Here is a 71,375-nt window from a genome sequence, read left to right on the forward strand (position 1 = left end):
CTAGAAAAATTACTGCATACTTCTTTTTACTTAAAATACAAGAAATGTTAGTAAAACACACTGCTAAAGTTGACCTCTAAAAAAATTACATTTTTAAAAACATTGGCAAAGTCACATAAAACAAGTAAAACTTCCAACCCATAATTTTTCTAAAATTTTAAGAGTCAAGTTCTTCTTTCCAATGCTTTTTAAAGATCAAAAATTGGTTGAAAAATGGATTTTTGGCGATTTTTTAAATCGAAGCCCGTCTAAAGGCGGGGTTGGGTTGTAGAGGGTTAATAGCGGAAAACTGCAAAAGTGATGAGAATTGGTCGAACGGCTTAGAGTGATTAAAATGGGTATATTCCCCTAAGTATCGGAAGTCATGATGGCTGTTAGCACGCATTGCAAACTAACCCGAGATATAAACAATTTACAACAAGTTATTTTTAAATTCAATTTTCCACATTGCAACTGGATTTCAAGCCAAATGTAAAAATAGAATTGAGTTAATATAATTAATCTGGTATTTTAAACAAGGTAAAACGCGCCAAAATGTCATGTTTCAAATATCCACAGGTTTGCCTTTAAAAAAACTTAATCCCATGTTTAATTTTATTTGGTGTATGTTTTGAGTCAAAAGGTAACACAAAATGCCACATTCCCCAAAAAAGCACAAATTTTCACCTGCCTAGTTTGGCAGCTTCGAGGAAACCTATTTTGTGTAGAAACGATACACAACCGAATATCGAAAGATAGTTGGATATTTTGGTATAAAATTTAATCTAAAATTTACTATGATCATGAACGATTCAGGTTCATTCACCTGTTGGTGTGCATGATATCCAAATATCCGAAACACCAATGAATGAAATGAAGTTTCATAAACGTGTGTTGGTTGAATCAGATTGCGTGAATGGTCGTATAATCGCACCTGCGCAGTCTCACGCAAACCATATGATGTCGAAAACAAACCATAGTCACTTGTGCGTATATATAGGATATCACAAACTTAATGTGGTTAAACACAAAGTGACATAAAAACAGAAAAAACAGTCATCTAAACCCATCTCTCTGGGAAGCTTCCTCACTGATAACCGAGCAAACTGATAGTGGCGATTGTGTTGTGTTGGCAGTGTTTACAAATGATAAAACCGTTTATTTACAACAATTGCATCGGGGCAGAGTACCACTCGATGGAAATAAGCCAACAAGCACCAACACTTAGACTGAAGGGTTGACCAGTTCATACAAACCACTATACATATTACTGTGGATCTGCTGGATGGCTCAGGCGATTCGCAAAGTGACTTTCATTCACAGTTTGACTTGCGGAGAGATTGCATCGCGATTGCATACATTAATCGGAATAAGTGCATTTAGTTAACGAAGATTTGAATCGTTTTTAGAGTATTTGCAAAAATGGCCAGTATTGATACCACCATACTGCCCTTTGAGGAGAAACCGCTGTACATGCCACCGTTGGACGAAATTCGAGATGGTAAATTGTAGAATTTACTGAGTGAATGGAACTTTTGAGCAATGAAGACGTGGTTTTTGGAAATCTAACCGGTTTTGTTCATTAGTTGAGGTTGGAGGATGGTTACTTCCAAAACCACTCCATATTGTTCCAAAATTATGTCATCACTTTATAATTAGAGTATATACAGAAATGTTTAAATACGTAAAGATTTCAATGGAAACGCATGGTTTGTTAATGTGAAAATAGATAGTTTACTGAAGAACTTGTATATTTCGAAAACATGCACCCAAAATTCAGAGTCGAGATAATCGTTCTCTCAAAATTTATTGAGGGCTCAGTGCCAAAATCGATAAAATAATGGTACCAACTCACACTATCATAACAAATGAGTTCATTCGTTAGTTGAATCAATAAATCTCCAACAAGTGTCATACATCGACTTCTGACTTCTCCTTGGTCACCAAGCTGTCGTGGCCGAGGCAGCTAAGTCATTGGATTGGTTTGTCAAAGGTCTCTGGTTCGATTCCCGTTGTCGACACTTTTGGTTTTTTGTTTGACGGATGAACTTTTTTTGCAAATGAACCTCGAGAGAATAGTTCTATCGCCCATCTCGAGCTGTGTTCTCTGCGTCCGTGAATGGTACCACTATTCTTTCGACTCGAGACCATCATTCTCTCGGACTAGCGCTGCCAGTTTTGGGTGTGGCATAAAACTATCAATATTAACGTCAATAATACCATGGTAGGTTAGGGATTTTTTATTTCAACTATCTGATTGCTGAAAATTTTACAAACATTACAAAAATGATATAGATAAAAAGCACCTGTTAAAAAAGTGACCAAAAAGAAATCACAGAGTCTTCTTTCTCAATAAAATGACAAAATTTAGTGAAACAATCACATTGAAAATTATGTGACTTAGTCCTTGATTTAACCTTGGTTTAACATGGTTTACCAAATTTTTTAACAAAGAATTGCAAAAAAAAAACAATAAGAACGAGATACAATCATCATGTACGGATTATTCATATCTTACGCCTTTTTAGCATTTTTTTTTTAATTGCAATTCAAGTTTCTTCGTGCACACGGGTTATGTCTTCATAGTCTTCACTCCAAATTTCAACCAAGTCTTGAGATGTCGTGGAACCCGTGAATAAACTTCATTCAAAAAATGATCAATTGATCATGCTTAAAGAAAGCAAATGTTTAGCCAAATTGAAAATTTTGCAGCTTTTATTACCCTATTTACCAGTAATTTACTAAAAAGTTTGATTGATTGATTTTGAAAAAGAGTAGTTCTCTAGTTTTTTATTCGGATGAAACTTTTTAATATATTGTTATGTCTAGGGTTAGTGAATTTTTACGATTTCACGGACAGCGTGAAATCCGTGAAATTCCACACTTACTGCGAAATCCTGTGAAGTTCAAGTTTTTTTTTTTTTTTTTTTTGGAATCAATGCATAAAAATAACAAATTTAACAAAGCTTTAAATGTAAATTTGATTAGTTTTCAGTTGAAAATGTGATAGTAATATTTGAACTCCAATATTTTAAAGGAACTCAAACATTACAATAGAATTGTTACACCATTTATTAAGAAATGAATGCCATTAATACTTAATTTAATTAAAAACAATGGAGCACCCGCAGTCGAGCAGTTTTTGACAGTTCGCTCCATAAGAAATACATTATAGAAAAAAGCAAAAACTGCTCGAATGGAAATGCTCCATTTCAAATAAAAAACATAGTTAGGCATCGCAAAAGTCGGCTGTAAACATTTTATTTTGTTTATTTAAGCGCTTCAAAATCAATTTGGCACTTTTAGAGCTCTTTCCAAACATAGCGCTTTGAAGCATATATTGAAAATACTCGTAGGACTTCAGGATTCAGGACCGAGCCACGTAGCCCAGTGGTAGCGCTTCCGCCTCGTAAGCGGTAGATCGGAGTTCAAATCCCGGCTCGGACCAACACAACTGGTGATCTTTTCCCTTCTGGAATCGATTGCTTAGTAAAGGGAAGGTAGTGTATCGTCACAAACTGGACCTTATCACGACACCTTAGGGAGGCGACCTATGGAATGTTAACATTAACCTTAACATGTTAACATTAAGTTGAGAATGAAACTGCCACTGAATCCGCTTTGTAAATGCCGGCCCCGATACTCTTCAAGGGTGTTCCCCTCAGGAACTGGGAAAGATTTACTTTACTTCAGGATTTTGCTTTGAAGGTTGATATTTTGTATTATTTTTTTTTTTCATAGTAGCAACTTTAAATAAAATATAAAGCATTCATGGATTTTTTTGCTTAAAATTTTGAATTTAATTGCTTGAAATTGGATTTTTATGATTTTTTTAAATTCAGAGACAAAATTCATTTTTTTCTCAAAAAACTTTAAAATTTTATGTGAAAATAGAAGTGCAAGCATGCAAAAATAAATTATTTTTCCTGCATTTTTCATCTTTTTTAGCACGTTTAAAATTATTTTGAATTTTTAAGTTTTTAAGCCTCAGATTTTTTTGAAACTTATGATAGTGCTAGGTAATTTTCGTGCAATAACAAATTGTCTACCATTTTATTTTAAAGGTAGAATTCCGAAATAATATTGAGGATTCATACTCGTTTTTTTCAGGATTAAATGACTTGGGCATTATAATATTATTTTAGTCTTCAAAATCGGCAATTTTCTGGAATATTTTCGTTTTTTCTTAATCCCGTGTTATTAAAAAAAGATGATTTAGTCCGATGGTTCCCTTGCAAACTTGAAATTTTCAGCTTGAGAAATAAAGCTAGTTGAAATTATTTGCAAATTTCCCAGTAAATCTACTCTTCTTCTCATTGAAATGAATCGTTGACAATAATTACAAATTATTCTCTTACAGTCGTGGCAGCTGGACTAACATCCAACTTTGAAACTGTGAAAGTCGAAGTGGTGGACTGTCCCAACCTGACCGAAGATCCATTCCATCTGGCAGGGCAAGGTACATAAACTTTATATAAATTAGTTTATAAAATTTAACTCTTACTCCTCCCAGGTCTCAACGGAAGTCCCACCCTGCTAGAGCTGGGCGGACCCCCGTACCTGCTGCCCCACGTGGACTACACCAAGCTGTACGATTTGGTTTCGATTTCGCAGAAAGCGCTGAACAGCACCAAGAAGGAGTTCCTCGCGATCGGTGCCGGAGCCGGCCCGTATCCGTACGTTGACTCGAACTGCGAGGGAATGTACAACCTGAAGGTGGCCGCCAACGGGCACGTGTTGAGCGAAAGTCACCTTGCCCAGATAACGCCGGACCGCAAGCGGGTGCTGCTGAAGAAGATCCCGAACACGGAAACGCGTTGCGCCCTGCTGGGGAACATCTTCGTCTGTGAAGGTCGCCCGGGGAAGGTGCTGAAGGTCAGCTGCAAGAAGCGAACCGGACCGCAGGACTTTATCGCCGCCATCCGGACCACGCTGGAGCAGCACTACGGCGAGCGGACCGTCGGCATGGGCGGGGTGTTCCTGCTGAAGAACGGCAAGGCCAAACAGCACGTGATGTCACCGTTTTCCGAGACGGCCCTCAACACCGAGGACGAGCTGAACGAGTGGCTCAACTTTTTCGACATGTCGGCCAAGCTGATCGCCGTCGGAACGCTCGTGACGAACGAGTGCGACCTGGACCTGCGGTTGCAGCACTTCCATAGCTTTTCACGGCACGGCGAGGGTGGCCACTACCACATTGACACCACGCCGGATGTGGTCGAGTACGAGGGATACTTCAACGTGGGCGAGCGGATCGTGCGCGTCGACAAGCCGGCCAATACGCACAAGATGGGACGGGATTGAGGGTTGATTTATCGTGTACTTTTTGTTGTTGTTGGAATAAACGGTTCTATTTTCAAAAAAATATCATCGAGTCATGGTAGTTGACCCTGAGCGGGTAATTAAATGGACGAGTGAAGGCGATGCTGCGTACAAAAAAAAATATGGTGATAAGCCAAGTCGGTAGAGCAACAGAAGATTATGCTCTTAGCATTGAAAAGAGGCAAGTAATTGATTTGGGCGTGTGCTAATGACAGTTGTTGTCTTGTTTTGCCTGGTTGATTGATTAATTGACGGAATCTTCGGTTCCTTAAAAAATCGTATTTAACCCCCTACTGCCCACTTTTTTTCGAATTTTTTTATTTTTCCCGTGTTCAGGAGCAACATTTATTTTTAACAACTTTTGTTCAACGAGAAAAATTACTTCTTTTGTTTTATGTTTTTCTTGTTCTATTTTTAGTATTTATATTTGCATTTATCTTGTTTAGTTTATGTTTGTTTCTGATAGTATTTGGCTAATACTACACCCTCCTTTCATTACTTTTTGTTTTTTCATGTTTTTACAGCCACTTTTTCACGATTTTCTTTTTGTAAAACTTAGATACTTTAAAAACTAATGATTGCAAAACGACTGGACTGTTGTTATAATGCATTCTAAAACACTTTGTTTATTCAATATTTGAAACCATGACTTGAAATTTAAATTTTTAGCTCAAATAATAGTAAGGAAGCAACTCTCCTTTGTTGAATTCTCTGAAAATGGTGTAATAGCTGAAAACTGCAAAAATGATAGGAATTGGTGCTTAGTATGCCGATAACGGGTATTTTTCCCCTAACTTTGTTGTTCTGTGTCTGTTCTAACCGGGGGGATGGCAACCCTATTCCGACCAAAGCAAACTGACAACAGTCGACATTAGCACGGTTGTCAAATGAGAGCCCACAACAAAAGCACTAGCTGTCAAATGGTAGCCCATAACCAGGGGGTAGCGAAGAAGCCGCCATCTTGGAAGTTCAGATAACAAACACTCAGAATCAGTATTATTCATATTACACAGAAAAAAAAATCATGGTAATATTACATCTGGGAAGGGGTACATCTTTTATGTCAGAAAAAAGGTGTAATTTTACCTCTAGAAATGTGTAATTTTACCACTTTTCTGTTGTAATGTCACTTTTTCAGTCTAAATTGATGTAAAATTACATCATAAAAGAGGTAATATTCAACCTTCCAAAATTAAAGCTTCCAAATTTACATTATTTTTTTCTGTGTACTTTGGTAACACGAAGTGTGTTATCCTGGTTGAACTCAAAAGTCCCATGCAAATGTGTAAAAGCAAACTGGAAAATGTGTAATTCCGATTCTGAGTGTACGGGCGCACTGTTTTGTCGACCAAAAGAAAAAAAGCAAAAAAAAGGTAAACAGAAAAATCACATTTTTCGATATGAATTTTCAGCCAATATTGATATGGAATCTACAAGAATATGATAGAATTTGCCATCAGCAACACAATTAACGTGTTTTTTTCAGGAATTTATCGTTTAAATTGCGGAAAATTTGAAAATCAAAAACCCAAACAATGATTTGTTAAGGGCTACCATTTGACAGCTAGTGCTTTTGTTGTGGGCTCTCATTTGACAACCGTGCTAATGTCGACTGTTGTCAGTTTGCTTTGGTCGGAATAGGGTTGCCATCCCCCCGCCCATAACAAATCATTGTTTGGGTTTTTGATTTTCAAATTTTCCGCAATTTAAACGATAAATTCCTGAAAAAAACACGTTAATTGTGTTGCTGATGGCAAATTCTATCATATTCTTGTAGATTCCATATCAATATTGGCTGAAAATTCATATCGAAAAATGTGATTTTTCTGTTTACCTTTTTTTGCTTTTTTTCTTTTGGTCGACAAAACAGTGCGCCCGTACACTCAGAATCGGAATTACACATTTTCCAGTTTGCTTTTACACATTTGCATGGGACTTTTGAGTTCAACCAGGATAACACACTTCGTGTTACCAAAGTAATATGAATAATACTGATTCTGAGTGTTTGTTATCTGAACTTCCAAGATGGCGGCTTCTTCGCTACCCCCTGGTTCTAACTGAAACCAATCAAAAATTTCCAAATATTGTGCCAAAACATGGCTAAAATAGCTGTTCCAATTTCTTTTCAACACCAAAAGTTAAATTTTTACATGTTTTTTTTATGTAACCTCTTCTACAGCAGTTCCATATGAAAGTTGAAGAAAAAATTAAAAGTGCTTCGATTTGACTCAAAATTGAACTGGAGGTTCCCTGGCCGAAATAACTAGGCCAGTTTTTTTTTTTGTTTGGCCATAAGGGTGGCCTACGCCGTGTCAGGGTGGTCCAAAAAAATTTTCGTCGATTTTCACAAAAAAACATAACTTCGCTCCATTTTAATCGATTTCAGCTGTCTTGGGCGCGAATTAAAAATGATAAGTTTGACTTCCTAGTAAAAAAAAGTGGAGTTTCAAAAATCTAGCCTAACATTTGATAAAAGTCTTCTGAAAACTTAAAATGCCGTTGACGGTGTCTGGACCAAAGAGCCAGCTATTGATTTACATTTCAAGTTTTGTGAAAAAGTTACCTGTTGGCTCGAAATTTGCAAAATTGCGTATCCATACTTTTCTCGTGTTGCTCCAGAATTAACATACGATAAGCCTCATCTAAAATCAAACTTACGCAAACTCTTGCGAAAATAATCATCAAGTTGATCCAGATGTCGGTCGACGATCGATTGCTGCGATCCCTGTCTGACATCGAATTAACAAAGTAAACAGGGACAAAAGTGACAGACGCAACATTCTGCGATTTGTAATTCTAAGAGTTTGTCCACTAGGGTGAAATCGAACATTGATTTTTTCAGCAACATATTTTTGGGTCCCTTTTAGCGTCCCAAACAACCTCCCAAAATTTGGGAGCGATTCGTTAAGCCTACGATTGGCGCAAAGCGAATGAAATTTGCATGGGAATTACAATGGGGAAACCTGAATTTTCCCATTTTTGAGTTTACAAAACTCATGTTTATTATTTTATGAAAATAACACTGTAGAACTATAGCATTGGATGTTCTGAATAACTCTCTTGAAGACAGCATGGTGCTTAGTTGTTCCTAACAAAAGTTACAGAGCGTTCAAGAGAGACATTTCGAAAAACTCGGTAAAACCATACTTTTTGCCAGCACTGTCAAGTTAAGCGGAAACTTTCTAAAACTATAATATATTTAAGGAATTGGGGTGCAATTTAACTAAATAATGTCTTCTGAACATTTCTTCATAACGATTTTACGTAAGGCGCGTAAGGCTCATCAAAATATAAGAATAATCGTGTTTATTTTGTATTTTATGGTTCCTTGGGCAATGTTGGCAGAAAATGTGGGTTTCACTGATTATTTCAATACACTACTTTTGAAAACTTTGTATCTTTTTTGTGACGCACTTTAGCACCAAACCATCATAAAGGGGAAATGTACCCATTTTAAGCCTAATAAGCGGTCGTTTTTCAATGATGCTGGATAATCTGGAGTGTTCCTTGAATTTTACTAAACCCAAGTACACCAATGAGTAGAGCAACAGTTTGTGAACATTTCTGTTTATTTTCACTTTAACTAAAAGTTATGTTGTTCCTTGTGCAAGCATTAAAAAAAAAAAATCCCAAATGCATTCTAATCTAAGTGCATTGGGCCAGGCCCATTTTTCTATTTTCAGCTTAGTTCTTTTTTTCTTCCAACGCTCGTTTGGGTTTGCTTAGTGCTGCCAAAATTGATGACATTTTAAGCGAACACTCACGAAAAGTAGCATTTATAGAGAAAATTTCCTGGCATCACTGACTCACCCCAACAGCGCGGTGGTGTTGGTAGCCACCAAAACCCTTTGTTCTTTATTTGCCTTCGCTTCTCGCTCGGTTTTCTTCGGCCGTCGATTGGAATGGCTAGTCAAAACTCAAACGTCAAAAGACTTGGCGCGTTTGTTTTTTTGGTGGCGCTTGCTAATTATTTACATGTTTCGGGATTATTTTTCAAGTGAGTGACTAACTAATGTGCAAAAGAACATGTTGCCGGTAGTTGGAAGCAATTTTATATCTTAAGAGCTTTAATCGAGCATCAAACTCTTGATATGACGAAGATAGGTGTTTGATAAGAAAGGGTATATTTCCCCTATACTGTTGTGGGGACCGATTCGGGACTCGTGAATAAAAACGAACCGTCTCGTTCGAGGTTAGAAAACAGTGTGTTTTATTCATGTGGTTTTTCTCTCTTCGCGGGTGTGAGTGTATGCGTGTGCTATTTAACGGGGGGTGCATCAATGCGATTGATTGCACCACCACATAGTCCCCCCCAGTTACACCAGAAATCTTACTCTATGCCCAGATGGTGTAACTACAGTTTTTCCGTCGCTTCTGGGATGTTCGTCAATGGCTGGGTCGCAGGTGTAGGCCGGTTTGACGCGATCGATGGAAATTCGTTGTGTTTTCCCGTTAATTTCGACGTCCATGTGCTTCTTGTCACGAGCAACCACCTTGAACGGTCCCTCGTAAGGCTGCACCAACGGTCTCTTCACTGCATCAATTCTCACGAAGACGTGAGAGCACTTCTCGAGCCGGCGGTTGACGAAAACAGCTGGCTTGGCGTGGTGATCTGGATCAACCGGTTTCAGCTTACCCATCGCATTCCGGAGCTGCTTAGCGAACTCCGTCCGGTCTTCGTTGTTGGTTTGCTGCTCAAGAAACTCGCCAGGCAATCGTAGAGTTTGTCCGTAAACCAACTCCGCCGCAGAGCATCCAAAGTCCTCTCGGAGCGCGGCCCGCAAACCAAGCATGATCAACGGGAGCTTGTCGCACCAGTGCTTGGAGTCCACCGCCATTATGGACGATTTCAGATGCCGGTGGAAGCGCTCGATGATGCCGTTCGACTGTGGGTGGTAAGCTGTCGTCCTGATGTGCTTGCAACCGATGATCCTGGAGAGCTCCCGAAAGAGTTCTGACTCAAACTGCCTGCCTTGGTCCGTAGCGATGGTTTCCGGAACTCCAAACCGACAAATCCACATTTCGCACAGCGCACGTGCCACAGTTTCCGCCGTCATGTCGGGTAACGGCATTACTTCGGGCCAACGGGTATATCGATCAATAGCTGTTAGCAGATACCGATTACCATTGCACGGCGGCAACGGTCCAACAAGATCGATGTGGATGTGGCGGAACCGGCTGTTAGGGGGAGCAAACTTTTCCAGCGGGGCCTTGGTATGCCGATGGATCTTGGATCGCTGACACTGCACACAGGATTGGACGTAGTGTTTGACGTCCTTGTTGATGTGGGTCCACACGAAGCGGTCCGTAACCATCCGCCGAGTCGATCGTATACCCGGATGCGCCAGGCCATGGATGTGCTGGAGCACCAGTTGGCGGTGTTGTGGTGGTATGTGTGGAATCCCACTATCCAACGAGAGAATCGCCCAGAACGGCGACTCCCTAGATTTGAGCCTCTAGCTCGGAACACTGACGACGACTGAATGCGCGCTCGTTCAAGCTGTCAAAACTGCAAAGGGGGACGTCGATATAAACCTTTACGCCGACAAGCAGCCGTAGCGTGTAGTCTACACGCTCAATGTGTTGCATTCAAGTTCCATCCTAATATGCACACCACACATCCTCCCTCTACTCAAGAAAAATGAAAAAAAAAAGATTTTTAGGACTCATTGCGGTTTGAGTTGCCGTTTATTTACTGTGCTGTCATCTTACGAATGTTAGAACCAAAAAAAAACAAAATGTAACCGGGGTCGAATGGGATCGAACCTAAGCCAACTGGGATGAGAGGCAACCACGCTTACCATGGGACCCGGACTATAAAAGCATCTAGCTCTGATTTTTTTTTTAACCACATAAAGTGTTGGGAGAATCGATGTGATATCGTCTCGTCTGCCACTTGGCCTAACTCTGGCGGAAAGTCAATCATTGCCAACCCTGCCCATTTCGAAACGGTCATCACTAATACTTGCCGATCTTCTGATCAACTGAGGCGAAAGGGTTCGAAGCACGATCGATACAATCAAGTTAGTTGCACTTCAACCATGTGCGGGTACTAACCGTTGAGAAAGGCCACCTCCAAGCCAAGCCTAGTGCATGTAGAAAAGTGCGTAATTAGAAAGTCCTCCGAAATTGTAAAGATCCTCCAATCTACCACCAAGGCGACCTTATAACCCAGTATCGCTCACGGAATTGAATGAGCCTATTTGTTTGCCATTAGACTGTCCACCAGCACACTTGATCTATAACAATTTTACAGAACACGAGGCAGTAGTAGAGTGTGGATGGGAAATCCTGCAGGGAGAAGGATTTTATTTTTCGGTTTGATTTCCAGAAAACCACGCAGCGATCTTCGCCGGCCCAATCGTTCAACCGAACTCCGGACAGCATCAACTGGAGTACACGATCACCCGTAGATATCACCTGATCACTGACCACGTAGCGCACACGAGGACGTTCAGATGTCCGTAGGAGATCAGAGCCACGGTATCCGATATAAGGGCGCCGCCTTCAGGGGAAATCCGGTTTCGGCTGGTCGCCTGACTGACTAAAATGATTTTCGGACATTCCGTAGGATCCCATTAATCACGTCTGGTTGTGGTCAACCCGTAGAGGCGCGTCAAACCCCTAGCAAAAGGGAACTCCCTTTTGGGGGGGGATGTTGGGATGAGGATGAGGATGTTGGGGAAAACCGCTACCAGCGAGAAGTGATCTCGACGTCCTCCATATTCGGCGCCGTTCCCGCATCCGGAACTCGCACTTGGGCACCATCCCTAATCCACACACATTCACACACTCAAGCTCGACACACGCGTGTACGCCATTTGATCGTGTGATCAGGGTGACGCAGTGTTATTAACATCCTGCTAGAGCCAACCAGGTCGCGCTACCTCGCGATAATCCATCACGTGCCTCACGCCAGTTACGACCACGTGGGGAACGAACGACTACCACGATCACCAATCAGCAGGAGCCGTCGAGGAGCGCTCAGATGCTCCGGCCTATTAGGGTTTCAACTTCATCATGCGGGACAAGCCGTGCTCGCCTTTCACGACCACTTAGTGTGAATACAAATGCATTCTGCTCAACCAAACCACAACGACGTGGTGGTCGACGACCATTATTCATGCGCGAAGGCCGTCGGGAAGCGCTTGGACGCTCCGGCCACGTGTTTCGCTTGGTCAACCGATCTCGTCACTAACATCTGGGCGGTGATCGACATCACCTGCTCGCCTTTTAAGGCCGTTAAGAAGCGTAGAACAAGAAATCACGTGTGAGATGAGACACGTGGTCATCCGACGACAAGACGCCGAACAGCAGACGGCGCTCGCAGATATGGGGTCGCCCGCGTTTCTGCCAAATGTGTGTTTACCCGCAGATGTGTGATTACCCGCAGATGTAGGGTAACTCGCGTTTTAACAGGTCAGATCAGCCAGATTAAGCTCCCCAAGCCGCCCTAATTCGTTTCGCCAATGCTAGTCTAGCACTATTCTCAATAAAGTCTTTGACCTAAACAAGTCATTTGACCCTTCGTGGTGGAAAGGATTACTCGTCCCTGGGTTGCGAGTCCAAGAGCGAGAGAGCAACTGAGCCGGTCCTTTGTGAGATATGACAAGCATAACCTCAACCACAACGCCCCGTTTATCCTGTCTGAATTACAGGCCGTTCCTGTCACGTCTCTTTCATGCAGACATTCCATCTCACTCACATAATGCGGACATCCCATCTCGCTTGCATCCTGCGGACATCCCATCTCGCTTTAGTCCTTCAGACTTCTCGAATTCCTTTCATCTTGCGGACATCCCATCTCGCTTCAGTCCTTCAGACTTCTCGATTTTCTTTCATCTTGCGGACATCCCATCTCGCTTGCATCCTGCGGACATCCCATCTCGCTTCAGTCCTTCAGACTTCTCGAATTCCTTTTATCTTGCGGACATCCCATCTCGCTTGCATCCTGCGGACATCCCATCTCGCTTTAGTCCTTCAGACTTCTCGAAATCCTTTCACCTTGCGGACATCCCATCTCGCTTCAGTCCTTCAGACTTCTCGAATTCCTTTTATCTTGCGGACATCCCATCTCGCTTGCATCCTGCGGACATCCCATCTCGCTTTAGTCCTTCAGACTTCTCGAATTCCTTGCGGACATCCCATCTCGCTTCAGTCCTTCAGACTTCTCGATTTTCTTTCATCTTGCGGACATCCCATCTCGCTTGCGTCTTGCGGACATCCCATCTCGCTTGCATCCTGCGGACATCCCATCTCGCTTCAGTCCTTCAGACTTCTCGAATTCCTTTCATCTTGCGGACATCCCATCTCGCTTTAGTCCTTCAGACTTCTCGAATTCCTTTCATCTTGCGGACATCCCATCTCGCTTCAGTCCTTCAGACTTCTCGATTTTCTTTCATCTTGCGGACATCCCATCTCGCTTGCGTCTTGCGGACATCCCATCTCGCTTCAGTCCTCCAGACTTCTCGAATTCCTTTCATCATGCGGACATCCCATCTCGCTTGCATCCTGCGGACATCCCATCTCGCTTCAGTCCTTCAGACTTCTCGAATTCCTTTTATCTTGCGGACATCCCATCTCGCTTGCATCCTGCGGACATCCCATCTCGCTTTAGTCCTTCAGACTTCTCGAAATCCTTTCACCTTGCGGACATCCCATCTCGCTTGCATCCTGCGGACATCCCATCTCGCTTCAGTCTTCAGACTTCTCGATTCCATCCATCTTGCGGCCATCCTATCTCGCTTTGGTCGTTCGACATCTCTAAGTTCTTGGATTTTGTGGACATCTCATCTCGCTTTCATCTCTTCTCACTTCAATTAAATTCGAGTGAATTTATCTAAAAAACGACAAGAAATACTGATTAGGCACATTTCTGTTTTAAAAATGCATGAACAAAATCTAAAGAAATATTTTCTTAACCATTTCTTTACTATGCCGCACTCTATACGGATTTGTGTGGATAGACTTTACTGGTCCGAAAAGTCTGCGAGTAGCTTCATCCGCTGACCCTGTACCATTTCCTGACCAGCTACTTAACGCAGAATATCACACAATTGCATTTCGGAACAATAATTTCTAAACCGAGATTTTGCAACGGATTCGTGTGAACAGACCTTACTAGCTCGACACTGCTGCATCTTTCTTCACACATTAGCATTAAACCAACTTTTCACACAGCAAAACAATGTTTTTTTTTTCAAGGGGAGATCACCACACCACGCAGCCGGAACAATTCCAAACTTCTCCCAGAGTCTGTCCTCTCTTATCCTGGGACACAACATGGCGACAAAAAGTTGTTTACCTTTCAGAGACGAGCCGCCTCAAGAAACAATTTTACTCGCACCGTCTGAGCGACTCTCTCGTTGGGGGGGAAGGTCCAGGTTACAGCTGATATCGCGTTGAAACAATATCCGGCAGGATCGCCAATGTGGAATCCCACTATCCAACGAGAGAATCGCCCAGAACGGCGACTCCCTAGATTTGAGCCTCTAGCTCGGAACACTGACGACGACTGAATGCGCGCTCGTTCAAGCTGTCAAAACTGCAAAGGGGGACGTCGATATAAACCTTTACGCCGACAAGCAGCCGTAGCGTGTAGTCTACACGCTCAATGTGTTGCATTCAAGTTCCATCCTAATATGCACACCACACAGTATGTAGGGCCTGACCTTACCTTGTGAAGTGTCGCAGTAGAGTGGCTTCGGCGTTAATGGTGTTTGACGGAGCTCAATTTTCAGTCCTGTCGACGAGCTCAGTAGGCGCTGCAGTTCGCTGTCGTTTGTCTGATCTGCTACGATCTGTCCGTAATCAATCGGCGATGGAGCTGCTACGGCTTCGATCCGGGACAACGCGTCCGCGACGACATTGTGTTGGCCGCTGATATGCCGGATGTCGTTGGTGAACTCCGAGATGTACCGCAAGTAGCGATCTTCGTGGGGGAGCCTACTGTTTGGACTGGATGTCAGAGCAGTGGTCAGAGGTTTGTGGTCTGTGAAGATGACGAACCGCCTCCCCTCCAGCATGTGCCGGAAATATTGCACCGCCATTTTCATCGCCGTGAGCTCCCGTCCAAACGTTGAGTACACAGAAAAAAATAATGTAAATTTGGAAGCTTTAATTTTGGAAGGTTGAATATTACCTCTTTTATGATGTAATTTTACCTCAATTTAGACTGAAAAAGTGACATTACAACAGAAAAGTGGTAAAATTACACATTTCCAGAGGTAAAATTACACCTTTTTTCTGACATAAAAGATGTACCCCTTCCCAGATGTAATATTACCATGATTTTTTTTCTGTGTACCTCTGCTGGGATGGACTGAACTTCTCGGAGTAGAACCCTAAAGGATTCCATTGGCCGTCGGCGAACTGCTGTAGGACTGCTCCAGCTGCTGTATTCGACGCATCGATCAGCAGGCTCAGAGGCTTCGTCGAATCCGGATAGTGCAGAAGAGTCGCGGTGGCCAACGACTGTTTGCACTTTTCGAATGCTTCCCTAGCATTGTCGGTCCACTCCAGCTTCCGCGAATCGTTCTTCTTGTTGCCCGGTATCAAATCTCGCAGGTGAGACTGCGTGTCTGTCGCGTGCGGCAGGAACCTTTTGTAACAGTTAACCAGGGCCAGAAATCGACGAAGCTGCTTGACGGTTGACGGCAACTTGAACTCGGTAACAGCTTTAACTCGATCGGGCAGTGGAAGGATACCGTCACCGCTGACGGTGTAGCCCAAGAATTCCACGGTGCTTTGCGCGAAGTGGCTCTTCGGAACGTTGATGACCAGCCCGTACATCTGCAATCGCTCGAACACTTTGCGCACGTGCATGTAGTGCTCGTCGGGAGAAGCCGAAGCAATGCAGATGTCATCTACGAAGACTACGACGTACTCCATGTCCGCGAAGACCTTGTGCATAAACCTTTGGAAGGTCTGACTGGCGTTGCACAAGCCGAACTGCATTCGGGTGAACTCGAAGAGCCCAAATGGAGTAATCACCGCCGTTTTTGGAATGTCGTCCTCCTCAACCGGGATCTGATGATAAGCCCTTTCGAGATCGAGCGTGGTGAAGATCGACTTCCCCTGGAATGCGTTCAGTAGATCGTGAATATGCGGGACAGGGTAGCGATCAGGGACGGTCACCTGGTTCAGGCCGCGGTAGTCTCCAACAAATCTCCATTGGCCGTTCTTCTTCTGCACGCAGTGGAGAGGGCTCGCCCAGCTGCTGCTGGACGGACGACAAATCCCGAGTTCACTCATGACCTGAAACTCCTTCCTAGCGGCTTCCAGCTTATCTGGTGCTAAACGTCGACATTTGCTCGACACCGGAGGACCCTTCGTTTGAATGTGGTGCGTGACGTCGTGTTGCGCAGCAGATTTCATGGTCGTCGGAAGGGTGACGTCACGGAACTCGACGAGCAGGTCTCGAAACGGATGATCCGTGGCCACGACCGTTACGCTGTGGACGCTTGCGGTTGTTAGACCGCCGGTAGACGACAGTTTGGTGAGTCCGTCGATCAGACGGCGGTGTTTCAGGTCAACGACGATTCCGAAGGCCGCTAGGAAATCCGCGCCGATTATAGCCATTCCAACGTCAGCGACCAGGAAGAGCCAGTTGAACCTGCGTCGCAGTCCCAAATCGGTAGTCAGCACGCGCTTGTCGTACACCTTGATACGAGAGCCGTTGGCCGCGTGTAGATCGAATGCCGCTGCTCCTTTCATCCGGTCTCTGTTAGTGGCCGGAATCAAGGAGACGTCCGAGCCTGTGTCAATCAGGAATCGTGTGTTGCTTGTGCGATCATACAACAAAATTCGGCGGCTTTGAGTACTTCCGTCCACCTCCGCCGACTGTGGTGAACGCGGAACTAGTTTTTTTGATTCTGGAACTTGCAGGGGTCCCGACACCTCAGAGCACGGCCGCCGTACTTCCGGTGGAACCAGCAGATTTCGTCTCCGTCTCCATACGTGCTCCGGGAACTGGATCGGGGTCTTCGGGCTTCGTCGTGGGAGCGCTGGACGCGGCGGAAACGTGACGCGTTGAGGAATCCATCATTTTGTCCGCCATTTCTGCCAGCTTGCCGACCGTCGTCCCGTCGCTGATTGTGAGAATGTTCTTGACGTCCGGCGGGAGTCGCTGAAGGAACAGCATCTTGAGCAGGTCGTCGGAGATTTTCAGACCTGCCGAAAGTTCCATCATTTTCGCGAGCAGATGGGTCGGCCGCATGTCCCCCAGATCGCAGGCATTCAGAAGGCGTTCCAATCTGCCCTGAGGCGAAACTTGGAACCGAGAAATCAGGCGCTCCTTTACCGCTGCGTATTTGTTAGCTTCCGGCGGGTTCGTAATAATGTCGGCGACGTGACAAATCACCGTCTGGTCAATCTTGGCCACAATGTGATTGAACTTGGTGTGGTCCCGCACTACGTTGGCCAACTCGAACTGCGCCTCCGCCTGTGCGAACCACATGCCCGGATCGTTCTTCCAGAAATCCGGAAGTCTTACGGCCACGCTGGCGGCCACTGCTGCGTTTTCGACGACGGTAGGATCGGGGTCGGGCATTGTCGAAACTTCCGCTTTTACGCGTCGGGGTCACCAATTGTGGGGACCGATTCGGGACTCGTGAATAAAAACGAACCGTCTCGTTCGAGGTTAGAAAACAGTGTGTTTTATTCATGTGGTTTTTCTCTCTTCGCGGGTGTGAGTGTGTGAGTGTATGCGTGTGCTATTTAACGGGGGGTGCATCAATGCGATTGATTGCACCACCACACTGTCTTCGGCAGAGTTATTCGGGACATCCAGGGCTATACTTCTACGGCGTTAATTTCATAAAATAATAAAATTTGAATTTTGTAAATTCAAAAATGGGAAAATGCAAGATTCCCCATTGTAATTCCCATACAAATTTCATTCGCTTTGCGCCAATCGTGGGCTTAACCAATTGCTCCCAAACTTTGGAAGGTTGTTTGGGACCCTAAAAGGGACCTAAAAAATGTGTTGCTGATTGGATTTTTATCATTTTAAACTTTCCCATATCGATTCCACCCTAGTGTCCACAAGTCGTATCGCGGTGCCCCATGGTTACAAAGGAGTGTTAAGTCAGGCAGTCGACCAAGTTCATGCTTATGTATTTCGCGATTTTGAAAAAAAAAAAGGATTTGTCTTCTGTTTCGGATTAGGAATAAAGCAAACGGTTTCGTTTTTTGTACATTTTATTCAATGATTTGAACATTACATGCGTTAAGTTAAAGTATGGAAAACGTTGGAAATATTCAGCAGTAAACATTGGTTTTATGTTTTTGTTTTGTTTTTAATTCTCATTTTCTGTTTTTTTGTTTTACGAAACTAGTTTAGTTCTTCATTTAATAGTTACTGGTAGTGTTTGAAAACATTGCTATTATGTAATATAGGGGGCTTCAGATGTAGGTTTTTTGTTGTTGTTTTTTATAGGTAAGGTAGTGAGGTTTCATCTTTTTTCAAATAAATAACACACAGTTTGAAGAGAGAAACAATCGATACTAGTTTGTTTTCTTATTTTATTTTGCCAGCTTCTTCTAGTTAGTTGCTCTAATTTCGTACTTGGCAAGTTGTTTGCACTCGGTTTCAAACCAACCTGAATCATCTTACTATCCGTGATTATCACTTGGTAGATTAAAGAAACTATAAAATATTAACAAATTTTAACAAATACAGATTATCTGTGTGTGTGTCTGTTATGAGTGTGTGAGTGAGGGTACAGCAAAGTACGTTTCGTTCCACTTACACACCTAGAGCACAATCCTTGATTTCTTCCCCACCTTCATTGTCTTGTACAATAAACACCATTTTTGACGTGACTATTTTAGTTCCGTGAATATATTATAATTTCGTTTTGCTGTTTGCCTTCTTTCACATGGTTTATTGTTTTGTTGTCGTTCCAAACAAATTACTAGCTTAGAATCACAATTTCCTTAACACGAAATATCTAAATTTGACTTGTCCGCTGTGTGAATGTGTGTGATGCCACCGCCGTGAGCAAAATTCTAATAAACCCCTCTCCCTCGCTCTTTCTTTCTTTTTTTTTCCTACTTTTTCCATTATAAATAGTGTAGTACCAAACGCTCTCACCGAGAGCTCACCACCACAAAGCTATAGTTTCAACCTTTACAATTCCTTGCTGGCCCGCGTCCCCGCCCCCCGGTTACGCCCGGAAGAATCGAACCACCCGCACGATGTACTGCCGACAGATGGGACACTCGCTGAGGACCTTGCCGCAGGCCGTACACGTGGTCATGTGGCCACACTCGAGAATGACGCACTCGATCGGCGCGTCCATGCAGATCTTGCACAAATCGTCCGTCGTCAGCTTCTCGATCGCTGCGAAAAAAAAGAAAATGGAAATTTGCACTGTAAAGAAAAGTTCAAAATTGAAAAAAAAGCATTCTCACATGGAATCGACTTAAAGTCCCGCCACAGTCGGAGGACACGCTCGCGCAGTTCCGGCTTTTCGCAGCAGCCCTTAAAATCGACACGGTTCAGCATCAGCAGCTCCTTGAGCTGCTTCACCGACAGGACGTCCAGATCAGCGCTGAAAAGAGATTGCGCGGTGCCGGAATTAACTACGTGTTTTTATTTTTTCCAAATCATTAAAATTAATACCGTCATCAGGGGTAACATTGGTTCTAGGGGGGTGAGATTGGGTCATACAAAATGCCAGTGTTTCCCAAAATTGGTGCTGGGGCCTGACAAGTTCCTGGAAGGTCCGTGAGCCCCACCATTCATGAATCCCATCGATAGCTGTACGTGAAAGTATGTCTAGGGGGTGTATTTTAAAAATTAAATTTTTGAGAGATTTTATAGCCTTTCCTCAGTGAGGAAGGTAAACATAAATTTGTAATAGCTTTAACATAAATTGTGGAAAATTCCAATAAAAAACACGACATTCTGTTATTAGATTTTTTCAATATCAATTAAGTCAGGGATGACCAAAGTATGGCCCGCGGGCCAAACGTGGGCCGCGAGGTGATAGTTTGTGGCCCGCGGACCCAATTTGTAAAATGGCCCGTCGACCACTTGTAAAGTGATATTGTACTTTTTCAAAATTAAGGTTTAGTTTAAACTTTGATATGCTAATCTTTTTATATTTTGTTAATAAAAAAAAACTTATGATTTATCAATATTTTGATCCCCACTTTAGGATAGAAATAATTTTTTTAAAAAAAATTATAACTAAAACAGTTAAAACTTTCATCAAACATTTTTGGAAATATTGAAAAAAAAAACGTTCAAGTTTAACTTAAATAGAATTTTGTAATAGTTGCAAAAATATAAGTTTTCTTTATTAATTTGCAAGTCATAATGACCCTTTTATGAACTGACCATACATATACCTGAAGCAATAAAATCAACAATACCAATAGAAAACCGTTATTTTGTGGTTTCTATTATTTTGAATTGACTTTTTTTTTAATAACAGAAATTAAATCTTTTAAATTAAAATAAAGTAATTGAATTTGTTTTATAACCTTTTTTGTAAATTTGGCTCGCGAGCACATTTGAGCTTCAAATTTGGCCCGGCCTCCAAAAACTTTGAGCACCCCTGAATTAAGTGGTCATAACTTGAGACATAATTGCCAGATTTTTAACCTATTAAACTCATTGGATGGTCTTTCAATTACCTATTTCATTATTTGATTTGATAGATTTGAGTTTATTGAAATTTTGGATTTTTTTTATTTCTGGATTTCCAAATGTCAATGTTTTAGTTTTGTTTTAGAATTTTTGAATATTTACATTATTGAATTCCCTAATTCTTTAATGTTTAAATATCTTATTTTTCCATTTCAAAATTTTAGAATTTTTTTTTATTTTAGGAAAACAAAATTAAAATACATAAGTATTTGTATATTTGAATCAATAAGTTGAAGTATTGAAATTCTCGATTTTTGAATTGCTTATTTTTTATATATTTTCGAAACGTATTTTCAAAATAGTTTTTTTTAGGTTTTGCATTTTTAGATTCTTGAATTTTAAAGTCTCTAAACATAAAAGTTTTTGAATTTGAAACATTCGTTTCAAAAATTGAGAAATTCAGAAATGCAATTTTAGTATTGCTGAATTTCTTAATTCCTGAATTTTTAAATATCTTATTTTTTTATTCCAGAATTATTATTTTTTAACTCCTGAAAATTTCAGGGAAAATAATCAAATACATAACTATTTGTATATTTCGGTTTTGGGACCGGGACCGTGGTGTAGGGGCAAGCGTGGTTGCCTCTCACCCAGTCGGCCTGGGTTCGATCCCAGAAGGTCCCGGTGGCAAATTATGAGACGAGATTTTTCTGATCACACCTTCCGTCGGATGGGGAAGTAAATGTTGGTCCCGGTCTAACCTTATGGTTAGGTCGTTAGCTCAGTCCAGGTGTAGGAGTCGTCTCCCTGGGTCCTGCTTCGGTGGAGTCGCTGGTAGGCATTTGAACTAACAATCCAAAGGTCATCAGTTCGAATCCCGAGGTGGATGGAAGCTTAGGTGTAAAAAGAGGTTTGCAATTGCCTCAACAATCAAGCCTTCGAACACCTAGTTTCGAGTAGGAATCTCGCAATCGAGAACGCCAAGGCAATGCTGTAGAGCGAATAATTTGATTTTTTTTTTTTTTTTTTGTATATTTCGGTAGTTCGGTAATTTAAGAATACACCCGTCCGGCAGCAGCTGAAGATTCATGCAATCCCACGTCACATGTTCGGGTGTAGACCTACGGAAGACCTTGCCGCGATAACTATTTGTATATATTAAACTTAAAGATTTCAGAAATATTGAAATTCTAAATGTTAAAGTTCTTGATGTTTTTTTTAATTTTAGAAACTACACATTATAAAATTTTAAAAATTTTAAATTATGAGATCTCTAAAATTTTTATTTTTTAATTTTTCTTAGTTTTTTGAATTTTTGAACTTTTTTTTAAGAATTTTAAATATTTTTTCTCAAAAATTTCGAAATCCAAAAATGCGTTTTTGGTATTGCTGAATTTCTTAATTCTAAATTTTATTAATATCTCGTTTTTCATTCTGGAATTTATAATTTTTGTATGGATCTGACTCTAGAATAAATGCACAGTTGTGTGTTATTCATAAGTCCAAAATGTTCAATTATTCATACAAGTCCAAATTTTCATTTGCGGATAACTACCTAACTTGAATTGAATACAAGATTTAAAGCAAGCTATCCGAAAACTACTCTTATCTCAAATCCCCGACATTTTAATCAATAGCCAAAAAAACGTTTCTTGTTAAACCTGTCTGACTTCTTTTAGAAAAACAAAAAAAATGAATAACAGTTCATTTTTTACAAGTCGTGAATTGAAATAGAGACGACCATTAGATCGTCAGAATTCCAGTAGATCCTCGATTCGCAACAATGGTCGATACAATCATAATCCAACAACCGTTAGTTCAACAGATCAACGAACTAAGTCCGATATCATTTCACTATTGATTGATCGAGACTCTACGGAAATTTTGACAAATCATAATGGTGGTTATGCTACTTGAATGAAAATCACCGATTCTGATAGAATTACTAAATTCACTGTTACTAATTTTGTCCCTAAATAACTAAAGGCAAAGTATTAAAAGTTGATATTAATAGTTAAAATCCTAAATTCAACAAAAACTAAATTTTAAAAAACCTGCATCCTAACCTGACACCCACATTAAGATAGGGAAAAATCACATATGTAGCGGTTCATTGTACAAATGACGGTTTCCACGCGAAATCGACCACTCAAAATCCGGAACATTCCCGATCTTAACAAAACTTGCTGGATCGTTTGTCCTACTCAAATCAACAACTCCTGTGCTCTCAGTTTAGTAATTTACAATGGCATTTGAATTTTAGGAACTTTTTTAGTTTTAAATTATTTGTAATTACGCTTAAATTGAATAAATCATATCTTTCGAAGGAGATGTTCAATAAAATCGATCGAAAGTGTGTTTTAACGGAAATCGTGCGCTCTTTTCAATGAAAATATTTCCAAAAGCCTAAACTTTCATTTTCGATCCAAAAACGGCCAAAAATCAAACATTTTTCGAAAATCAGGCTGAATACACCCTTCGATTCAATTTTTACCATTACCATTCGAAAGAGCGGACAATTTCCTACTTTTCTTCCATAGACACCAAGTTGGAGCGAAAGCGTTTTCGAGTGATTTGTAAATAAAAACCTTTTTTCGCTTTTTTTATTTTTTTTACAACAAACTAAATTACATGTTTTATGGCAAATTTTATAACAGATCCCATTTTTAAACATAAAACAAAGTTCTGCTTCCGTGTTTTTGAGTTTTTTTCTTGACGTACCAGTTTCAAATACATATAAAAGGAACGAAATAATTACTAAAGATAACCAAATAAGGTGAACTTAAAATAACATTTCCTGAACCACTTTTGTTATGGAAAAATGTTTATCTCACTCGTCAGTGTTGTTAATACCTGCAAAATATTTTAATTTTTCCTAATATTTTGGGTCATTAGGGTGACCCCCTATCGCGTCAGGGCGGTTCAAAGATGACAATTTTGAGTAATTTTTAAATAATCATTGTCAAACGCCGTTCCAACTGAACTCATGCGTATTTTTCCTTGAAAACCCTTCTTTTACAAACCGGATAAATATAGTTGGTTGAAACAATGTCAAGTAAGTCAAGGTTTTGGAAATATGTGTTTTCTTTTTTTTGCAAAATCGCCATAATTTCCATTTTATGGCCCTCCCTGACGCGTCAGGAACCACCCTAATGACATAACAAAAATTATGTATAAAACTATTTTGGGTAGAGAATTCCGAAAATTTGATGCTGATCCGAGCACTTTAGAGTTTGGCCATGCTGTTTGCGTAGAAATTGTTGTATTGGAACACCGTAAATACAACATTTTTATTCAACAATACACCTAAGTTGCTTAGCAAAATTGTGTAAGACGTTCAATTTTTTTTTACAATTAATATAAAATTAAAATCCTACACAGGATATTTGATTTGTCATCCTGGAATTAATTTGAGTACCTTCATCAGGGGTGAGATCGGGTCATACAAAAATGCTAAAATTTGTATGATCCAATCTCACCCCCCAGACCCAATGTCACCCTGATGACGGTAGTAGGTGTACATAAAGGGAATAAATATCACAAAATTTTAAAATTTGCAGCTTTCTCTACACTAAAATTGTTGTAACTTTTCAGAGATTTGATGCAATAGCATGTTTATTCTGCAAATTTATTCTGGATGTTATTTGCTTCAAATCTATGCAAACAGTTTTCGGGATTCTCTACCCAAAATAGTTTTATACATAATTTTTGTTATGTCATTAGGGTGGTTCCTGCCGCGTCAGGGTGGGCCATAAAATGGCAATAATGACGATCTTGCAAAAAAAACACATATTTCCAAAACCTTGACTTACTTGACATTGTTTCAACCAACTATAGTTATCCGGTTTGTAAAAGAAAGGGTTTCAAGAAAAAATTACGCATGAGTTCAGTTATAACGAAGCTTGATAATGATTATTAAAAAATACTCAAAATTGCCATCTTTGAACCGCCCTGACGCGACAGGAACCACCCTAATGACCCAAAAAATTCAGGAAAAATTAAACTATTTTGCAGGTATTAACAACACTGACGAGTGAGATAAACATTTTTCCATAACAAAAGTGGTTCTGGAAATGTTACTTTAAGTGCTCCCTGTTTGGTTATATTTAGTAATTATTTCGTTTCTTTTATATGTATTTGAAACTGATACGTCAAGAAAAAAACTCAAAAACACGGAAGCAGAACTTTGTTTCATGTTTAAAAATGGGATCTGTTATAAAATTTTCCATTAAACATGTAATTTAGTTTTTTGGAAAAAAAATAAAAAAAAACGAAAAAAGGTTTTTATTTACAAACCACTCGTAAACGCTTTCGCTCCAACTTGGTGTCTATGGAAGAAAAGTAGGAAATTGTCCGCTCTTTCGAATGGTAATGGCAAAAAATGAATCGAAGGGTGTATTCAGCCTGATTTTCGAAAAATGTTTGATTTTTGGCCGTTTTTTGATCGAAAATGAAAGTTTAGGCTTTTGGACATATTTTCATTGAAAAGAGCGCACGATTTCCGTTAAAACACACTTTCGATCGATTTTATTGAACATCTCCTTCGAAAGATATGATTTATTCAATTTAAGCGTAATTACAAATAATTTAAAACTAAAAAAGTTCCTAAAATTCAAATGCCATTGTAAATTACTAAACTGAGAGCACAGGAGTTGTTGATTTGAGTAGGACAAACGATCCAGCAAGTTTTGTGAAGATCGAGAATGGTCCGGTTCAAAATCATATTTTTTTGGTCGATTTCGCGTGGAAACCGTCAAATGTGATATTTGAGTAATTCTCGCTGAAAGTGGACCACTATTTACACAAGGTGCTCAAAAATCAAAAGCAATGTACTTTTCCAATAGCCCCCACCAAGTTATGAATGAAACCATGTTTGGTTGGTTAAATTTGTCCTCACCTCGGCGCCACAAAGCTGAAACATTTTTTTAAATTGGTGATTTTTTGACTTAGGCGCGTCTACAAAATTGCTAATAACTTTCCAAAACTTCAACGAACCCTTTATGTTTAGGGGTGTTTTGGAAAGGAAATGAGCAGAGCTTTCGAATGCACTTGTCAGAAAAATACCGTTCCATACATTTTTTAGCCACAAAACACAAATGTATTTTTAAAAGTCATTTTTGAAGGCCGGCGCCCCGCTTTATCGAAAAACTGACAAATCCATTCGAAAGCTGAGACGATTTCACATAAAGGACCAATAAATCTAAGGTGTATGATCCTCCTATCTTTTTTAATCTTATTTTGATTCTGCGAGCGCAGCGCTCCGTTCGCATTTCGGGCACCCAAAATGTTGCAATTTGCTTGCCTCATTTGAAGGTTTTGTCAAAAAATATAGGTGCTCACTTTTCAAATGATAGTTTATTGTCCAAGGCTCAAAATGCACTTTCCATAATTGACCAATATTTATGTTTTTGGGTTCTTCCAGGCAATTTAATGTCGAAAAATTGTTTTTTTACTTTTTTTTTGTAAAATGCTCACTTACAATTCGGTGGACTTTTTTTTCAGTAGAACTAATGAATGTCGCATGTAGGAAATTTCACCACAAACATTTTTCTATAAAAGAAAACGTGATTTTGATACTCCAGTGCCAAGATATTTTAGTTTTAGTAAGAAAAAAAGTGCAAATTTTACAAATTTCTCAGAATTAACATGCACGGCCTATTATTTACATGCGGCATATGTTCTGGAGGCCAGAGTATGTTTTCTTAAAATTATTTTGGTCGCTGAATTCGGATATTGAATCAAATTTCAGATAAACAGTGGATAGTGATATTTCAGTCACGCTCAAATATTATTTGCGTGTATTCCCCATAGCCACTTAGGGATCGGCAGCCGAAGCCGCTTACCACCGCGCCACGAGGCCTCTCAAAACAATCAGTAGTTGAAAAAAAAAACATTCTCCATTAAAAAATCCGTGAGTAAAATATCAATAAAAGGTGAGCGAAAGATGAAATATGACCGAATTCACTAGCGATTAAAATTACAGCATATTACCGCAAATAACTTTTGGGCGTGGCTCCTAATTTAACTGTTTATCTGAAATTTGATTCCATATCCGAATTCAGCGACCAAAATAATTTTAAGAAAACATACTCTGGCCTCCAGAACATATGCCGCATGTAAATAATAGGCCGTGCTAGTTAATTCTGAGAAATTTGTAAAATTTGCACTTTTTTTCTTACTAAAACTAAAATATCTTGGCACTGGAGTATCGAAATTACGTTTTCTTTTAGAGAAAAATGTTCGTAGTGAAATTTCCTACATGCGACATTCATTAGTTCTACTGAAAAAAAGTCCACCCAATTGTAAGTGAGCAATTTACATAAAAAAGGAAAAAACAAACATTTTTCGACATTAAATTGCCTGAAAGAACCCAAAAACATAAATATTGGTCAATTATCGAAAGTGCATTTTGATCCTTGGACAATAAACTATCATTTAAAAAGTGAGCACCTATATTTTTTGACAAAACCTTAAAATGAGGCAAGCAAATTGCAACATTTTGGGTGCCCGAAATGCGAACGGAGCGCTGCGCTCGCAGAATCAAAATAAGATTAAAAAAGATAGGAGGAACATACACCTTAGATTTATTGGTCCTTTATGTGAAATCGTCTCAGCTTTCGAATGGATTTGTCAGTTTTTCGATAAAGCGGGGCGCCGGCCTTCAAAAATGACTTTTAAAAATACATTTGTGTTTTGTGGCTAAAAAATGTATGGAACGGCATTTTTCTGACAAGTGCATTCGAAAGCTCTGCTCATTTCCTTTCCAAAACACCCCTAAACATAAAGGGTTCGTTGAAGTTTTGGAAAGTTATTAGCAATTTTGTAGACGCGCCTAAGTCAAAAAATCACCAATTTAAAAAAATGTTTCAGCTTTGTGGCGCCGAGGTGAGGACAAATTTAACCAACCAAACATGGTTTCATTCATAACTTGGTGGGGGCTATTGGAAAAGTACATTGCTTTTGATTTTTGAGCACCTTGTGTAAATAGTGGTCCACTTTCAGCGAGAATTACTCATTTCCACTATCGGAGAACCTCCTTGTCTCGATGACAGCTTACCGGCCATCGATTAAGCCCTGAGACTGCGCCAAAGTGGGTTCTCGCAGCATGAAGTGGTGTCCATGTGTAAAAATGGAAGCTTCAGCAATATACTGAAAACTTCGATTTTAATTCCACATCGAATCAAATCATACTCTTTGCCAAACAAGCATCAAACCTATGACACTCATTATGACAAAGCCCAGGGAACTATTTGTATATTTAAACTTGTAGAATTATTTTTTGAAATTCTACATTTTTGAATTCTTGTATTTTTATTATTTTTTACTCTACTTTTTTAAATTTCTAAAACGTTGAATTTTTTTTTGTGAAATTTGAAAAAAAAAATTTATCCTGTTTTTTTAGATTTTTAAATTTTAAATTTTTTGAGCTTCAATTTTAGAATTTTAAATATTTTTTTCAGAAATCAAGAAATTATTCAATTCAACTGAGATTAATTCATACGCCTTTGCAGAGAGGGTAAAATTAAGAAATTAAAAAATACAATTTTAGTATATTTTGAAATTTCTTATTTTCTGATTTTTTTTTTTGCGGAGCTAGGTGGGACAGCTCGGATCAAGTCAGTCCAATTCCGGTTGTGTCAAGGAAAGGTAATGAATGTGTTAGCCTGTGAAGTGCCACTTTCACCCCATGGGGAGCGGGGAAAGAGGACATGATTGGGTAGGTTATAAATAAATATTCTAATTTGGCATTTCGTTCTCTATCGCCGCTCCCCACAGTATCATAAAACCCGTTTGCAAAAGCTCCTCAAAACAAGTTTAGAGGTTTTAACTGTCACAGTTAAACTGTTAAAACACCCAAAACCAGGTTCAAGTAGCACGTGCAAACGAGGTACATTTCCACACGCTAACGGACTTTTACTGGTTGAAAACTTGAAAACAAAACTAAGTTTTACAAATGGAAATTTTTGGATATGATTAGATTGAACATGAGCATGAGCATGAGAGACCACCCATGGTTGTCCTTCTCCGTTGCTGAACAGGACCGTAATATCCTATCAATACAACCGACCATACGCTTGAACGATCTAATGGTGTTTCCCTTATCAACAGCATGTATGAGACATAGGCTCTTTGGTCCAGACACCGTCAAAACGGCATTTTAAAGTTGCATACGCCCTTTTCATATGTTAGGCTAGATTTTTGATACTTCTTACTATTTTTCTTTGAAAGGCCAACTTATCACCTTTCATTTGCGTATAAGACAATTGAAATCGGTTGAAATGACGAGGAGTTATGATTTTTCGAAAAAAGTGGTTTTTGCGAAAATTGACGAAAATGGCAATTTTTCAGACCACCCTAACACGGCGTAGGTCACCCTAATGGCCAAACAAAAAAATACGGGTCTAATTATTTCGGCCAGGGAACTCCCACAAAAATTTTGAGCCCGATCCGAGCACTTTTGTTTTTTTCCATGCTGTTTTCGTGGGGAATTGCTGTATAAGCGCCTAACCATTTATAGTGTGCCTATCAATTTTCATTAAAGCAAAAACTGTTTTATTTTTAGTTTGAATTCAAAAACTAGTTGTATTGTTTTCTCCTGAAATCTTTCCTAGTGTTGAGTCATGTTTATATGTTGCTATTTCTTTTGTCGCGGTGTTGGTGACAATTTTTGGTCCTAAGCATGTTATAAAAAATTACCAAAAGTACAATAATGTTATGTGTGTGACTTTGATCATTCAATATATTGAGTAAGGACTCGAACCTCACTTGTTTGAAGAAATAGGTGAAGATTGAAAAAAATGGACAGTGAAAGAAATATACTATTTAAAGAATAAATAGTAAAAAAAAGATACACCAAAAAAAAAAAACAATACCGTTTACAATCACAAATTACTTCCATTTCCCACATTGGTGCGCTCCTTTCTTTTATACCCGTCTCGACTCTAACCCTCGCCGCTCAAAGGTTTACGATCCGTTTCCACAATCCACCAGCTGGGTCACACTTTGAATTTCAAGAGAATAATCAACAATTGGACGACGTTTTAAGTCGTAGACAATTGGAGAATTAATCCAACAATTTGTCAAGACATTCAATAAATGAGATTACCGTAAACTGGGGTGACTTTGATAGGTTTTTCAAATGCCCGTCAAATTAATATCTAAACATTTTTGAGAATTTTGAGTATGTAAGCATTAAGGGATAGCTTATTATCGAACATATATGCAAAATGTGACTGTTACATTGGATGTATCAAAATTAGTGGCCAAATCAAATTTCTATCAATGTCACCCCGGGCTATCAAAGTCACCCCAGTTTACGGTATGTTCGAAATGCTGTCCAGTATCTCAAATGCAGTACAGCCCAATGACAATGCACTTTTAAAATGATACCAATTGTGGCTTTTAAAAAAATGTGTTTGATGAGTCAGCAACTCTAAAGAATAAAATGCTTTTTGATACAAGTCAACAGTAAACAATGGCGATTGATAATCGATGGAAATTTTCCAAATTGTCACATTTTAATAAAAGGCTGTTCAAGTGAATGACAAAGCTGTTTTTTGATAGTCATTCTTCCCAAATATAAAAGCTCGAATTTGGCCAGCGAAGTAATTAGTGAAAAGTAACCCTTAACAACAAAACCATGAAGCTTGTTGCACTTATCCTAGCGCTGCTTGCAATTGCAGTGGCAGCTGCTCAGAGCCGTGATGGATCTCCTTCGGTCATCGACGGCCGTATAAGGGAATATAAAGTTCCTACTACACAAACTCCCACCCTGGACATGAACCAGGACTCGATCTAAAATTCTGTAATAACGAAACAAATAAAACTTACCTCTCCTTGATATCGCTGAGCTTAAGGTGGCTCATGTTGGCCAAATCCTGATTTCCGGACGAGTACACAGTGATCTTCACCTCCAGTCCCTCGTCGTCGCCAGCCCCTCCCCTCGGATAGTGCGAACTTCCTTCCGCTCCTCCGCCCAGTTCCATCGGCTCCCCGTCCAACGCCAAACTGATGCTCGCATCCTGATCCGTAATCGAGTCCGTATCCGTGGACAGCTCGAGCGAACCTTTGCTCCGTCGCTCCAGATAGCCGAGGAACGCTTCCAGCTGGCGGCGCTTCTCCGCCTCCGAACAGACGCCGCCGGTCACTTCCAGCTGCCGGCGGAACTTTTTCAGCTGCCTCCGCAGGCCGTTCCGCCGCTTGCCGCACTTAAAGCACTTGTTATTGGTGATGACCGAGGGTTGACTAGACTGGGCCGGAGGTTCCGGTACGGGGGAACGTCCGCGGGACCCGCTCGGGACTACCGCCAGTAGGAAGCTGCTGTCAGAGTGCCGCCGGGGCGTCTGACTCGGGCAGACGGGAGGAACATCATCACCGGGGTTCGTCGTCGCTTGGGGTTGTTCGGTCATCGTTGCCGTGCTGATCGTCGTTTGTGGAAGAGTTGATTCGTTGATTGGAGACGGCGTCGTCGCGGACGGCGTCGGAACGTGGACGATTTGCCAGTTTTCCGGGTCAGTCGGGTCGGCGGTTGGTGGGCGTTCCGGCGGGCTCGCCACGCACTCCGGGTTCAGCTCGTCAAAGGACGAAGAACACGTGTCGGTGTTTGATTCCGGCACGGAAAGGCGCTGACTCGGGCCGGCTTCCGCCGCTGGCTCCACCTCCGGCAGCAGATTCTCCTCCGAAGCTGCCTTTTTCGGTTCTTCGCCACCGCCTTCCTCCTCATCGTCGGAGCAGTCACAGCCACCGGGGTTCTGTATCGCGTCCGAGGCCAGCATGCTCTCGATTCGAACGCTCAGCGCATCCGCAGCCCCTGATCGATGTTCCGGCGACGATACGGACGAAGTATTGGCGCTCGTGTCGTCGGCCCCGCTCGTGAGGCCGCTTCCGCCGTCTTCATCGGCGTTTGGCACCATACCGGGGCCGTTCCGGACCTCGTCGGTTGGGCTGATCCCGGGCGTAGTTGTTGGCGGAGGCAGATTAACCTGGTACACGTCGTTGCTGCCAAACCGGGGCTGCTGGTAAACGCTCGTCGGTGACGTCCGGTCTGGACGCGGCCGCAGATTTTCCTCCGTGGAAGAGTTGGAGAAGCGGGGTCCGCCGGGATTGTGGGGCTGCTGGCTTTTGGGATCTAGAAGAGGGATTCAAACATTAATAAACTCAACTCTTTTAACCTTCAAAACTGTCCTCTCACCCGATCCCAGCTTCTCCGAAATGGACGAAAACAGATTCTGGCAAGTGTTCTTGATCTGGTCGAACGTGTTGGCGCAATTTTCGGCACTGGTCGAATAAAACTGCCCGTACCGGGACGACGCACCCGAGTTGCTTCCGCGGCCACCATCCGGACGTCTCCTCCCACCACCACCATTCCCACCCCCGCCGCTACTTCCCCCGGTTGACGATGCCGAGCTAAAGTGGAACGCGCCCGTCGTGCTGCCGTACGTGCCATTTCCGCCAGGACTGCCGGGACTTCCGAGCGGGCTGCGCGGACTGTTTGTCGTTCCAGTGTTCACGTGGGCCAGCACCAGATTGACCAGGTCGTCCTTTTCGACGCAGCCGGAAGTGGAAATGTGCTTCGACTGCAGGTAAAAGATCAACTCCTTCACCTTGAGCTGGCCCAGGTCCACCTTCGAGAGGGGCCGCTTCGTGAGCACCAGACAGTTCTGGCACAGAATCCGCTCGTCCCGCCTTTCCAGGCAGCTCCGGCAGAACAACCTCCGGCACTCGGCGCAGCACTTTTTGCGCGTAATCAGCCCAAACTGGACGTGGCAGGCCTCGCACGGCATCGCTCTCCGTTCCGCACTAATCAAAGACGCAAAACTCAGCAGCCGCAGCGCAGATTTTGGCCAACGTCATCGGACGACTTATCTTCCCCTTCGATTGCGAGCAATAATTTCTTCGGAATGGTTCTTCTCTTTGCGACGGATCGACACATATTTCACAACTCAACTCGTCTGGAATGTTCAGCTTCTTAGTGGAATGTACACATCACGGAGCGCACGCGTTCAAAAGGAAGCCAGAAATCCTGGAAAAACTAAAAATTTGCTCCAGATTAAAAAATCTTCACTGCTGGCAAAGAAAAACAAATCGAACACTTTTCTCCCGTGAAGTCATGAATGAAAGCACTGACACTGATACGCAAGTTAACTTTTTGTGCGAACTGTCAATCCGTGCGACAGATTGAGCTTTTCGAGCGAGCCCATGCAGCAGAAATACAGTCATTCCACAATTTTGAAACACCCACAAATTTCGATCATTTTTTTAAGTTTTCTAGAGCTTTTCGCTCATTTATGAGCAAATACGAATCAAATTTGGTTGAAATTTTGAGCAAAGTTTATACAACCGTACCTGTATTTGGGTGAATCGGGACGGCTGTTTTAGCAATGTTTTGCACAGTATTTTAAATCTTGGATTAATATCATTGGAAAGGTTGGAAAAGAAAAAAGACGATAAAATCAGTACGTCCATTTCCAAATGTTATGCTATTATATAAGTGCCTAGTTTAGTTAGACTAGTTTTTCAATTCGACTGCAGTCCCGATTAACCCAGTCAACTTTATTTCGAGGACGAATATTTTTTGCTGTTGAATTCCTAAATTTCAAATGTTTGTGCTTTATTCTTTTATTTATTTAATATCCTTTTTTAACGTAGTATTTTTAAGTATTCGAACCTCAAAAGCATGGGTTTTTTTTAATTTTAAATTTTTTTTATTAAGTTTTTTATGAATCTAAGAATTTAAGAATTCAAGAATTTAAAAATTTAATAATTTAAGAATTTAAGAGTTTAAGAATTTAAGAATTTAAGAATTTAAGAATTTAAGACGATTTAAGAATTTAAGAATTTCCTTCCGATCTCCATAACGTACTTAAGATGGGTTTTCTAATAAAAATCACCCTTTTTACAATCTTCCGGAACATATTCAAAATGGTTTCTTTCAACATAAATTTTGTAGTATTTAATTAAACTTGTTGATTTTGAATGAAGAATATGTTATGGGAACCCAACACGGTCAACGGTCAAAATCCGTTAAGCCCTACTAGGTTCAGCCAGTCCGGAGACAATCGAGTAACATTTTTTTGTTCACAGCCCTACACACACCCACACAAACATTTGCTCAGAACTTGACTCTATACGTGAACTATATTGGCTCGAGGGGCAGGACACATGCCCTAATCAACTATAATATTCGGCTAATTGATTACAAATTATCAGTTAGTTGATTAAGATTTCACTAATCAATTAGTGAAATCCCACCATATTGTTTTATCTTGGCCTGTCGAACAGACGTCAGAAATTCAAAACAAACGTGACCGATGTTCAAATGAAAGCCAACCAAAATATATTTTGAACTTTATTTTCTCTCTGAAATTGCAATCAACAGCTAAATTGGAAAACCCGGAAAACAGAAAAGATTGCCACCATACGTACAGATCACGCTGCAAATAGGAAGCAGCGGACGCGCTAGGACGCGCCGCAAGGACAACTTCCGGAAACGGAAGAATTCGAATATGGGAGGGCCTTTGAGTTGTGTTTATACACACAAAGAAAAATTACTCTAAATTTAAAAAGATCGTTCGTTGGATTAAAAGTTCGCGTTGGTGAATATTCGTAGAAAGTTCAAACTTTTCAATTTAAAAGTTGGAAAGTTTTTGATACTACCATGCATTTATGGAACAAAATCGTTGTATTGGTAAAAGTATTTTACTTTTAATTGGAAAAGAAACCTTTTATGGCAAGAATAAACAACATTTAGCACTACAGGGATAATTTCAGAAAAATGTGCTTGGTTTTTTACATTTATGTAAAAAAAAATAAACAGTATGTTAGGAAAACACTTTTTTTTTGTATTTAACGCTTCTCCACTAGCTTCTGCTTCATACGGTACGCCACCGGTCACTTCCGAATACCCCAGGCTGGACGGTTCCGGATGGAGGCTTCGACGCGCGACAGCAGTGTAACACGATGGTCACGTTTCCGGCCTCAATCAGGACAGTCTTGGAGGAGTTGGCCATTGATTCGGGAAGGGTGGTCGACGTTTCCCGGCTGGAAAGTAAAGTGCCTGAACGGGGAGTTCCCGACCCTGGAAGCGCATCCGGAACATGGAGTTGAGGAGGCCTTCGGAACGGAGTTCGATTTTGAGCACGTAATCCTACTTCGAGAATGACACAGATTTTTTTTGGCTCACTGTCCAGATTCATTCGGCTGAAGCTGCGCCGTCGCGACGTGAGTGTTTGTGGGCGGGAAGTTGCTAAAAGAGATGGGAAGTAAGTGAAGTTGGCTAGCCACTGCACACATTCTCAATACTCACCGGTGCTGTAAACCGCCGGCACCGAGTGAAAAATCTGCGCTGACCACCTCCGATTATGTAGCTTTTCGTCGTCCTCCTCTTCGTCGGAGGCCCATCGTGAAAATAAACTTTCGCGTACTTGTCCAAAAACCGGAAGTTAATCTTCTTCAACGCAATCTCGTAGTTCACGCAACGCTTCGGCGGCGCCATCTCCTCAATGATCTCGCCCAAGTCCTCACGCGAATCGGCCTTTAACCACCAATCCCAGGCCACCACCACCCAATACAACCGGTGCGAATCCACATTCCTACCTCTCATCCTACAAAAACAAACAAAATCAATCACAAAACACCCAAGCTTCCTTCTTACGCATTCCGGCCGTGGAACAGCTGCAGTTCCTGCAGGAAGCTGGCCTTGTACTTTTCGAGCACTCGACCTCGTCCCGCTTCTGCACCACTCTCCTTCGAAGGCGTTCCGCTGCTGCTGTTTGGCTCACGAAGGTTTCCGCGTCCGAGTCCTGGCTGCTGCCGCGGCCGGCTTCGCTTTGCGTCCTAGACTCACCAGCACCACCGGACCCACCAAAGTGTTTGTTTACATTTGCGACTTAGGCGTACACGGTTACACGAGAACGTCAAAATGAAAGAAATTTTACAGTCGAATTAAAAGTAAAAACTTTTAAATCAGTGAGCAATGAAATTTTCAAAAACTGTAGCAGTAAAAGTTTTCATTTTCAAAACAAGAAAAAAACTTTTTATGTTGCAAATTTTAACAACTTTTTAATTCAAAAGTAAGTTACTTTTGTCATCACCATAAATTTTTTTTGTGTGTAGCCGTATGCGATCGCGATGTCCTAATCTAGTTGATGATGCAGCATGTCGTGAAGAGTGGGAGCGATGATTACTTCCAGCTGGTCCGTTTTGGAAGCATTTTGCATGGTTAAAAGCGACGGTGCAGCATTTTGGTCAGCTCGTCGGTCCTTCCGTTGAGCCCATGTGGGTGTCGGGAACAGATCTGGTTTCCTTGCGGAAGACAAGTTCCTAGAGTGTTTAACATTATATGCGATGCATCATCATCCAAAATGTGCGGTACCATAATCGTTACGGAATCCAGTAACCGGTTTTGATGCCGATTCGGAACGACTTCTTCTAAAGTATACACCGGGAAACGTTAAGTAGTTGACCATAGAGACTTGTCTAGCCGGCGGAATTCCCGGGCGGTTTTTGTCTCAAATCAACGACAAGAAAGTGACTAACCCTCGGGAACCCCATCATCGTGCTGGCTAGAGAAAAACACAACAAAATTTACATTTTATTAAAAATTCAAACAATAGATTCAAATACAGCTTAAAAATTCTTAGAGGAATGTCCTTTCTCTAGATATTTTTCTCGATCAGCACAGGTATGCAATGCCCTATTGCCTCAAGAACAGTTTTTTGGGGAAAAATTTCACACTTTTACTTCGCTTGGGCTTCGTGGCTTATCATCTCTGTAGGGTGTGTCCCGGTCTTGCACAATTTCCCCGCCGTCCTCTTTGCCAACGCGACCCCCGCGGAATCCGTCAACGTATATGGGATGCGGGGTACGGCTACCTTTCAATCGACCATTGAGCTGGCCGAGCACGGCCGATTGCGCATTAAAGCTGTCGCTGCAGAACCGGACGGCCTACCGCAACCTTCTAGGCCGGCGTTTCTTCTGTTTCCAGCAGCACTGCGAGATCCGTTGCGAATAATGGCGCGAGCGCGACCGGGAGACACGTCCACCATCACCGCGAGTGACCGAGTTGTACAGGAACGGCCTCGCGAATGGGACCGATTGCGCTGCTGTGGGGTTGCCAAGTCGGTCCGCATTAGTGGTTGGAATGTTGCATAGCTTGACGGGCGACTTGCGCTTGTTCTTGTGGAAAGAACATCAGAATTAGTCCCTTTTAAGATCATTCGATCCTAGCAGACGACATACTTAATTTCGTTGAAGGACCGAGTTTTTCGGATTCTTTCTCTTTGGCATCGTTTTCGCCACGATTTCCCGTCTGACCACAGCCGGATATCCTAGTAAATGACACGCTTCTTCTGAGGGGGACTCCTGTCGTGTGCGATTTAGCTTGCCCTACTCGTCCAATTCTGCTGCACCAGCCCGCTGCAGAATTGTGTGATGCATCAGTTGATTGGGGGACGCTTTCTGACACAGGTTAAAGTTGTTGTGTTCGGCGGGACGCTTCTTCAGGGGCGTTTCGGTAGTCCAACCGCCGGAAAACTCTTTCGATCGCTTCACTGCACTGCACACATTGACGATTCGGCATCCTCTTCAACAAGGAATATCTTTCCGGAAAAATCCGTAGTTGGAACCGTTTTTCTAACCCTATTTCAAAATTTCATCGAAGCAACAGATTTAACAGCTGTCATTATGACATTTTCTTAATCCCAAGCTCTTTCAAAGCAGGGTGGGATTGTTTCTGTCAAATCAGCGCTAATCAATTAACTAATTGACTAATATCATCGCTAATTAACTAAGAAAAACTTAATTGATTAGATGTGTCTCACCCCTCGTATTGGCTAGTATGGAGATCAGAAGGAAAGGGGTCAAGAAACAGCTTTACGAACAGCAAAGCAAAGAAGAAGGAGCGTTTTCTTGGGGCTTTTTTTCACCCTCTCTGGCTTGCATTCGCTGCCGCTGCTGCCCATTTCAAATTTTTCTTTACCAATTCCTTCCGAAGTGCATACACCGCTTATATTTACGTGAAGGTGCATCTAGAAGGTAAAATTAAAAAGTTAATTATTCGAGTGATTTTATAGCCTTTCTTCAGCAAGGCATCATCCATAAAGTACGTCACGCTCTAGGGGGAGGGGCGGTTGTCGCAAGTGTGACAAGGGGGAGAGGGGGGTACGTGAGACTGTGACGTCACGCTAGACTATTTCTTTAATATTGAAAATTTATTTTTTAAATATAGCTTAAAAAGTTTAATGTTTGATAAACTTTACTCATAAATCAAACACGATTCAATGCTTTAAGAAACAGAGTTTTTGATGAATGATTTAATATGCTTCAAAAACTGTGATCACTACAACATTGAACAAAATAAAAAAATCCAAACGCAACCTCTAAAAATCAAAAACTTTCTCGAATGAATTGGGTCCTAAAATGAAGCTTAGATTGCTGATATTATTGTTTACAGCGATAAAGCTTATTTTTCTGAGTACGATGACCCTTTGTACCACCACAAAGAGTTTAAAATGGATTTTTAATTTAATTTTGAAAAATTAACCTCGCGATCCTTCTTGACAGAAAAGGTCCTACTTGACAGCTCGTTCCAAGGGGACCATAGTTGATCCATCGAAAAAATGTTGTATAGTAATTTTTTTTTTGCATTAAAATGAAAAAAAAAAATGATCAGAAATGATTTTTGATCGTGTTTTTTACCGTTGTAGATAAAAATTGGGTCCTAAAATGAAGCTTAGATTGCTGATATTATTGTTTACAGCGATAAAGCTTATTTTTCTGTGTACAATGACCTTTTGCACGACCACAAAGAGTTTAAAATTGATTTTTAAATCATTTTTGAAAAATTAACCTCGCGGTCCTTCAAAACATGACGTACTTTCCGAGGGGGGATCAGAGCCAATGTGACAAAGTGTGGCATAAGGGGGAGGGGGGGGGGAGGGGTTAATTTTGGTCGATTTTAGCGTGACATACTTTATGGATGACGCCTAAGTTGAGGAAGGCAAAAAATCATAGCTTCCCGAATGCTTTTTAGTACCGTCATCAGGGGTGACATAAGGCTTTCTAGTCAGAAATTTACCAACACATTCAAAGTATGTTTACATTACAGCTGGATGTTTGTTTGCATCAGGTTTCCTATCTCTTTCTAGCAAATGTTTTTTGATATAGGCGACTTCTAGCTGGTTATTTTTTTACTGACCGCCCGATATGTCAGCCGACATACTTCGCAGGGCTGTGAAAGCTCGAGCTCGGTCATTGTTTGCATCAGGACACTGTGACGAGAAGTTAGTCATTTTTGGGTTAAATAATATTTATTCACTGGGCATTAGGGTGTTTCATCCAAACAAAAAAGTTCTCAGAATCAGGCAAACCGAGGTTCCCCTAGTAGAGGATACCCATAGGGACTCTCATGCCAAATATCAGCCCATTTGGTTGATAATTGGCCTGTCCCAAGCGGTTCAAAGTTTACATGTGAATTACTATGGGATTTTTATGCTTTTCGTTCAATCGTTCCTACAGGTCTGGGGACAACATGGATTCACTCGGAATAAAGACAGGTGTGTAGAGGATGGTCCAACGAACAAATTCCAGAAGGAATTAGGGTTGTCCATTCTGTCCCCAAGGTGCGCATTGGATCGACGTCCGGTGTCTCCAGAATCAACGATTCACCCTTCAAATGTACGCATTGTCCTTAGTATGCTATGACGGCTAGCTGAAAATTACGACGCCCCATGTCAGACGGTGAACACGTGGCAGAGCATTCACTCAAGTTTTGGCTCAGAAACATATTTTTAAGTAATAAAATTATAATTTTTAATGTTCCTGTAACAATTTGAACAATTCCAAACAACGTAACATGATGATTTTGTAATAATAATGCAATCGATGCTTCTCCACGTGTTCACCGTCTGACATGGGGCGTCGTAATTTTCAGCTAGCCGTCATAGCATACTAAGGACAATGCGTACATTTGAAGGGTGAATCGTTGATTCTGGAGACACCGGACGTCGATCCAATGCGCACCTTGGGGACAGAATGGACAACCCTAATTCCTTCTGGAATTTGTTCGTTGGACCATCCTCTACACACCTGTCTTTATTCCGAGTGAATCCATGTTGTCCCCAGACCTGTAGGAACGATTGAACGAAAAGCATAAAAATCCCATAGTAATTCACATGTAAACTTTGAACCGCTGGGGACAGGCCAATTCTCAACCAAATGGGCTGATATTTGGCATGAGAGTCCCTATGGGTATCCTCTACTAGGGGAACCTCGGTTTGCCTGATTTTGAGAACTTTTTTGTTTGGATGAAACACCCTACTGGGCATAGAAAGCCGAGCAAAAGCCTTATTGGGTCGGGGAGTGAGATTGGGTCATACAAAAATGCTGAAATTTGTATGACCCAATCTCACCAGGGAGATCGGTCGGACTTTGATAAATCGATCTGGCAACGTATGTTTTGAGCTTGCCAACACTGCCAAGTTTTGCTGGGCGTAAAGGCAAATGCTCTTTTGGATACGTCAAACTCGTGTCCGTTTGGGTACGTCAAATTCACTTCGACCAGTCTCTGTATTTAGGGTCTATAATCTCACCCCAGACACAATGTCACCCCTGATTACGGTACCTTCAATAGACGTATCCAGTTTGAAATGGCCGCTAGGTGGCCAATGGTGTTAGAAATGACAGCTTCCATGTACACTCAAACCCCGATGGTTTGACACCAACTGTTGTCAAACGAACGGGGTCACTTTTTAGTTTGACACCCCTTTTACACGGAGTTCACATGCACTACCAAACGTTTGTTTTGATAGTGTGCGTGAGCGCCGTGTAAAAAGTGACAGTTCGTCACTTTTTAGTTTGACTTTGACCAACCAACGGGGTACAAACTAAAAAAGTGTCAAACGAAAAAGTGACCAACCACCGGGGGTTGAGGAATATGGGAGCTCAGGAAAACTCAATTTTTAAGCAATAAAATGATTATTTATGATAAAAGTATTGATTGATTAGGTGCACAAAATGTGTCTAGAATATTATTAAAGTAAAAACTGTTCGAAAAATTTGCAATTGAGATAAGTACACCATTCGATTCAGCAGGAATTTTGGGCACCAAAAATATATAGTTTTCATATGTTAAGTGTTTTATTTTAGAAGAAAATTAACAAAAAGTATGAAAATCGAGACATTTAGTATGGGAGCTGTCAAATCTCTCACCATCAGAAAGCAGCGTTGAGCTTTCGCTGGATTTGTCTATATTTTGCCATATAAAATAAATTTATTTTTTATGGATTGTCAGAAATGTTCCGAGAACTTTTTCCCTCCCCCGCAAGAATTTATCCATAAAGTACGTCATGCTAAAATCCGCCATTTATAACAATCACCAAATCGAAAACCCCACTGCGTATGTCAAAGTAGTTAACATCGAGTAGGTAACCCTTTTGCTGCATGGGCTTGACTTGCTGTCATCGCTTACCTGCAGCATTACCGTTACCTTGCACCTTTTTCCACACAGCCGCAGCAGCCGGATGCGAAATTTTCTTCACAACGTCTTCAGTCGCCGAACGGTTCACAACTCCGCGTTCCCGTTCCGTACTGGTCGTCAAGCCCAAATTCGTTCAGAAGGAAAAACCTTGAATTTTGCTTTATTTTAGTAAAATTTATCAATTTGCGTCGCGTCGCGTTCAATTTCGGGAGAAAAAGCAAGTAAATTAAGCACTTCAAAATGGTGGACAAAATCGAGATGAGCCTGGACGACATCATCAAGTCGTCGAAGCCCCAGCGAGGCGCCGGTGGCCGCGGCGGGGTCAACAAGAATGGTGCCGGTCCTCGGACTGGCGGTGGCCGTGGAGGTCCACCCAGGAACGGATCCGGTGGTGGCGGATTCCGTCAGAACCTCAACCGCTCCGGCGGCGGCGGCGGTGGTGGTGGAGTCCTCAAGGGACGCCAGCGCGGCGGAATTCAGCGGTCGAAATACGCACGGGTAAGCAGCAGCGGTTGGGGATAGTTGGACGAACCCGGTGCCGGAACAAGCTCGGAAGCCTCGGAAGGACCTTGCGGACGAAGCGCGAAGTGGCTCGATTTTCTCGATCGATTCGCGTTGGCCTCTGTGTTTGCTGCGATGTTGGAGGGAGAAAAACAAAATGGCGCCCGAAGAAGCACCATCCTTCTTCCTAGTGTTGTCTTCCTCTTCTTTCCCGTGTGTGTGTGCGTGCGTGTGAGCACGATGACGCGCGCGCTCGGTTTTGCGCTTGTGTGAGTGCCGCAGAAGCAAAGAAGATCTTCAACGAAGAAGAAGAAGCAGTGTGACAGGACTAGCGGTCTCTCGCTCTTACCAATACATCGACACGCGGTTTGTTTTGACAGCAGATGGCAGTTTGTTGTTGTTGTTTGTTTGCTGTTTGATGACGCACGCAACGTTTTTCATGAACTTTCCTGGACTTGAGTCTGCAAAGTGTGAATTTGCGAAGAGTTTTACGTTACGTTTCTGTATTCTCAAGAAGCCTATTTCACAATATTTGCGTGTGTTTTTGTGCGATCTTTCTTCTCAACACACTCTTTTCTTGAATTCCTCTTGAATCTACGTCAAAAAATGAGTCACCACCTTAAACAAAAAAATGAACCGTAATTTTCCACCCAGAAAAGAGTAGCCGGAATCTTTTACAGAGATCCCCCCCAGGATTTGGAGCGCTTTCCCAAGCCGCAAGATTCAAAACAACCTCAAACACTGTAACAGCACACTCTCGAACCCGTAATTCTTTCTGAGACTTCCCGCGCCCCCCAACCAACTCCATTGGGTCGAACGGAGGAGGAGCAGCCGGAGACGAGACGAGGAGGCCTTCAAGAACCGTTCAAAACCGAAAACCAACGAAAAACCAAACACCATTCACAGGGGGATGTCAACAGCGCCTGGAAGCACGACATGTACGAGGGAGCGCGCAAGAGCCGGCTGCTGGCCGCGGCCGGGCTCGGCGGTGGACTCGGAGGCGGTGGCCCCGGAGGGCTGGGCAGCACCAAGCTGATGGTATCGAACCTGGACTTTGGCGTGTCGGAGTCGGACATCAACGAGCTGTTTGCGGACTTTGGACCGCTGAAGAGCGCGTCGGTACACTACGACCGGTCCGGACGGTCGCTGGGTGAGTGAAATATTTGTTGTTATCATGCTTAAGGGGTTACATACATGTAAACCGGCAAAAATGTCAAGGGTTGGTATTGGCACACACTCAAACTTTTTTAAATTTGTTTTCAGGACATAAACATAAACATTTTCAACTATAATCAACATAAATTTGAAGACATTTGGTTGCATCATTACTAAGATATAGCTATTTGAAGTTAGCAGTTTCAAAAAATGGGTGCCACGATATCTCAACACTGCTTCGACCAAATTGGCTCAAAATTTTTGTGAAGACTCATTAAATCGGTCCCGTGTGCATGACAAAGGTCGATTCAAAAAAAGTTTATTTTAAAAAAAATTAAAAAATATTTTTGTGTTTTTCATATAAAAAAATCGTCAGTTTTTGATTTTTGTATTTTTTTGAAAAGCAAAATTTCAAATTCGAGCTTCGTCATGCACGCGGGATATGTCTTGAGAGTCTTCACCCCAAATTTCAGCCAATTTGGTCCACCCAATCTCGAGATATCGTGGCACCCGTAAATCAACTCGTTGTTCCGAGAAAAACGCTCACAAAGTTTGACAGTCCGCATTGCGCATGACAAAACTTTAAATTTAAATCGACTTCTACTCGCTTATACCATGACATATCTTTATGAAACTTTCAGGAGTGATTGGAATTTATCTTTTTAAAAGATTTGAAAAATATTCGGAAACATGAATTCTTGAAATTTTCTACATGTATGTAACCCCTTAAATCTTATGAAAAGTCAAAGAAGTCATCGTAGACATAAAAGGAGCGGCGGGACAAAACAAGTCAGTCAACAGTGATACTTGTTCTAGAGAATCGTATTGACCAAGGTTGTTAATCGATAAAATCTTCGTCGAGATTTCAAAAAAAGTGTCCACGTGGTTTATGGATGGCCCTGTTGCAAATTAGAGAAATTAAAATATTTTCAAAAAATTACGATATTTAGTGAAAATTTTAGTGATTTATAACAAAAATAATAATGTAACAATGCATTTGCATATTTTGAAAATCTGAGTATTTTCAAAAAATATAGTATTTTGTGAAAATTTCAGTGTTTCAACAAAAAAAACTCTAATACATTGAAAATGCATATCAAATTTTGCTTCGTTTGATACCCAAATTTCAAATCATAAAATTTGAGTATTTGCGGAACGAACGGTATTTTGTGAAAATTATCGAGGTTTTTAAGCGAAGATGGCGTTGGAATGGTGAACGCCCCAAATGTCAAAATCACGCAGTGGTACCAACATTACGGAAAAAGTGTGCCATGGCATGACAGCCACATTTTTTTTTTCTAATGTTGGTGCTACTGCGCGATTTTGACATTTCGGGCGTTCACCATTCGAACGCCATCTTCGCTTAAAAACCTGGATAGTATTTTTCTAAAAAAAAACTTTAATTAAGAGAAAAAGCATACAAAATTTCGCTTCGTTTGATACCCATATTGCAAATTTGAGTACTTTTGAAAAAAAATACGGTATTTTGTGAACAATTTTGAGTATTTATACAAAAAATATATTCTTAGTGAAAGCATTGAAACTTTTCTATAGTTTGTCTGAATTTGGTCGATTTTAGAAAGATTTTAAAAATGAGTTTTCGTCCATTATCGGCAATAAGATTATCGCCGATAGAATTATCGAAATAATTAAAACGATAGATTATCGTTATCGTCCCGACGATAACGATAGAATTATTGTTATCGAGCCTTGATAATTGTATCGTTAGATACCTTGGTATTGACATGCTATAATATTCGAAGTGGAGATTTTGAGAGATTTAGGTATTTTTCGAGCAATTTAAAAATATATATTTATTAATAGGTTGATTTTTCGAGAGGTAAAAACTTGCAAAATTTAAAAATCCGTTAAAAATCATTTCTCGAGTTTTTTTTGAAAAGGTCCTATAAACAAAACTTTCACTTTTTGCTTTTTGGGTGTTTTTGAATACCCCTGACTCAAGGCGGTTCTAAAAACACCCAAAAAGCAAAAATTAAAAAAATTGTTTATAGGACCTTTTCAAAAAAAAACTCGAGATTTTGACCCTAAGCACCTCCAAGTAATCAAAAGGTCGTTAAGCGCCAGTTCAGAGGAGAAGTCGTGGCTGAATGGTTACGATGTTCGCTTTGTAAGCGAATGGTCCTGAAATGTACTCATTGGTTTTTGAAATAGATGAAGAACATGAAAAGGTGATTCGGCGGGATTCGATCCTCTGTCCTTTGAATTAGCAAGCCGTAGAGCATTCGTAGTTTAAGAAGGACTTAGACTGATATAGCTAAATCCAAGATTCTAATAATACTTGTCAACATTATTAATTGCATTACATCCGAGAACACCCGAAAATGTAATACAAAAATTAAAGCGGCCAGCCCTACTGCGTTGTGTTTGCCGCAGAGAGTATTCTGTGAACAGATCACATTTCACAGAATCTACAGGTGAGGAAGGATGCGTGGACATACCGTACCAAACGCTCCGAATCGGTTAGGTGTGGTGTGTTAGTGTAAATTTGACAGATAATTATACTTTTAGGGGGAAAGTGGAATTCGGCAAAATGGGATTAAGGAATGGGAAAGTAAGGAAGGGGTTGGAAGGCTATTTACTTTATGGTTTGACAATATAGGGGAATATAATCAGTTAGCCAATAATGATGGAAAGCTCTCACCAAGAATCAGAAAATCTTCAAATCTTCAAAAGACACAGCCAGATTGTGTCCCAATCGGCAGCTCTCAAGTTTTTATCCTGATCAACGGCCGCATCATGTCAACCAAGATCTCCTCGTCATCTGCGCGATTGAGGCTCTATCCAAGGTCAGCGACGTCTTCCCGGTCATGCCTCAAAGCAGCAACAGCTCCCGGATTTTCCACCATCTCCAACTTTTCCAACAACAACTCACAAGTTCGTCTACTTTTTAAACAACTAATTTTGCAAAACTTTTGAAAGAAACTTGCTTACTCACTTCTTATTGAGTTATTTATCACTCGATTTTAGTTGGAAAAGCTTTTAATGAACTGTAAATGAATGTCAAAGTGCTGATATGGCAACATTAGAGGCACGCTGGAATTAGATTCTGTTCCCCTACTGGTGATTTAAAAAAAGGTCATGCCGCTCATTGTAAAAGGACGTGTGTTCTGCCTTGGTTAAGTCACTGGTTGGCAGTTGGACTAACAATCCAAAGGTCGTTAGTTTGTATCCCCGGGAGGATCAGAACTAGGTGTTAAAAAATTTACGAATTGCATTAACGGTTTCAATCCTTCGGACACCTATTTGAATCTAGCAATATAGAACGCCAAGGCCTTGCTATCCCAGTCAACTCAATCGGAATTCAATTCGAATCGATAACGTATTCCGTTTTAAACGCAACAACTGGTACATAATCGGTTGTTGTGTTTAGTGCGTCCATCCCGGGAATTCCCGGGACAAATTTCCCGGGAATTTTCCAAAACCGGGAATTCCCGAATCCCGGGATTTTTTTATATTTTGTCCCGGGAATTCCCGAAATCGAAAAAAAAACAAATTTAGGTCTGAAAATTTTGATTTTGTTAATTAAATAGATGAACAGCTGAATACTTAGTAATTGATGAAAATTTTAAAGCATTTAAAATTGTATTCGGCATATATCAGCATTAATTTGGCTTATTGAAAAATTGTTAAAATTTTCGTTTACAGATCCGCAAAATGCCCAGCGCATTAAATATTTATATACGTATATTTATGATTTTAAATTTGAAAAACATATCATATTCGATTATTTATTTTTTCAAAAACCGGCATCTAGAGCAAATAAGGATAAAAGTAACGAATTAAGACAGCTGTTTAAGCCAAACTAGTTGAACAATTTTCTGATTGTTTTTATTGATTTCGGTTAAAACAGGAACAGAACAAAACCATTAGTACACCAACTTCCAAATTTATTGCTCTAAAATCTCCTGCACCGATTCAGACTGTAGTTCTGGTTTTCCCAGGCCTACCCTAAGATGACATTTTTTGTGAGTTGCGCGTATCCACCGACAGATGGCAAGTGGGCCTCGTCGGAGATCGTCCGTTAAAAACGCAACTCAAAATTCGTATGGAATTATTTTTTTTCGTGACGGTTTTCGCGGACGCTCCCTCCAACTCTTCTAGAATAATATTTGAACATGGCGTATCTCTAAACAAGTTTTTCAAGAAAACGTTTTCAAAATGCTTATTTTGTCGTTTTAAACCAAAACAAGGAAAATACTATATTCATTTATAATATTCGCCATATTCAAATGTTTGACTAGATAATATCGAAGGCCGCCATCTTAGGCCCACTGGGCCCACAAAAAGGGGTACGCTCAGTTTGTATGGGAGCTGTCAACATGCTCCCGGGCTGGATATTCCCCAATTGGCGGTAGTGACTTGAAGATAATTTATAAAATTTGTTTTAAATATAAAACATAAAATTCTAAACTGTGTGTGTGTGTGTGTGGTCCAATCCAATACCCGCTAACCGGTAGCGAAATTATGGGAAAGTATAATTTGTATCAGACTGTGTATATGCCGAATGCTGATACATCTTATCTCAGTCCCGGGTATAAGGTGGTGATAGCCCTCGCGCTGCTTCCAACGACCCATTTCAGAATGACAGAGCTCCTTGCGGTCCAATTCCGAGGTCGCTGGGCATTGTTTGGCCCCGCCTAAACATAGAAGCAAGCATCTGAAGGAAACTAGATCTATATTTAGACTTCTAATCCCCTCAGGCAAATCAGGGATCAGCGCGTATTTAATAATATGAGAAGAAGAGATAACATGTTTCAACACTACGGATCAATTCACTGCTAGAGTGTAAACCTTCTGATGGCCGACTGCTTAGCGTCCTAGACCACCAATCCTAAGGCGTGAGTTCGAATCCCACCTGATTCATTTTAGTTTTTATTCATTTCATTCCTGATTCCAAATTTCAAAGGTACCGACCGGGATTTGATCCCTGAATCTTCTGCTTGGGAGACAGAAGCCGTAACCATTTAGCCACGGAGCCGGTTGAATGGGACGTGGTTCTCTGTATGGATTTTTGCGAGATGAGAGCAGAGGACAACAATCATCTCAACGTTTCCACTTTACCCGGGCTAACGACCGGCAGTTCCAGTTCACGATGATTTCCCTTCATATGTTAAAACCACTTATGATTTTGGCACATATTCCGTTTGTCAACGTTTCCTGTCATTACTGGCGGGAAAAATCTACGTGGAATCAGCTGTGCAGACCTCATGTGTGACAGGAATGCAGGTTGAGCGACTCCCACGGGCATAAAACATAAAATTCTAAACTTATCTGAAATTTTACATTGTCTGGTATAATTTTATTTGTTTTCGCTTCTTGTTTTTTTAGACAGTTTCAAAGACATTTTTCTAGCTTTTGAAGTCATGGCATATAAAAAATAATAATAAAAAAATAATTAGAAATTTATTTAATTTGAATCACATTGGATTAAAAATTGCGGTTCATTTAAAATCCATAGCACAATGAAGAACAACATTTTTTTTAAATGTATTTCAAACTATCTATGCTGTCCTAGTTTAGATTGAAGTGTAGATTATCACCAATTATCAGTATTGAGCTAATTCTATGATTCTAAGCTTGAAAAACTAAACAAATATAATGAAAACCTAGATTTTATGACTGTTTCAAAATTTCCCGGGAATTCCCGGGATTCAAAAAATATGTTTCCCGTTTCCCGGGATATTCAAAACCCGGGAAAATTGGACGCCCTAGTTGTGTTTGAAACGAAGTACGTAAGCGATTCGAAATGAATTTTACTAAGCCATAAATAAAAGGTGCGTGAAAAGCATTGTCCAATCTGCCAGCCAGCCAACAAAGTTTCCGTCATAAGTACTGGTAGAGACGGGTAGCTTTCTTCAAAATCATTATTTGGTGCGGTAGCCAACAACATGTCAAGTATGTAGCATAATCTTGCCAGAAACCCTTCTCCAAACTTCTGGATGCTTGAGTTCTTCTGGGTCCTATTGACTACCGGATAAAAGATAAACGAATAAAAAAGTTGGAACAGTTTCACGGATGTTTCGAGTACCGGTTTCAGAAGTGTCATCTCCTAAAATTATCTAAAGTGGTATTGCGACGATGCTTCAAAGAAACTCGGAATCAGTTTGAATATTGAGGTTTGGTTTTGTGCGAGTTCAACACGGCAACATCTATAGCTAGCCACAATCCGTTCCGTTCCAAAATGTAAGCCATTCTCCGGGCATACTCTTCGCAACCGGATCAACGAGTGTTTGTCTTCGAAATCCGCCGCTTCGAGCACTTGCGATGCACTCGTTTGCTTTCTGTCTTGGCTGGAATCTTGTTCTTCTGGTTACACCGTTTGCAAACAACGATATCCGATTCTTCTTACCTTTTTGACGTACTCGGCCACAAACTCCGTCTTAGCGCCGACAGCCGATCCCTCATGTGACCGATCGGCCTCCCTAGCGGTGAACCTCCTTGTGAATGGTATGGGAGTTTAGCGTAGCGACGTCAATCAACTCAAAAAGCACCTACTTCGGTGTGTGCCGCGTCGGCTTATCGCCCATATCGACGAAACCCTTGTTCTTATTATAAAAGTTCCACTACAGAGGGCTTACTTCCTGCCGAAGAGGCCTCAAACCGTTTGGATGAAAGCATCACAACTGGCTTCTTTCCCTTACGTTCCAAGTAAGGGTCATTGTTCGATCGGTTGACGATTCTTTCTCTGACGATTCTGCTGGCGGAATATCGGCCTTGTTAGCCCGCAGCGTTCCCGTATAAGCCGTTTCCATGTCTCGTAGAAACTGTACCAACTCCACAATGAAAAATAAAACTCTTGTATCTTCTCAAATTCGTTAGGGCAACGAATCCCCTACATTTTGCAGCAAATTTGTCAAATTAGCATTTGCTTTCCCCTGGGCCTTGTAAAGTCAAGGGGCATGATTTGATCCTAGTGCATTAGTTAAAATTTGGGTATACATTCTTTTTTATAAGCACTATGGACACCACTTCATGCTACGAGAACTCGCTTTGGCGCAGCCCCAGGGCTTAAGCGTTGACCGATAAGCTGTCTTCGTGAACTAGGTAGTTCTCCGATAGTGAAAATATCACAATTGCACAAGACACCGCTGCTTCTGTGACTTTTTCACTATCACAATGTGGGATTTAGGTTGGGACTTCAGGATAGTACAATTGTGTTGTTGCTTAGCATTAGCATTTAAAATAAATCTGTATCTTTTCCAAATCTATTTGATGCTAAATTTAGTTGCAATTGTTAAGTTAGAGTAATGCTGTCAATAAACTTTGATAGATGTAGAATACTAGGCATTCTTTTATGTCAAATTGTCCATAGAGTCTCGATCAATCAATAATGTAATGATATCGGACAAAATTCGTTGATCTGTTGAACTAACGGTTTTCGGATTATGGTTGTATTGACCATTGTTGCGAATCGAGGAACTACGGATCTTTTGACGTAAATTGTCATTTCTTTTTAAAATCGCGATTTCTATCCTATTTGTACATTAGTTCACAAATTTTTATTGTTTTTTTTTATAGAACTAGTACTGCAACAGTTAAAGGAACGTTTAGTTTTGAACATTAAGTTTAGAGGATTTTAGATTAAAATTTAGACTTGCAATCCAAAGTAGTTAGCAAATGAATATTTGGACTTAAATGAATAATTGAATAAGTTGGACTTATGAATAACACACAACTGTGCATTTATTCTAGAGTCAGATCCATACAGCGTCAGTGTTTATTTGGTCGAAGTGTACTAATTCATTGGCAGATCTGATTCTAGTTGTAATGTACGACAAGACTACTGACGGACGTGACAGGACGAGGGCCCAGTTTAGAGGTTTCAACATCAACGATGTGCGGCTGGACCACCCTCCCAAAAAAAAAAAAAAAAAAAAAAAAAAAAAATTTGTCAAATTAGCATTTGCTTTCCATTTACTGTTCTATTACGGACTTCACAGTCGCAATACCATCCATATGTTACTTCACAATGTTGATGTAGTGTAACAGTTAAGGGGGTGCCAAGTAGATGTGAGAGAGAAACAACCAAGAAGAACTTGGCAAACGCTGTTCCCAAACTCGAGTTCTGCACAATCCAAAACCCAGGATTACTTTACCTTCCGCGCTTTGGGGATCTATAGTTTTAGTTGCCATCGATCAACTTATAAATTATTACATTTTCCTCACAAAATATACAGGTGGCAATCCGTTTTCCAGTAACGTTGACATTCAATGGTTTGAAATAAATAGACTTTACGAGATTCTTGTTGTGACTAAATATTTTAAACCATTCTGGATATTTACCATGTTTAGATTCCGAAGAAGAACAGTTCAGTTTATTAGCAATGTCACAATCACGCAGAGCAAATCTCTTTTGCCTCGCCTTCTCTTCTATCGCTTTGCGACCAAGAGGGCATTTTTCCTTGTGTGTCTTCATCGTGGTTAGGTTGTAACACCAATTTTCATTATTTAAAAAAAAAAAAAAAGAATGAACCTTTTATTGCAGAAAATGCAATCCGCAAGCCGAAAAATTTTGCTCATACTCTTTACGGGAATAAAGCAAAATCCTTGTTCGTATTTTGCGTCGTATTTAAAGTCCATATACCATTGAGGATAGTCTTCTGGATTATCGGTTCATCCTTCTGCAGCTCTGCTCTGGTCTTCTTACAACTCCTCTCGGAGTAAGCAACCCGTCTAGCGCTGTCGAGCAGCTGAAAGCATACCGGGCCGCACAGCCAAGAACCTCTCGCCTCTCCGCGTGCTCCGTAAGCACGACTTGAACCACCACACGTGGTGGCACTACGTACTCGCATCAAACCTCGAACCACCGAACTCGCACCGCACTGAACACGTGGATCTGTCCATAGGAGACGACCCGCCAAAAGTCTCCGAGTCAGGGCAAAGATTGCATAGTAGGCGACCCATCTTTGATTAGAAGCAACGGTCTTCCTTCTTTGTCATCTCGCCATCCTTCTTGTACTCGCCCTGGGAGGAATCAAAATGCACCAAAACCAGTAAAGGTTCCAGTTTACTTTTCTTTTATGGGTTCCACAGTCGCTATACCATGCCTTTGTTTGGGTCCTTTTCATATCCTGACTATTTAGGGTTATGGCACATCATATAAAACTTAGAAAACCATTTTCACTCCCATTGAACACTGTTGATCACTGGAATAATGATAGATTCTCCGGAAGGAATCCTGATGCACAGTTTTGCTTTAAGGGGTTACATACATGTAAATCGACAAAAATGTAAGAGGTTGGTTTGGGCACACACTTAAACTTTTTTTTAATTATGTTTTAAGGGCATTAAAACACATATTTTCAACTATGGGGTCGTGCATAAACCACGTGGCCTTTTTTTGGAGAATTTTTGACCCCCCCCCCCTCCCCCCTCATGGTTTGGTACAGAAAGTAAAAAATACTCTCAACAAAACAAGCAACTTAGTAAAACATATGTTTTCAAAATTATGGAATTGCAGTGCAATTAATTGCATCCAGAATAAATATGCTTTAAGAATTAAAGCTATTTTGATATATAAACAGCATTCATGATTTAATTTAAATGCGCTTTTAAATATTTTCTTAAAATCGAAATTAATTAAATAGAAAAGTTTTGTTTCAGGAAAAAAATATTTTCATTTTTTTAAGGAAAATATCTATTTATGAAAGCTCCTGGTTAATATTTATTTTATTCCAAACATTCATAAAAATCCAAACTAAAGCAACTTTTCTTTTTAATTAAGCATGATTGATTCCAATGATTTAGTGTGTCCAAAAAAGTCGAGCTGTTTAATTTTTTTCTCCATACAAGAATCAGAGACAGGGACAAACATTCAATATTACGACCATTTGAAATATTAGTCTTAATTTTTTTTGTTGAAATTATTGATTTCGCAAAGATCGGAAAATTTCACGAAAGTTTTATTTATAAACATTGAAAATCGCACCATTAGTTGCTGAGATATCGACATAAGAAAATTATGGGTTGTTTGGGTAGTAAACATCCATTTTTCTGTTTTAAAATCTTTGCATGGCAATATCTCAGCAACAAAGCAACAAAGAATTTTCTCAGCATTTCAAAAATATTTTTTTTTTCAAAATTGGGCAAACATGGGCACTAAATTTTTTAAATTAATAATTGCAACTATTTTAAAAAAAAAGTTACCTAAAAATAGCTATAACTATGAAAATTTCACTAATGTACTTTTAAATTGCAAATTCGATTTTACATCGAAAAATAGTATTGATTCAAAAATTCATAACTCAAACAACGATTTTTTGCCCGTTCTGGAAATTTCTGAAAAGTTGGCAAAATTAAAAAAAAAAAAAAAAATAGTGTTTTTTGCAAATCATGTTTTAGTGACAAAAAGTGAAATTCAAAATCAGCAAAGTAAATTATCATTTATCATTTTTTCAGTGTTGTCCTTATCCATACCTACAACTTTGCCGAAGACACCAAATCGACCAAAAATTTCAAAAGATACAGATTTTTTAATTTTCATTGCTGCCAAATTTGTATGGAAAATTATATGGACAAACTAATGATGCAAAATGGCTTGGGCACCAAAAAAGGTTTCAGACGGATTAAAAAAATCAAAAACTAAAATTTAAGAATAAAGACCGATTTTGTATAGAATTGCTCGAAAATCGATTTCGTGTCTTTGGAAAAGTTGTAGACAACGCGCTAAAAATCATTCTTTTAGTCATGGACATCCAAATTGTTTAAGTCTTACTCTTACTTTAAATTGATTTTGCTATCGACTACGAGTTTTGATAAATTTAAAAAAGATTAAGCTAAAATTTGGAATTTATTTTACATTTTTTTTTCAGTTGTTTAAATAGGCAATTATCTACGATTTAAGATTTTTGATCCAACTTTTGGTTGCTGAGATATTCCCTGGGCCTTGTAAAGTCAAGGGGCATGATTTGATCCTAGTGCATTAGTTAAAATTTGGGTATACATTCTTTTTTATAAGCACTATGGACACCACTTCATGCTACGAGAACTCGCTTTGTCGCAGCCCCAGGGCTTAAGCGTTGACCGATAAGCTGTCTTCGTGAACTAGGTAGTTCTCCGATAGTGAAAATATCACAATTGCACAAGACACCGCTGCTTCTGTGACTTTTTCACTATCACAATGTGGGATTTAGGTGGGACTTTAGGTTAGTACAATTGATTTGTTGCTTAGCATTAGCATTTAAAATAAATCTGTATGCTTTCCAAATCTATTTGATGATAAATTTAGTTGCAATTGTTAAGTTAGAGTAATGCTGTCATTAAACTTTGATTGATGTAGAATACTAGGCATTCGTTTATGTCAAATTGTTCATAGAGTCTCGATCAATCAATAATGTAATGATATCGGACAAAATTCGTTGATCTGTTGAACTAACGGTTTTCGGATTATGGTTGTATCGACCATTGTTGCGAATCGAGGAACTACGGATCTTTTGACGTAAATGGTCATTTCTTTTTCAAATCGCGATTTCTATCCTATTTGTATATCAGTTCACAATTTTTATTGTTTTTTGATAGAAGAAGTATTACAACAGTTAAAGGAACGTTTAGTTTTGAACATTAAGTTTAGAGGATTTTAGATTAAAATTTATATTTTCAATCCAAAGTAGTTAGCAAATGAATATTTGGACTTAAATGAATAATTGAATAAGTTGGACTTATGAATAACACACAACTGTACATTTATTCTAGAGTCAGATCCATACAGCGTCAGTGTTTATTTGGTCGAAGTGTACTAATTCATTGGCAGATTTGATTCTAGTTGTAATGTACGACAAGACTACTGACGGACGTGACAGGACGAGGGCCCAGTTTAGAGGTTTCAACATCAACGATGTGCGGCTGGACCACCCTCCCAAAAAAAAAAAAAAAAAAAAAAAAACTTTTGGTTGCTGAGATATTACCTCAAAATAAATACAAATAAGTAAGTTATTTTTTCAATCTTTTCAATATCTTTGAAATTATTAACACTGGGACGCCCAACGCATGTCCAATATACACGGATGCCAAAGCCTCCCTAAAACGTTGGAACGGTAACTTCAACTCACAGGTTTTCGGGCTTGTCTCCGCGGATTTTCGGGCGATTTTTTTTACTAGAGCAAACAAAAGTTGGAACGACGTTTTTGATCGCATAAATTACAGATTTGATCAAATCGAGTTCTGCAAAGTTTAAGGATCATCTAGACATCCTTATAATTCACTCAAAAAAAAAAAATGTCCCGGTTGGTTGAGTTATGCCCGAGAACCAGCGAGTTGAAAATACCGTTCCATCTTTTTTAAGGAGTTTTATTTATGTTGATCTTTAACGGCATTGTATTGAAATTTATTTCACAAATTGATATCGGCATTTAAAAATTAAGTGACTCTTTTAAACTAAAATTATTTTAATGTGTCTATATATTTGAGTGGTTTTATCTCAAATATGAAGTTGAGGGTATAGTATATTTTCTCAGCTTCAAGAAAAACTAATATTTTCAGGAAAGGGCACCCTTGGCCCCTATTTTTTTAATCTTTAAATTAATTGAGAAACAAAAACAATGTTTGCTTGAAGCTCGTTTTTTTCTCTAAAAATCTAAAATGTTTGCCCATGTTTCTCTTTGGCTCAAGAGATGGTCCCTATTAACATAAAAAAAACTAAAAAAAATACCTACAACTTTGACGATGGATAGTAAACGAGTATTTTATGAAATGTTATGTAATATATCAATCCGAATTGTGTAACCCATGAAATAAGGAATATATTTTAGACCAAATATTCATCAAATTTTTTGATGAATCTTAAAGTATGTATCGTTCGTTTTTTCGTTACTGGTTATTTTTTTAATGTTAGACGTTTCACTTGCAAATGAGGTAGTGATACTGAAATTTTGTGCGATAATCCTGAAATTGGGGTTTTTAGTTTCTTTATACTTAAAAAAAATATTGCATGGGAGAGGAGATACAAGATATCTTGAGTTTGTTTTAAGTGTCAAAAGGAAATCTTTCGATTAAGATTCTTTGATCACTTATAGGACCAGCTACGGTAATTAGCTAAGATCTGAGATTTTGAAAATAATTTTTTTTTAGCAGAGAATCATTTTTAGACACTTCATTTATAATACATATTTAGTTTTTTGCCTTGTTACGAAAATCTTATAAAATTGTCAGCAATATTTATTTTTTAAGTTTTTCCAAAAAGGAACTATCGAAGACTACATCTTCTTTCAATGCAAATTTGCAAGCACATTTTTAGCTACTTGATAGCATCAACAAAAAAATGAAATTGTGTTTGCATTTTGGTACGCATTTTTTAGGGTATATTAACTTTGGATACTGTCACCTTAGTTTTTAACAGCTTTTAAACTTTTGCAAGACGTAGTTACATGAGTATTAAAAAGTGTACATTCAATAACAGGCTCAAAGTATTGATATGAATCTGCCGAAATATATTATTCAATATTGAATTGGAAAATATTATGACATTGAAATATAAGTAATAATTTTAAACACAATAATTGTATGGTTTTGATGTGTAACAAAAAATGTATGCAGATAAGTAAATTCAAAGCGCGTATTTTTTTGTTTTTTTAAAGAAAAGATTTTTTTTAAAGGCCACGTGGTCAGCCGTCGACCCCCCCCCCCTCCCCCCATGGCTTTTCATGGTTTTTTTCGGTCGGATTTCGGACCCCCTCCCCCCCCCCCTAAGGAGACCACGTGGTTTATGCACGACCCCTATTATCAAAATAAATTTGAAGATATTTGGTTGTATCATTGCCGAGATATAGCAATTTAAAGTTAGCAGTTTCAAAAAACGGGTGCCACGATATCTCCACACTGCTTTGACCAAATCGGCTCAAAATTTTGGTGAAGCCTCGTTAAACCGGTCCTGTGTGCATGTCTTGGGAGTCTTCACCCCAAATTTCAGCCGATTTGGTCCATCCCATCTCGAGATATCGTGGCACCCGTAAATCAACTCGGTGTTCAGAGAAAAACGCTCACAAAGTTCGACAGTTCGCTTTGCGCATGGCAAAATTTTGAACGTAAATCGTCTCTTACTCAGTTTAATCATGAAATATTTTCATGAAACTTTCAGGAGTGATTGAAAATCATCTTTTGAGTGGATTTATTAAATTTTCTGAAATGGGACCATCCATAAACCACGTGGACACTTTTTTGGGAATCTCAAACCCCCCCCCCCCTTCGTGGAAAATGGTCCATACAAAAAAATCTTTTTTGTATGGAGCATGGACAATCGCGAACCCCCCCCCCCCCCCCTTAAGTGTCCACGTGGTTTATGGATGGTCCCAATATGAAATTTTTCCATGGCCTGCTTTTTTAAACTTTCCTCGCTGCGCTTTGCGCTTTGAAACTTTCGAAACTTGTGTCAAAATCTTGAGCGTTGATGGCATTCCCAAGTAACCAAACAGCATTAAAACAGGAAATTATTCAGCACTATAAGCGCATTTAGTGCAACGCATAACAGCTAAACAGTTTTCAAAATTGCACCAAAAGCGCTTTTACAACCGATTTGCAGCTGTTTTTGGACTTTATATTTCTGTTTTACAGCTGGGCCCCTACTGTTGGCGATCCGACCCTGCAAACGTCAAAAAAATGGGAGGAGCAAAAAAAACTCTCTCTCTCTTCCTTTCATTCACCTGTCTGTTCTATTTCGGTTTGTTTGTGACCACTTTACCGACGCTCAGCTGACCGGAGCGGAATCGATTTATTTGATTGATATTGCGTTGTTGAGGATGTGATGCCAGATATTTGGAAGTATTCGTCGATGTTTACTGGTGGTTCCTGTGCCCGTATCGTCACGCCTGTTTGGGAAATGTTTTGTTGACGAGATTGAACAGCTTCAGATACTGTTACAATTAGTACAAAACCTTATCTCAAATTGTCTCCCTAGAAAGCTTGGATCAATTTATCTTTCAATTTCGGAGAAAAACGTGTGTTACTCTCAGATTACTGCCCACCATTGAAAAAACGGCTAATATCCACTTTTGGCAAAAACGAGATATTAGCACCAGGTGGTAGAGGATGTTCCAACGCATCTTCTGAAACTTGAATTTCACTAAAATAGTGTTTAGACTTGGCTGCCGATGCGAAAAACCAAACGGCTAATATGCCACTCTTATGGGAAATTGCCTTGACGGAGATTTTGTGACAAACACTAAAACGCGTTTTTCTCGGAATACTTGATTTGGCATAATAGCCGAATTTTCAATTATGGGCAGATTAGACTTAAATACTTTTTATTGATCTTAAATCATTTGTTCATCGAAATTTCCTGTACCGTACCGCAAGCCCATTATGTCCACTGCATTCCAACGTTCAATTCCGATCAAGTATGCAGCAGCTACAGCCTTGAAAACGACAATTTACTTGCTGATGCTCATGGTCTCCGGAACGGCCACTGTTATCCACGATGGAAGGCGAAAACATTGTTTGATGCATTCTAAAAAATATTTGTCTATTAATTGACGATTCTTAAGTAATAATCTTGTGCTATACTTACGAAAGTTAAAAGAAAACCAGGCTCCAGCAGTAATTTACCCCAATCCAAATTTCTATCACCATATTAATTTTGGTTTCGTTCCTCTACGAGTAAGCGAGAGTTTTTCACCGTTTTGTTTTCTTTCTCAGTCGCTCTCTTTCACTCTCGGTCAAAACGGCAGACGTGTTGCCAGTTTTTTGACAATTTACAACAGTGTTGCTAGTGGCAGCTGGTAATCAGCTCTATAACGGCTGTTATCGAAGCAGTTATTTTAGAGCTGATTTGCTTTCATCTTTGCCGTTTTACAGCTGATTAGCTGGTGAATGCTGTTTTGCATCTGATTTATGATTTCTTTTAATGCTGGATGGTTACTTGGGTTGGTTGTTTTGATCTAGTTATATATGCGTTATACAGTTGCAGTTATGTAGTATTCTAAAATTAAAAATAAAATAAGACAGAATGTAATTTTGCTAGATATTAAATATATTTTACTAACCTTTCCTAAAAATTTCCATGTAACTAATTTTTCCCTCTCTCCTCTCCACTTTTAGGCACAGCCGACGTCGTCTTTGAGCGGCGCGCGGACGCCATCAAGGCCATGAAGCAGTACAACGGCGTTCCCCTGGACGGCCGCCCCATGAGCATACAGCTGGCCACGTCGGAGATTCCGGTGCCGCGGGCACCCCGCCTCGGCGGTTCCAGCGACCGCTCGTCCGGTCTCGCTCCCCGCTCGCCACGATCTCCGCGGTCTCCGGGACGGCGCCAGGGAGGCGGCCGTGGTGACGGTGGCAGCAGCCGAGGTTGGTAGCTCGTAACTCTGCGATTGAGTTGAAGAGATTGGCGGGTTTGACATTTTGAAGATTCATTGTTTTTCTCGTGGTTCGTTCTCACTATTAGATCGCTCAGCGACGCTCCATCCCAAGAAGCACATCGAAATCACGTTTTCCGTTGATTTGCAAAATTTTCACGTTCGGTAAATAAGTGCGTGTTTTTTGTGCTTCTTTTTCTATGTTTGATTAAAACCAACCAATTCGTGTTCAGTTGCCCCATCAAACTAATCAATCTCTTCTGAAATTCACACCGCAATCATCATTGAGCAGCAAAATTCTCTGTCACTTTGCGCAACATCTTGGATTCAGCTTAGAGATTTAACACGCAAAAACCCTCTTCATTTTTAGGAAACAGCAGCCAGTCGAATCAGCGCCGCGGCGGTGGCGGCGGAGGTCCCCGCCGGCAGCAGCGCGAAACCAAGACGGCCGAGGAGCTGGACGCCGAACTGGACGCGTACACTAAGGACATGAAGTAGGGAGGAGAAACAGAAAAAAACCAAGCTTTATCCTGCCCCCAAAACAGTGGCCGGCATTTTGCAACGTGACCTCTAAACAAAATTTTCTAGTGGTTAATCGTTTAGCGTGTAAGGAACTCACCTCCCTTAACAAAAGAAAAGAAGAAAAAAAAAAAACATCAACCCCTTCACAAAAGTAACCACGCGCGCGCGGTGTGTAAATAAGTGCGGTGACTTGAACCACCAACTCGGAGAGAGCCAGCAGCCCCTCGGTCAGAAGACGCTAGGTTACACTCAAACCTAGCCAGGACAACGACGAAAGTGGTTTTTAGATTCTTAATAATTTAAACTGTTTCACTAGTGGAATAAAAACGCAGAGAAAAGCGCGTGACGATTGATCTTACAACCTAGTTTTATTATAATTTCTATATATTGCAGTAAATCAAGAAACACAAAACGTAAAACAGACGAAATAAAACAGTCAGGTAAAGTTTTTGTATTGCTGGAGCGGAAACAGAGGCAAAAGTTACTAATCTTAACTCTTAACACACACCCACACACACTCGTGGGATGCCGGCGGAAACCACGCGGCATCGGCGGCGCCACGTGACTTGATTCTGTCTGTCATTGGCAGAAGCTCATCATTTAGTATGTAGGGTTTAGTTCTAGTGAGAAAGTAAGGAAAAAAAAACTAAGAAAAACATTACAAAAAAAGATGCGAGTCAAATAAAAAACGCAGATATAAAAAAACGAAAAATTGTTGAGTTGTGCTGAAAATAAAGAAAAGAAATCCTGATATCAAAGTTAACGAGCGGATCAACGAGGACACGTCAATAGTAGCCATTAAGCTACGGAAGTATTCATTGGAATTGTGGTCAGGAGCACCTATTTTCCTCGAAAAGACATCCACAAAGCCACCTGGACATCACCTAACCAACGGACATAAACGCAAATCGACGGCCGATTCTTTCTCGGACGTCACAAACGCGGTGCGAACATTGACTCGGATCACTACCTAGTTAGAGTTGACATGCGCTCAAAGCTGTCTAGTCATGCAGACTCGGAATCGGCAGGTCGCGGTCTGACCATGATCGTGAATAGAAGCAAGGTGTTGTGCAGGCGGAAGCATTACTTCAACGAGCACTTCAACGGCGATGAAGCGAACGGAGACGGCGTTGGAGTCGACCTTGGGGAGCTTATAAACAGTTCCCAAAACTTGATCTGGAGACGGTGAAGAGGGAGATCAGGAAGCTGAAGAACAACAGAGCTGCCGGCAAGGATTGGTTACCCGGCAAGCACTTCCAATATAGAGGAGAGAAACTGGCGATGGCGCTTCACTGTGTGATCTACAAGACCTAGGAATTTATCGAAGCGGCCTACACTCAAAATATTGTTCACCACAATGTTGCATGAAAATACAGGTGATTTTTTTCCATATGGATGTTCATGCCAAATCTACGTGAACCTCTGGAGGCTAGGCTGTATCAATTTCCAAGTGTACCAATACAATCATACGCCACATCACAAGAAGTTCACGTTAAGGTTGCAGCCAATTCACGCAATCCATGCCTGATTGGAATGTGAATATCATATGATTTTCTACTGACTTTTACAGTGTGGTAGGTTGGGGGTGGGACATTTTCTTCTTCTTTTTTTTTTGCTATTTATAATCTCAAATGAATGAAAAAAATGAATTGTTCTTTTAGAATTTTATTTTCGCAATCGCTGTTCAAATTCACTCATACAGTATCTCTATTACACCACAACACTATACAATACACTCATTTTTTTTTTGTCTGGAAATTCCGAAGGGCATCTCACAAACGCACCCATGGTCCATGGTTCCGGCGTTCTTGCTGCTCGCGGGGTTCCCTAACCTCCTGCCGTACGCGGCCGACGTTTTCGCCATCAACTTCCTAGCATCGTTGGCTCCCTGGAGACCTTGATGACCTGGACCGACGTCACGAACATCAGCGCCCACGAATGATCCGTCGTCTGGGGTTGGGCACACCCGGGACCGTTGATTGTTTGCACTTCAAATCGACGATCATATCAGCAAGCGACGGTCGGGCTCCAACTTGGTCCACGAATTTTCTGTGGCGATGACCGAGGCGGTACACAATCATTCCCGTAGAAAATTTTCGGCTCTGGTTCCATTGGGGAGGGCTTTGAATTCGGGTTCCCTGTCGTGGAAAAAAAAAACCTGAAAATAGAACATAAACAGAAAAATAAATATTGATTTTCCAATACTTGGCTGTAATGATGTATTACACTTACCAGAATACGGCAACAATTGCCAAACATTTGTTCCGCCAATCGAACTGTTTTAATTTTGAACGACGGAGAACGTCAACACTTCATCCGTTCGACACGACAATAATTGCTCAACTGAATAGAAATTTGCTAAGTGCCGATCGCCAAGGGCTGAAATTTTCAGAGAGGAATTTCACGCAACCTTGACTGAATTTTCACCACAATGTTGCATGAAAAGGTGTACAGATTTTTTCCATACCAGTTTCCATGCGGATGTTGCATGATTCTCATGCAAACATAAAACCAGCTGACTGCAAGCCACGCCTCCAAATTTTCAGGCATGGATTTCACGTGGCTTTCGGTTGTGTGAGTGTAAGCTGCGTGAAAACCAAGCAGAGTTGACATGAATGCATGGTGATAATTGCATGACTCATGTGAAACGTTGTTTTGGACCAAAAATTGGCTGCCACCGGAATTTTCATGCAGCATCGTGGTGAACATTATTTTGAGTGTACAAAATCCTCTGCCAGATCTTCTGCCGTCAGCTGTCAGCATGCAAGGAGTTCGTTACCATGCGGTCGCGAAATGTCGTGAGTAAACCGTGCCCACACATTACATCTTCATCGATTTCAAGGCAGCCGTTAGCAGCTATGGTAGATTATGCACGAGAACGGATTCCTGGACAAACTGACTCGGCTGATCAAGGCTACCTCGGATGGTGTGATGTGTCACGTGCGTGTTTCGGGGGATTTAGCGGAACCCTTTGGAACCCGCCGATGCTTGCGGCAAGGTAATGGCTTGTCCTGTGCGCTGTTCAACATCGTCCTTGAGGGCATTATTCGAAGGACAGGCATCGAAACGAGTGGCACGATTATGAACAATTCCTGCTAGTTTAATGCTTTTGACGATGACATCGACGTTGTTGCATGAAACCTGGAGATAGAGGGTGACGAGCGGGAATTCTCGGGAAAAATTTCCCGGGAAGTCGACCATTTTTGGACCTCTCGATTCCCGGGAAATTTGGTCGAGACTCCCGGGAAATTTTAAACTTATAAATATCGAAACAAAATTATATAAACTAATCAGACAAAACATTAAAAAAAAATCTAAATTGTTTAGAACATTGGATGTTCAATGATCGATGTTCAAGTTCTAATAAACCATTGCTTCTCTAATATTCTTATACAGAAAGTGTAAATTTGAACGTATCAAAAATTCTACTATAATTGAGAAAACCCAAAATAATGTGGACCCAAAAATTACTTTAAAGCAGTTACACCCCAGAAATGAAGTCTAAAGTTTTTCAAATATTATTTTTATTCATTATTTCTAAGAGGAAAAAGCCTTTTCTTAAGCATAGAAATCATCATAATCAAGTTTTTTTATTCTAATTAAGTTAATTACGCTGTATCAAGGAATTTTTTATGTCAATAAGTCAATTTTGTGTTTCGCATCAACCTCATTATTAAATTATGTTTCGGAAAAAAAACTTTGTGAAGTTAAGGTCTGCCAAATGTTAACATTCATGTTTTCCTGATAACTATTTCTTCAATGAATATTTACAGTTGACCTTAAAAGGGAAAAAACATCATTAAATTGTTGTTTTGAGTCGTTTTTTTTATCATATTGCATACTGGATATATATACTGGGAAATTATATTTAAGCCATTTTTTTCACTTCACAAAAATCTAATAACAAGTTCATGCAACAAGTTTGTGATTCTTTTGAAAAATCACTCAGTGCGAATTAAGATTCGTAAACATTTTAACCTACAATTTTGAGTCCTAAAATGCTCATGAAACGATCTTTTATTTTTTTTATTTTTTTTAAATTTATTTATTTGCAGATTCAGAAAAAATAGACATATTTCCCGAAAATAATCAGGCTACTAATTAACGTTTATTTGAATAAATATGAATTAATTGGAACTGAATTCATTGAAAAGAAACACATTTATCACTTTTCTTTATAAATTATTGGCACTACTGTCATCATAAAAAAAACTCCCGGGTCCCGGGAATTCCCGGGAAATTGCTAAATTCAACTCTCGATTCCCGGGAAATTGAAAATCTCGAGAATCGTCACCCTCTACCTGGAGACAATGAAGGAAACCTACACCCGACTGAAGGTACAAGCAAGACGTGTAGGAGTTGGCATGACTACGACGAAAACGAAGTACATGAGAGGAAGGGGTTCGAAGGTCGTCGGCCCCGTAGAATCTCACCCCTCTAGCAGTGGATGATGATGAGTTGAAGGAAGTGAGCGAGTTCGTGTACTTGGGATCGCTGGTAACCGTCGACAACGACACCAGCAAAAAGATCCGGACTCGTATTTTTGCTGGCAATCGTGCGTACTTCGGATTACGGAAGACCCTCACACCGCATCGAGTGCAACGCCGCACGAAGCTGACGATGTACAAAACACTGATAAGTCCGGGAGACCTCTATGGCCACGAGACCTGGACGATGCGGCAGGAGGACGAACGTGGAGTCTTCGAACGGAAGGTGCTACGAACGATCTGACGGAGTTTGGCGAAGACGCATGAACTGCACGCGTTTCTTGAAGAACCGGTCGGGAGGCTAAGGTGGGCCGGTCATGACATCCGAATGGACGAGAGCCAGCATGTTAGACTGCTTTTTGACCGCAACAGGCAGAAGAACAGGGAAACCGCGCGGAAGATCTGTCCACCTGTGAAATTTGAGAGAAGCAGCTCAGGACCGAGAAAGATGGAAGCGCCTTCTTGTTAAATCACGCGTTCCTGGTGGGCTTTGCTGATTGGCATGGCATGTATGGAAGTGCTCAGCACGACCAGAGGACGCAAACCCAAATGAGCATTCGCCGCTGACAAGTGACGGACAAGAAGAACACGGCCAGAAAACGTATGCTGATGAAAAGTACGCGCCTCAACAGGGACCGATACAACGAGTTGAGAAGAGCCGAAACACGGGCTCGTCACCCCAATCTACAAGACTGGGCTAAGACTCGATTGTACCTACTGTCGAGGCATTACAGTCCTAAAATCAGTGTATAAAGTACTCTCCCGAATCCGGTGGATCAAGCTGAGAACAAGATCTTTGTCGGCAAACACGAGTGAGGTTTTCAAGCGTTTCGGTTGGCTAAGGATCTGAAACAAATCCTCGAAAAGTTCCGGAAGTACAACCTGCAAACACACATTGTTTTATCGACCTCAAGGAAGCGTACGATTCAGTCTGGCCTTCCGGTGAAGCTAATAAGACTGATTCGTACCACGCTGGACGGAGCGAAATCATCTTTACGGACACGCACGAGAGGCTGAAGTTAGCTGTACAGGTCCTCAGAATGCGGCCAAGATCGGCCATCCATTCTGGAAATCTTGGATTAGTTGGGTCTATTTTGAACTCTGTCAAAACGTAAAAGTAAGTGAGTACTGATACGGATTGAAAACGCTTTTTGGAACCTGTAATTGAACACCAAAGTGTGGATATTAGCCTGTCCCATTTTGAGGTCATGTCGAGGAATTTCAGGTGCTCACTTCTTAAATGATAGATTATGATGTTAGGAACAATGTTTTCTTAGACAAGAAAAAATAATAAAATACTTTCTCGCACCCCCTAGTCAATTTACTAAAAAAAGTCACTTTTTTGAACAAATTTTCTAAAATCGCTTGGAATCAATACAAAAACTGCTTCGATCAGGTGTGTATTATCTTCAAACGATAGGTTTTTGTCCATAGATTAAGATGCACTATCAATATTGGACCAAAATTTAAATTTTTGGACTCTCCCAGGCGGATTTGTGTCGAAAAAATCGCATTTTTTCGAAACTTTTTTCAGAAATGTTCATTTAATTTAGGGTAGCCTATTTTTCCCAGTAAAACCAATACATGCAGCTTGTAGGAAATTTCATGGCGAACATTTTTCCTTCTGAGAAAATCCAATTTCGACACTCCAGAGCCGAGATATTGGAGTTTTAGTGAGGAAAAAAGTGGCAATTTTCAAAATTTCTCAAAATTCAGAAGCAAGGCCTACTAATTACACGATGTAGCAAGCATATGTCTCAAAGGTCAGGGTATGCTTTTTTATAGTAATTTTGGCCGCTGAATCCGAATCTGAAATCAAATTTCGTGTAAACAGTGATGTTTTGGAGCTACACCCTTTTGGAATGTTATTTGCGTGTTTAAGAGGCAGTTTTTGTAAATATTGCTCGGTTTGTTCTAGAGGTCGTATCGAGGTGCTCCGATTTGGATGAAACTTTCAGCGTTTGTTTGTCTATACATGAGATGAACTCATGCCAAATATGAGCCTCTACGACAAAGGGAAGTGGGGTAAAAACGGGCATTGAAGTTTGAATTTTCCGAAGATTTCGAATATGACAAAAGTTAGACTAAAACCAGCCGCTATGGGACAATAACTAACGTTGTAAAATGTTTGTTCTAGAAAAATCGAAAAACTATGAGGAAAACTTCGATTGGCCAAAAAGTTATTACCGTAGGCTTATAGTCCATGAAATTCCCTAACTTTTGAACTAAAAGAGTATGGGTGTTGCTGACTGTTGCAAAAAGATATTGAGGTTTAAAAAAAAACATTTCTAACAGTAATTTGCAAAAGCTATGAGAAAATGTTAAACCAATCCTGGATGTCTATGGCTCATTCATTTTGAAGTGCTTCAAAAGACCTTTCGAATGCATCAAAGAGAGTTGGAATTGATGAAGTTTTACTAAAATGCGAGCAATTTTAAGATTTTTTATGTTTTTTGGACCTCGAACTTCAATGCCCGTTTTACCCCACTTCCCTTTGTCGTAGAGGCTCATATTTGGCATGAGTTCATCTCATGTATAGACAAACAAACGCTGAAAGTTTCATCCAAATCGGAGCACCTCGATACGACCTCTAGAACAAACCGAGCAATATTTACAAAAACTGCCTCTTAAACACGCAAATAACATTCCAAAAGGGTGTAGCTCCAAAACATCACTGTTTACACGAAATTTGATTTCAGATTCGGATTCAGCGGCCAAAATTACTATAAAAAAGCATACCCTGACCTTTGAGACATATGATTGCTACATCGTGTAATTAGTAGGCCTTGCTTCTGAATTTTGAGAAATTTTGAAAATTGCCTCTTTTTTCCTCACTAAAACACAAATATCTCGGCTCTGGAGTGTCGAAATTGGATTTTCTCAGAAGGAAAAATGTTCGCCATGAAATTTCCTACAAGCTGCATGCATTGGTTTCACTGGGAAAAATAGGCTACCCTAAATTAAATGAACATTTCTGAAAAAAGTTTCGAAAAAATGCGATTTTTTCGACACAAATCCGCCTGGGAGAGTCCAAAAACTTAAATTTTGGTCCAATATTGATAGTGCATCTTAATCTATGGACAAAAACCTATCGTTTGAAGATAATACACACCTGATCGAAGCAGTTTTTGTATTGATTCCAAGCGATTTTAGAAAATTTGTTCAAAAAAGTGACTTTTTTTAGTAAATCGACTAGGGGGTGCGAGAAAGTATTTTATTATTTTTTCTTGTCTAAGAAAACATTGTTCCTAACATCATAATCTATCATTTAAGAAGTGAGCACCTGAAATTCCTCGACATGACCTCAAAATGGGACAGGCTAGTGGATATGCCAACAAGAGTGAACTATGGAATTACATTTTTGTTATTTGTCATAGTTTAATTTGTTTATATTTACGATATTCACAGGTTTAAATATATTTTTAACATAAATAATAATGAATTAAACAAAATACAAAAAAATAATGTAAAATCTATTATCAGTTTAACCAGCTAATCCCATACCCATCAATCACAAAAAACTTGATCAACTGCCGCTCCCGGGACGTCACAAAGGCGTTAAACTTGCGATCCTCGCTCGGCGTCGGCGTGACCGCTTCGGCCAGCTCAATCCGATGCTTCACAACCTGCTTCCAATTGCCTCCTCCCCCTGATCCAAACGCTGAAGTCGACGCCGCCAGGACTGCGGCCACCGCACCAGATTGACTCCCTTCAACCAGCCCATCCGAGGTCGATTCGCGCCCAGTGCCAAAGTAGGACGGCCGTGTGAAAATGGCCACCAGCTGGAGTTCCTTGCAGAGCTTCTCCAGCCGGACGCACAGTGACTTCAGATAAGTGTCCATCCGGATGAGGTTCTTCTCGGTGCATTTGTTCCAGTAAAACGCCACCAGAGAATCAATCAGAAGGTACGAAGCCGCGGGATGTTTCAGGAAGACGTCGTTCAACGAAAGCAGCGTAAACTCAAACTCGTCCATGGTGCAGCACTTGATCATGGTCAACCGCGTAAAAGATTCCTCCCGAATGCGACGAATCTCCTCCCGTCCCATGTTTCGCCCGGCAGGGCTCGAGTTGTTGACGATCTGCTTCTCCATGATGTCCAGCAGCCGCAGCATGTGGACGTTGTTGTCGCAGTTGACAAACACCGCACCGACGCCGTGGCCACCGTGCTCCACCGGTAGGATTATCCGCGCAATCAGTTCCAGCATCAGTACGGATTTGCCGCAGTTGGTTTTGCCGGTGAGTTCGACCAGTTCGCCTTTTGCCGGTCCGCCGTCCCCGGGAAAGAGATTAGTGTCCAGACAGCGCACCGCACTGGACGTGCGGGACACCATCCGGTGGGCGATTTGGACGGCGGTTTCAATTTCGCACATGATTTGAACACTGAGCGACCTGAACTCAAATTAACTCAACTTTCTTCCTATCGAAAACAAACACCGATAGACGACAGACCGAAAGAAATGGCGGGAAAATTATCAAATTTGCCCGGACGTAGGCAACGTGCAAAACACCTCACAACGTGCTGCACGGATGAGCGTCGCGACGCATCGGCATTGCCATGTGTGTGCATTTTGACCACGCGTGTTTTACAGGAAGAAGCAGGAAGATTTGAATGAGTTTATTTTTCTAAACATTTTTACATTTGACACACCAATTGTTGTCAAACGAACGGGGTCACTTTTTAGTTTGACACCCCTTTTACACGGAGTTTACACACACTACCAAACGTTTGTTTTGATAGTGTTCGTGAGCGCCGTTTAAAAAGTGACAGTTCGTCACTTTTTAGTTTGACTTTGACCAACCAACGGGGTACAAACTAAAAAAGTGTCAAACGAAAACGTGACCAACCACCGGGGGTTGAGTGTACCACATGTAGCCATGTATTTCGCAAAACATAGAGTTTTGAGTTGAGTTTTGTGAGTTTTTAATTCTAACTTTTTCAAACAACGTTTAATTTAATTAATTTCAGTCTTTGAATCAAAATATGTTGAGCAATTCTTTACCAAAACCGTTAATGATTTTTTTTTGAATTGGCTCAAACTTTCCCAGTCAAATCAATCCGAATTCTGAAACGGAATCTAATTAGAATCGTATACAAATTCCGTTTCAAACGCAACAACCGGTTCGAACACGGAACCGGTTGTTGCGTTTGAAACGGAATTTGTATACGATTCTAATTAGATTCCGTTTCAGAATTTGGATTGATTTGACTGGGTTGTGGGGGCCTTCACAAAGAAGCCATTTGTGTCACCCAGATAAGGCTTCATAAAATTTTGGCTGCTGTCCATACAAAAATGGTACGTAAATATTAAAAAAAAAAACATCTGATCGGTTTGGTGTCTCCGGCAAAGTTGTAGGTATTGGTGAGGACTATTCAGAAAAAAATTGGTTTACGAGAAAAAAAAATTGACAGTTTTTTTTAAACTCTCTTTTTTGCACAAAAAAAACAATTTCCCAAAATCCATATTTCTTTTTATTTTTGAAACATTTGGATCTTTAAGGGGACAAACAATTGCAACATTTGAGCCATAAAAAAGCATAAATTAAAACTGCCGTCGGGTTATAATTTAGAAAAATAGGAATTTACCCGATTTTTTTTTTCATTAATGCAAAATCAAATTTGCAATCAAAAAGAACTTAACAGTTTTTTTTCGATAAAGTGCACCGTTTTTAAGATATAGCCACTTCAAGTTTAATTTTAACGGAAAAATAAATTTCTGAGATTTTTTGAATGGAGCAATTCTTAGAGATTTCAGTCATTCGGTTTTTTTGTATTTTTTAATCCGGCTGAAACTTTTTTGGTATGCCCAAAGAAGCCATTTTGCATCATCAGTTTGTCCATATAATTTTCCATACAAATTTGGCAGCTGTCCATCCAAAAATGATTTATGCAAATTCGAAAATCTGTATCTTTGGAAGGATTTTATTGATCCAATTGGTGTCTTCGGCAAAGTTGTAGGTATGGATAAGGACTACACTGAAAAAAAAAAATGATACACGGTAAAAAATGTGGTGATTTTTAATTTCACTACTTATTTTTTTCTGAAATGGTGTAGGTTAGTTACATCAAATGCCAACTTTCCAGAAATTTCCAGGCTGTGCAAAATATCTTTGACCGAGTTATTAATTTTTTAATCAATACTAATTTTAAAAAAAATCTAAATATCGCTCGCAAAAAAATTTCAACTTCATTTTTTGATGTAAAATTAAAAAGTTCTTTAGTGAAATTTTAATAAAGTGCACCGTTTTCAAGTTAAAACCATTTTTAGGTAACTTTTTTGAAAATAGTCGTAGCTTTTCATTTTTTTTTAAATTAGTGCACATGTTTGCCCACATTTGAAAAAACATTTTTGAAGAGCTGAGAAAATTCTCTATATTTTGCATTTTTGAACTTTGTTGATACGACCCTTAGTTGCTGAGATATTGCGCGTATTCCCGAAAAAGACACGCGGCATACCAGCCTCGAAACGCCCCGCCGCGGCAAATGCGCGCTGCCATGCAAAGGACAAAAAACAGGAAAATTTATGTTTTCTAAGACTCACCCAAAAAACCCACAATTTTCTAACGTTGATATCTCAGCAACTAATGGTCCGATTTTCAAGGTTGAAATATAAAACATTCGTAAAATTTTCCGATCTTTTCGAAAAAAAATATTTTAAAAACTTTTAAATCGACACTTACATTTCAAAAGGGCCAAACATTCTATATTACGCCCTTTTGAAATATAAGTCTTGATTCACAGAAATGATAATATTGTTTTCGAAATGATCGGAAAATTTCACGAATGTTTTATATTTCAACATTGTAAATCGGACCATTAGTTGCTGAGATATCGACGTTAGAGGTGGGTTTTTTGGGTGAGACTTAGAAAAAATCAATTTTCAAAAGTGGGCAAACATGGGCACTAATTTAAAAAATGAATAACTGCGACTATTTTCATAAAAGTTACCTAAAATGCCATCAATAATTCGATTTATTGAAAAATTAAGCATTGATTCAAAAATTCATAAGTCGGTCAATGATTTTTGGCTCGT

The 71,375-nt window shown here is 40.3% G+C and overlaps 5 protein-coding genes across 7 annotated transcripts; 2 read left to right on the top strand and 3 right to left on the bottom strand.

Moving 5' to 3' along the window:
- The first annotated feature begins 1,285 nt into the window (after positions 1 to 1,285).
- LOC120422285 (ester hydrolase C11orf54 homolog) lies at positions 1,286 to 5,345 on the top strand. The gene is made up of 3 exons (XM_039585675.2): positions 1,286 to 1,480; positions 4,340 to 4,438; positions 4,493 to 5,345. The coding sequence occupies exons 1-3, from the start codon at positions 1,402 to 1,404 to the stop codon at positions 5,281 to 5,283; spliced, it is 969 nt and encodes a 322-aa protein (XP_039441609.1). The 5' UTR covers positions 1,286 to 1,401; the 3' UTR covers positions 5,284 to 5,345.
- Positions 5,346 to 18,628: 13,283 nt separating this feature from the next.
- Positions 18,629 to 33,018, bottom strand: LOC120422282 (protein SPT2 homolog). The gene is made up of 4 exons (XM_039585669.2): positions 32,091 to 33,018; positions 30,731 to 32,027; positions 19,717 to 19,856; positions 18,629 to 19,645 (listed from the first exon to the last, which is right to left on the bottom strand). Exons 1-4 carry the CDS (start codon positions 32,680 to 32,682, stop codon positions 19,470 to 19,472), a joined length of 2,205 nt encoding a protein of 734 aa, XP_039441603.1. The 5' UTR covers positions 32,683 to 33,018; the 3' UTR covers positions 18,629 to 19,469.
- Positions 33,019 to 34,592: 1,574 nt separating this feature from the next.
- On the bottom strand, positions 34,593 to 35,726 carry LOC128093431 (uncharacterized). The gene is made up of 3 exons (XM_052710161.1): positions 35,553 to 35,726; positions 35,252 to 35,502; positions 34,593 to 35,144 (listed from the first exon to the last, which is right to left on the bottom strand). Exons 2-3 carry the CDS (start codon positions 35,499 to 35,501, stop codon positions 34,771 to 34,773), a joined length of 624 nt encoding a protein of 207 aa, XP_052566121.1. The 5' UTR covers position 35,502; positions 35,553 to 35,726; the 3' UTR covers positions 34,593 to 34,770.
- Positions 35,727 to 41,420: 5,694 nt separating this feature from the next.
- On the top strand, positions 41,421 to 60,218 carry LOC120422288 (THO complex subunit 4). 3 transcript variants are annotated; one of them, XM_039585679.2, is made up of 5 exons: positions 41,421 to 41,873; positions 42,783 to 43,026; positions 59,079 to 59,327; positions 59,425 to 59,500; positions 59,706 to 60,218. In XM_039585679.2, the coding sequence occupies exons 1-5, from the start codon at positions 41,616 to 41,618 to the stop codon at positions 59,818 to 59,820; spliced, it is 942 nt and encodes a 313-aa protein (XP_039441613.1). In that variant the 5' UTR covers positions 41,421 to 41,615; the 3' UTR covers positions 59,821 to 60,218. The 3 variants fall into 3 exon arrangements, with proteins under 3 accessions (XP_039441613.1, XP_052566120.1, XP_039441614.1); XM_052710160.1 differs by having other exon boundaries at positions 41,423 to 41,873; positions 59,425 to 59,508; positions 59,706 to 59,903; XM_039585680.2 differs by lacking the exon at positions 59,425 to 59,500 and having other exon boundaries at positions 41,423 to 41,873.
- A 7,598-nt stretch (positions 60,219 to 67,816) lies between these two features.
- On the bottom strand, positions 67,817 to 68,731 carry LOC120422289 (DNA repair protein XRCC2-like). Its single transcript, XM_039585681.2, has one exon. The coding sequence runs from the start codon at positions 68,712 to 68,714 to the stop codon at positions 67,824 to 67,826; it is 891 nt and encodes a 296-aa protein (XP_039441615.1). The 5' UTR covers positions 68,715 to 68,731; the 3' UTR covers positions 67,817 to 67,823.
- Between the last annotated feature and the right edge of the window lie 2,644 nt (positions 68,732 to 71,375).

This window comes from Culex pipiens, chromosome 3, assembly GCF_016801865.2.
Source record: "Culex pipiens pallens isolate TS chromosome 3, TS_CPP_V2, whole genome shotgun sequence".
Classification (NCBI taxonomy): domain Eukaryota; kingdom Metazoa; phylum Arthropoda; class Insecta; order Diptera; family Culicidae; genus Culex; species Culex pipiens.

Coding starts and splice junctions, on each gene's coding strand:
- LOC120422282 (XM_039585669.2), bottom strand. CDS start 32,682: ATGCCGTGCGAGGCCTGCCACGTCCAGTTTGGGCTGATTACGCGCAAA. Junction 32,028..32,090: donor TTCGGAGAAGCTGGGATCGG/GTGAGAGGACAG, acceptor TCCCTCTTCTAG/ATCCCAAAAGCCAGCAGCCC. Junction 19,646..19,716: donor GGACTTTAAGTCGATTCCAT/GTGAGAATGCTT, acceptor TTTTTTTCGCAG/CGATCGAGAAGCTGACGACG.
- LOC120422289 (XM_039585681.2), bottom strand. CDS start 68,714: ATGTGCGAAATTGAAACCGCCGTCCAAATCGCCCACCGGATGGTGTCC.
- LOC128093431 (XM_052710161.1), bottom strand. CDS start 35,501: ATGAGAGGTAGGAATGTGGATTCGCACCGGTTGTATTGGGTGGTGGTG. Junction 35,145..35,251: donor GAAAAGCTACATAATCGGAG/GTGGTCAGCGCA, acceptor CATCTCTTTTAG/CAACTTCCCGCCCACAAACA.
- LOC120422288 (XM_039585679.2), top strand. CDS start 41,616: ATGGTGGACAAAATCGAGATGAGCCTGGACGACATCATCAAGTCGTCG. Junction 43,027..59,078: donor CCGGTCCGGACGGTCGCTGG/GTGAGTGAAATA, acceptor CTCCACTTTTAG/GCACAGCCGACGTCGTCTTT. Junction 59,328..59,424: donor TGACGGTGGCAGCAGCCGAG/GTTGGTAGCTCG, acceptor TCTCACTATTAG/ATCGCTCAGCGACGCTCCAT.
- LOC120422285 (XM_039585675.2), top strand. CDS start 1,402: ATGGCCAGTATTGATACCACCATACTGCCCTTTGAGGAGAAACCGCTG. Junction 1,481..4,339: donor GTTGGACGAAATTCGAGATG/GTAAATTGTAGA, acceptor ATTCTCTTACAG/TCGTGGCAGCTGGACTAACA. Junction 4,439..4,492: donor ATTCCATCTGGCAGGGCAAG/GTACATAAACTT, acceptor TACTCCTCCCAG/GTCTCAACGGAAGTCCCACC.